Source organism: Primulina tabacum, chromosome 10 (genome assembly GCF_025594145.1).
Source record: "Primulina tabacum isolate GXHZ01 chromosome 10, ASM2559414v2, whole genome shotgun sequence".
NCBI lineage: Eukaryota > Viridiplantae > Streptophyta > Magnoliopsida > Lamiales > Gesneriaceae > Primulina > Primulina tabacum.
Genome location: NC_134559.1, coordinates 10,711,169 through 10,783,257, shown reverse-complemented (window position 1 = coordinate 10,783,257; position 72,089 = coordinate 10,711,169). Strand labels below are relative to the sequence as shown.

Here is a 72,089-nt window from a genome sequence, read left to right as displayed (position 1 = left end):
GATTCACTTCACTTCATGAACAACTAACATCTATCTTATTAGTTAACTCAATAAAATTCATCATTCCCCCTAAATTAAACGTTAAAATAAATCAATAAGTCCTAAAATATATTTGAAGTAAGAAAACTTAGTTTCGAGTAGAGGCTTAGTGAAGATGTTTGCTACTTGTTGTTCAGTTGATATATATTCCAGCCGAATGTCCTTGTTTAGAGTATGATCTCTGATGAAGTGATGTCTGACATCAATATGTTTCGTTCTGGAATGAAGAAATGGATTGTATGTAATCGCAATTGAGCTAATGTTATCACAGAAGATAGGTGATTCTTTAGCAATAACTCCCTAGTCTTTCAGTTGTTGAATTCAGTGCAGTTGAGCAGCAATAACTTCCAACAGCTAGATATTCAACTTCAGTTTTGGAAGTAGCAATGAATGTTTGCTTCTTGTTAAACCATGATATCAGTATGTCTCCTAGAAACTGATATGATCCACTTGTACTTTTGCGATCTAGCTATATCCTGCGTAATCTGCATCTGAATATCCAACTAAATCGAAAGACTAATCTTTAGCATACCATAAGCTCAAATTTTGTGTCTTTCATATATTTAAATATGCGTTTAGCAGCTAAGAAATTCGATTGTTTAAGGTCATCTAGAAATCTAGCACATAAACATACAACAAACATAATATCAGGGCGGCTAGCAGTTATGCACTGGAGCATACGTTTCATCATAGTCTATTCCTTCTTCTTGCCTATAGGCTTGTGCGACTAGCCTTGCTTTGTTGCTCACAACTGAAATATCTTCGTTCAGTTTATTCTTGTATACTCACTTTGTACCTATAATCTACTTTGAAAGTGGTCTTGGAACTAAAGTCCAGACATTTTTGTGGGTAAACTGATTTAGCTCTTCTTTCATAGCATTTACCCAATTGGGATCAGTAGAACTTCATCAGTTTTTTTGGTTCTAATTGAAATATAAAAGAACAGTGTATAAATAAATGAAGCACTTGAATTTAGTCTTTATTGGATCAGATAGATTACAAATTATCAAATCACGAGAATGATTTTTGCTCCATCTGTAGGTTGGATCTTTCAAAATTCTTTGAGTAACTGGTTCAGTTTGTAACTGACCAGTGTATTCTACTTAAGTTGAAATGACTTCAGTTTGTGTTTGAATATTATCTTGGCATATTTCAAATTGATCATCAGGAACTGTGTCATGTCCATCTGAGTGATATACTACTTCTGGTTCAGGTGTTTTAAGGATATTTCTGACAGCATGAGGTTCATCTTCACTGTCATTCTCCAAATTGATATATGTTAAGCTATTTGTTAGCTCAACTGGATCAGTTGGCTTATCAGTTAGTACAGTTCCATAAAAATAACATGTATTGGTTCTTCAATATTGAGAGTACGTTTATTAAATATTCTGTAAGTTTTACTAACTAATCAATAACCAAGAAACAATCTTAAGTCTGAATTAACATCAAAATCAGTTAAATGATTTTTACCATTATTATTAATGAAGCACTTACACCTAATTTTTGAAGTATGAAACCACACTTTTCTTACCATGCCAAATCTCATTGGGTGTCTTTGAATGATTCTTATTAATCATCGTTCTTTTCTGAATGTAACATGCTATGTTAACTGCTTTGCCCAAAATATTTGAGAATCAGCTAGCCTAGTTCTCTCTTCCTCTTTAAGAGTTCGATTTCTTCATTCAGCTACATCATTCTGTTGTGGTGTCCTTGCATCTGAGAACTCATACCTGATTCCAAAATTTTCAAGAAATTGAGATTGAGTCTGATTGAAAATTTTAATTCCCCGATCAGATCTTATTATGTCAATCCCAACTGATGTCTCATGTCTCATTTAAAAGTCTTTTGAAAAGTTATATCAGTTGTGAGGCAGTTTGATCTTTGGATTTTAGAAATTTTACCCGAGTAAATCTTGCAAAGTCATCAAAAATCACTAAAGTGTATTTCATCCCACCTAACCTCATGACTGGTATAAGACCGAACAAGTTTATATGCATTAGTTGTAATTATTGGGTATAAGATTTATTGTCTTTATTTTTGAAAGATGATCTAACTTGTTTCCCAAACTGACAAGTTGAACAAATTTTATCTTTTGAGAACTCAATTTTTGGCAGACCAATTACCAGCTCGTGGTTACTCAGCTGTTCAATGGTTTTGAAGTTTAGGTGGTTCAACCTTTTATGCCATAACCAGTTCTTAGATTGATTTGAAGCTACAAAAAAAACTGATTCATTGGGTTGATTACTCTAACTCATTTTGTATGTGTTATCAAATCTATTACCTATCTTAAGAATGTCACCAGTTGTAGTTTTAACAATACATGTATGTTTATTGAATTCAACTATATTATTATTACATAATTGACTGATACTAATCAAGTTATATATCAAGTTGTCAACAAGTACGACATCATCAATAGTAATGTTACCATGGATAAGCTTAACTTTACCCAGAGTTCTACCTTGAAAGGCGTCACCAAAACTAATTTTGGAATTTGAGTATCTGACCAGTTGTGATATTAGTTCTGCATCTCCACTCACGTGTCTTGAGCATCTACTGTCTAAGTACCAGACTGAATCTTTGGTCAATTTTCTTGTAATCTGCAATCACAAATAATAAATGAATTTGGCACCCAAATCTATTTGGGTTCTGAACTGATTAGTCTTTTAGGAACCCAGATTTGGGTCAGTCGAACTGACCTTCTAGTTGATGTGTTCCAAATAAATTTACCTAGTTTGTGTGTGTTAGGTTTGTTGTGTACAGATGATACAATATGAGTTTTGGTTATGTTTGCCTTGCTGTTCATCCGATATCGTTTTTGAACAGACTTGCAATTATGATAACGACTGTAATAAGCATTTTCTAAGATCTGTTTGTGATAACTGGAACTTTTATGTGACCAGTTGCATGAATCAGTTGAACTCTTTGGATTGTATCCAATCTCGTGCCTTTTAGCCTTATTCATATTTTCAATCGGTTGTTCAACTAGCTTACTGGGCTCAGGTTGTTTATGTATCATAATTGATTTAACAAATTAAATGTATTTCCCTTTGCATGTATTCAGTTCTGGCTTAGTACCGCTTGTTGAAGGTTCATCTTGACTATTAAAGCTTAAACCAGTTTTATCCCCGATTGATTTCTACTAACCTTGAATTTCAGTTAACGTAACTAATGACTTGTTCAGTACTTGAATCAAATCAATTAGGCTCAAATTTCCGGACTTCGATTGCTGAATCAAGGATTGATTTTCATATTTTTTCACTGTTAGCTTAGCAATATCCTTTTTGATATTTGATACTTCAACTAATAGAGAGCAATTTGTTTCAGTTATATCTTTTGTATGATCAGTTTTCTTAGTCTTAGCTTCATCAAAAGAGAGAGCAAGTCTACGGTACCCATTTACCATGTCATGTAGAGTAGAAAAAAGTTATTCACGAGTAAAATTAGTAGAACTGAATCGAATACTTGCTCACTGCTGGATTCCAGTTCAGCATCATCATGAGGCATTTCACCTCTTCTTCATCACTAGAGCTGCTTGGTCTCTCTGTTTCTGATACTTCGCTATCCGTTTCTGCCCATTTTTACTTGCTTTATTCTGCTACTAGGGCTTCGTGTTTCTTTCTGAATTATTTATCTTCATCTTCTGAACTTTTCCGGTGTTCGAAGGGTTTCTTTCCCTTCTCAATCGATCGCTTGATGTCCTTATTTGGCTTGGGACAGTCATCTATAAAATGATCAGTTTTGCAACAGTTGTAGCACGCGTTTGGTTCTTAATTTGATTCGTTCGAATGATCCTTGATTCTTTCTCCGAACTTTTTGACGAACAATTATATAGCATCATTGCTCAACTGTTCAGCATTCCTCTCGCCTGAAAACGTTGGCTCCAGTTTTAGAGCGGTGGGTGCAGTTGTGACTGATGGAATTGTTGGTTCACCCTCTCTTGTATGCATTTCAAATTCATAAGCTTTAATCTATGAAAACAAGTCATGTATTATAGGATCGGTTAGGGGGATCACCGTTGAGCTACAATAGCTCGGTTCTTGAAATATTGAACACCGATGAATTAAATCGAGTTTGGTGTTCAAACCAAGCGGAAAATACTCGAAATAATCCTTCGTAGAAACTGATTAAATATTTTGTAAAGCATTTAAAATATATGCAAGTTGAATGAGTAAAAATATTTTGGTTGAAGCATTTTATCAAACACTTGTATGCAATATTTTGGTATTTGAAGAACACATAAAATGCTTCAACAATGCATCTTTAAAACTAATGGAAATGTTAAATAAATGCAATAAACAAATAGACACGAATTTGTTTATGAATGTTCGGAGATTTCAAACACTCATACGTCACCCCTTCTTCCCCTTGGGAAGGATCTACTAGAAGACTTTGATCTATACAACTACTTGTACAAACCCATTCCGGAAGGGAAGCACCCAACTAGAACTCCTAGCACTCAAGATTGTAGGCAGCACCTCACAATCAGCATGTAAGGTCCAAAATTAAGACGACGTAAACCAACTGCATGCGAATCTAGGAAATTATGAAAATTTAATAATTAATCGACTTTAGTTGCTAAATAATTATGTGACATACTGGTTTATATGCTAAATGAGATTTTATTGTCATCATGCATAAAATTGTATTTTTAGGAATATTCAAGTGACGATCAAGGAACGGGGACCGAGGGCTGAAAAATGTAAAATATTTTTATTAAATGATTATTTTTAATTATTTAAAATATGGCCGATGTTTGTTAGTATTTTTGAAAAATAAGGGTTTTGAGGTGATTTTATACGCCGTGACGTAGATTTTAGCGGTGTTGGTTTTTCAACTAAAATACAAGCTTTTTGGTAACCCGGCTAATAAATTCACATATTTAATTAAAGAAAAACTTTGTTATTATTTTATTTAATCCTAATTAAAACTAATGGGCTTGAATTTTATGGCTTAATAGGCCTAAAGCCTACTTAGCAATTAAATTAGTATTTAAAGTGTAAAAGTATCACAAACCCTAGTCTAGCTTGGGGAAAACAATCGGCCACCCTATAATTTATATTCTGAAAACCTTCCTACACCTCCACACACGGCAGCTCACATACTAACACTTGGAGGAAGGGTTTTTCGAAGGCAACAAGTCAAGTAGAAGCCATAGCCGTCCTCCGTTCTTCGTCGTCAGCGGATAATCGTGCATTAATTACGCAAAGGCACGCCTATTCTTCCTTTCAAAACCATCATCACATCATAGTATTGTTTTCATGAAAGAAAAGTGTACAAGTCAAGGATTACTTTTTGTATTTTCGTTTTTGCATGCATCATGAACTTTTCAAGTATGAATTTGAATCCAAATTGTGTTGTTATTTGTGTTAAAGGGGCTGCCATGATCAGGACATGTTTAGACGTTGTTTTACATGAGGTTAGGGTCATAAGATAAGCCACAAACATGCACAAACCGAGTCTAAACACAAGCTGTAGCAACCTGCTGTCGTGGGAAGCAAGGGATTCGGTTTTGGGTTCCAAGGGCTTGGCTGGGTCGTGGATTCTGTCCAGGGCTTAGCCAGGGTCTGTGAGGGGTCAAGGAGGAGTCCTAGCCATGCTAGGACTCGAGCCAAGTGGGCTGGGAGGAGTCCTTGTTGACAAGGACTCCTACTCGAGAGTGCAGTAAGGGTGCGCAGGGTTCAGCTGTGGCGCAAGGGGTGTGGGGCTCTGCCTGGGTTCGAAGGCTGGGTTTGAGTGAGTCCTTAGGGTCTTATGTCAGGGCACGATAGGTTGGTTCGGTGGTTGGGCTAACGGATAGAGTCCTAGAAGCTAGAACAAGAGTCCTTGTCCTTAAGCAATTCTCGGCCACTTTAGATACTTGCTGAGGTGGTTCGATTTTGGTGTTAGGTATGGTTTCCGTGTGTTCCTTAGGTCCAGTAGGGTACTCTAGGGTGTTGGTCAGGCTTTGGACCAACATGGCTCGGGGGTGACTCGATAGAATCAAGAGATGGCTCGGGGTCGAAGTTTATGTGTCATATTAGGGTTTCCTAAGCTTTAAAACTTGAACAACGGCTCACGGGGGGTCGATTCGTGGTTCATGGGGACTAAAATGATATAAAAAGACTAAACTTAGAATTTAGTAATTTTATATTAAAGTTTGGGGATTTTTCGGAATTAAAACGCCTTCAAACACGTCCAAATACGAATTAATTAAAAAGTCTCGTTTTTAAGCTACATAAAATTATGGGAATTTTAATTTAAGCTTAAATAATTATTTGGGACATGTTAGAGTCAAGAAAATCAAGAAAACGTCAAAAACGTAAAACGTCAAGTCCAGGGGTAAAACGGTCTTTTCGCAGCGGAAAATTAGTAAACGTCATGGCAGTGCCCGATTTGCTGTTTTACATGCTAATATGATTATTTTTAATGTTTATGAATGTTTACAGGGTAAACTTATTATTTTATATGTTTATGATTTAAAATGTTCATTTTAAATGCCTATGGATTTTCACGATGAAACAATAACATTGAAAGACATGTTGCATGCTTGGTTTAAAATGAAAAATGTTATATCCATGATTTTTATTAAGTGATGATAATATGTTGAAGGATGTGAAGGGATTGTGACTAACACGTTGATATGTTGGAGATATCGTGAGGGTTATGGTCCCAGTGGGAGCCCGACGATCGTATTTCCTTGGATACGGATATGTATATGTATATGTATATGTTGATATGATAATACGTAAGGCCAGGGCCCAGTTGACCGGTGAGAGTGTTGCTGGTGTCCCCCGCTGCCCAGTATTGTGGTTACATGTAGATGGATCAATCGTCTAACACGTATATGAAAGTCACAATCAACGATCTGAATTCAACAAACACGAACATGAACACGAACATGAGTATGAATACGAATATGGACATGAATATGAATATGTTTAAGTGATATGTTTACGTCTTTTGAAAATGTTTTTATGCATCATGAAAATGTTTACGAAAATATTTAAGGTTAAGTTTATGCATCCTCATGAAGATGATATTTTTCAGTACAAGTATTTTTCACCGTTATATGTTAACTGTATTACGTAGTACTTCTTACCAAAGATAGGACGTGTTGAGTCTTTAGACTCACTAGGTGTGTTGATGCAGGTGGGATTAATAGCAATGATATTGGAGGTCTTGACGGGTGACTTGCTGGACTGTCGGTGCCCATAACCCGAGGACCAGCGCTGCTATTTCCGCATTTAAGTTTATGACTTTAAGTTAAAGATTTCTACGACATTTCACTTTATGATTTTGAGAGATTTTTGAGAGGTAGTATGGGCTACACTTTTCAAATAATTATTGCTTTTTAGGTTTGGTAAATGATTTACGATTTCATGTTTGATTTCTCTCTTTGGATTTTCAAGCACTAGTAGGATGTTTTATTTTAAAAATGGTGACAAGGTATTATAAAACGTTTGTATAGAAGTATATTTAATTACGAGGAAAAAAAAATTTCTAGTACTTTTTAAGAAAACGAAAAAAGGAGACGTTTCAGTTGGTATCAAAGCAAAGGTCCTGTAAAGGGTTGTGCCACCATCAGCGCCGGGAAGATCAGTCGTCAAGCCTCAATTTGTAAGTTCACATGCTTTATATGATTTTATGATGTTACCTGCATGATGATATGAATATTATGATGCATGATTATTAGCTTTTTGAGTATTTATGCTTTGCATGCTTAAACTGATAAAATGAATTAGGACATGTCGCATGATTAGGAAACTTAGATTTAAATGCATGTTGGTTACGTTAGAACTTGGAAAACATTCAGATAAAATGCCTCCTAGACGTGTACCCGTTATCGAGAATCAGGAAGAGAACAGTGTTAATCGCCGAGGGAATAGCCAAAGAAATGCACCACCACCCCCTCCTTCAGGGGATCCTACTACTCGTGCATTAGAGGGTATGGCTCGTCTCTTCGAGCAACAGTTACAGCAGCAGCAGTTACAGCAGCAACAGCTATAGCTGCAGTTACAGCAGATGCAGCAGCAGCAGCCACAGCAGCCACCTAGGCCACATCATGATATTTATGATCAGTTCCGAAGGCTAGGGCCAAAGGAATTTTCTGGCACTACTGATCCCTTTGCCGCTGAGAGTTGGATTCGTTCACTCGAGGTACATTTTCGCTATCTAGACATGGGGGATGCTGACCGTGTAAGGTGTACAACTTATCTGTTTCGAGATGACGCTTCTTTATGGTGGGAAGGAGCCGAGCATGGTGTTGACCTTGCTACACTCACTTGGTCACAGTTCAAGACAAAATTCTATGAGAAATACTTCACTGCTAATGTCAGAAGCCGGATAAAGAGGGAATTTATGACCCTCCGCCAGGGAGACGTATCTGTTGCTGATTTTGTGAAGAAATTTGATAGGGGTTGTCACTTTGTACCCCTTATTGCTAGGGACGCGGAAGAAAAGCTTAGACACTTCAAGGATGGCCTACGACCTACCATTCGGGATAAGGTCATGATGATGCGTCCTGGAGATTATGCCACAGCAGTTACCTATGCATATCAGGCTGAGCAATCCCTAAAGGACATTGACTTTGAGTTACAGCGCAAGAGGCAACAACATCAGAATAATAACCAACCCAACAAGAAGCCATATACGGGTCCTCCTAGACCTCAAGGGCCTCAAAAGCCCCAAGGTCAAGTCAAGAAACCAGCACCACCAAAGCCACCACCTACAGCGCCAAAGCCTGCCGATAAGCAACCTTGCAAGGAGTGCAACCGTTTTCATTTTGGCAAGTGCATGTGGGGATCTTATAAATTCTTCATCTGCAAGGAAGAAGGGCATAAGGCTTCTGATTGCCCGAAGAAGAAAGAACCTACGGTTGGAAGAGCTTATGTGATGAACGCCGAAGAAGCTGAGGAAGAGGCAGACACTACACTCATCACGGGTAACCTGGTCATTTAACATTTTTATATTGCTTACTATTGCATGAAATGTTAAATTGGTTAATAGAATTGTTTTGGAAATGCAGAATTAACCTAGTGAAGATTAAGTTGCATGTTCTACTTAGTTAGAATTAAGTGATGATTCTAGAACCATAGAAAGTGATTTGAATTGTGTGCCTTATTTTATGTGAAGGAGGAAATGGTTCCAAATAAAAAGTTTTAGGGCCAAAATTAAAGAAAATCATAATTTAGGGAGGTTTCGAAATTTTGGGGGTTATTGTGCAATTTTCGAAACTTTGGGGTCTATTGTGCAATTTCGAAAAATAAGGGACCTAAGTGAAATTTCTGAAAATCTTAAGGATCAAAAATGCAATTTTCGAAACATGAAGGGCTAAATCAGAATTCCGAATAATATAAGGACTTAATTGCAATAATTCGAAAATTTTGGGGTCAATTTAGCAAATTTCAAAAATTGAGGGACTAAGGTGCAATTTTTTTCAAAGAAATGTTTAAGTTCAACGCGCAATCTTCTTATAAATTTGGGAATTAATGATAGTAAATCCTTAAGATTCAACACGAAAAGATTTAAAAGACATTTTTCACCGCAGGGAGGATCATCATTCTAGGTGTAGCTACCTATGCTTTGCTAGATTCAGGAGCTACACATTCTTTCATATCAGAAACCTTCATCAAAAGACTGAATATTACTCCTCAAGACTTGGGTTTGGGTTTCAAAGTTTTTATTCTATCCGGTGATCAATTGCTCACGTCTAAGATTGTCAAGAATCTGGAGCTTCGTTTATTCAGGGATGTAGTTCGGGCAGATCTTATTGTGCTCCCTATGCCCGAATTTGATATTATACTTGGGATGGATTGGTTATCAGCAAATGGAGCTTCGATTGATTTTCGTCAGCGATCAGTATCTATTAGACCGCCTAGTGGTAAATCTTTTGTCTTTGAGGCGGCAAGAAACAGGCAAATGCCCATTAAGCGTGGATGCCAAGCTTACCTGGCATGTGTCACTACCACGCATGCATCTGCCGGTCAGAAGTTAGAAGATGTTGGTGTTGTGAGAGATTTTCCTAGCGCTTTTCCCGAAGACGTTTCTGGCATTCCGACCGATCGTGAAGTGGAATTCTCTATTGATCTTATGCCGGGCACTGTTCCTATATCTAAAGCACCTTATCGTCTAGCACCCGCTGAAATGAAAGAATTGAAAGATCAAATTCAAGAACTGTTAGACAAGGGTTTCATTCGCCCTAGTTACTCTCCATGGGGCGCTCCGGTATTATTTGTGAAAAAGAAAGATGGTAGCATGCGTCTTTGCATCGATTATCGTGAGCTTAATCGGGTTACTATCAAAAATAAGTATCCACTGCCAAGAATTGAAGATTTATTTGATCAGTTGCAAGGAGCATCGATAATCTCTAAGATTGATCTGCGATCGGGATACCATCAATTGAAAGTTAAGGAGTCTGATGTTCACAAGACGGCATTTCGCACGAGATATGGGCACTATGAGTTTATGGTCATGCCATTCGGGTTGACCAATGCGCCAGCGATCTTCATGGATCTCATGAATCGCGTATTTCAGCCGTATCTGGATCAGTTTATTATTGTCTTCATTGATGACATATTGATCTATTCCAAGAGCAGAGAGGAGCATAGTCGCCATTTGAGGACAGCACTGCAAGTTCTACAAGACAGAAAGCTTTATGCAAAATTCAGCAAGTGCGAGTTTTGGCTTGATAGAGTGGCATTCTTGGGCCACATTATTTCCAGCAGGGGAGTGGAGGTCGATCCGAGTAAAGTTGAGGCAGTGAAAGAGTGGCCAGTACCGAAGAGTGTTACCAAGATTCGCAGTTTCTTGGGACTAGCTGGCTATTATCGCAAATTCATCAAGGGATTCTCCTCTATAGCAGTGCCTTTGACATCTTTGACTAAGAAGAATGAGAAGTTTATTTGGGGGTCCGAGTGTCAAGACAGTTTCGACAAGTTGCAGCAAGCCTTGATATCAGCGCCAGTGTTATCTATGCCATCAGGGCAAGGGGAGTATGTTCTATATACCGACGCTTCTAAACTTGGTTTGGGCGCAGTTCTGATGCAAAACGACCGAGTTATCAGCCTATGCGTCAAGACAGTTGAAAATTCATGAAAAGAATTACCCTACTCATGATCTTGAGCTCGCAGCAGTAGTCTTTGCACTAAAGATTTGGAGACACTACCTTTATGGGGAGAAGTGCAAAATATTCACTGATCATAAAAGCTTGAAATACTTCTTCACCCAAAAGGAGTTGAATATGAGACAGCGCAGATGGCTTGAACTGGTAAAGGACTATGATTGTGACATTAGCTACCATCCGGGGAAAGCTAATGTAGTGGCAGACGCATTGAGTAGAAAAGCAGCAGTTATCACTCATTTATCACTCCAAAGACCGTTGCAGTCCGAGATACAGCGGTTTGAGCTTACCGTGTATGCTAGGGGCGAGGTTCCTAATCTTGCCACATTATCAGTGCAGTCGACTTTGAGGGACAGAATTCGTGATGGGCAGTCTACTGATGAGCAGTTGCAAAAGTGGAGAGCAAGAGATGAAGCCAAGGGCCGGAATTTATATTCAGTGGTGGATGGATTAGTCCGTTATCGAGACCGTCTATGGGTTCCTAGTGACGATTCTTTGATAGATCTTATTATGAAGGAAGCCCATGACACCCCATATTCCATTCATCCGGGCAGTACGAAGATGTATAGAGATTTACAGTTGTTATATTGGTGGCCAGGCATGAAGAGGGACATTCTGAGATATGTATCTGAGTGTTTGACTTGTCAGCAAGTCAAAGCAGAGCATCAAAGACCAGCGGGAAAATTAAAACCACTCCCTATCCCCGAGTGGAAATGGGAGAACATCACTATGGACTTTGTTGTGGGATTGCCAAAGACAGTTAAAGGATTCAATGCCATTTGGGTGATAGTGGATCGTCTTACGAAATCAGCGCATTTTCTACCTATTAAGACGACATTCACCATGGTTCAGTATGCCGACTTGTATATTCGGGAGATAGTTCGGCTGCATGGGATTCCTGTATCCATCGTTTCTGACAGGGATCCGAGGTTCACGTCGTATTTTTGGAAAAGTCTGCATGCAACGATGGGGACCAAGTTATTATTCAGTACAGCATTTCATCCTCAAACCGATGGTCAGTCAGAAAGGGTTATACAGATTTTGGAAGATCTACTGCGAGCATGCGTCATTGATTTCCAAGGCAGTTGGGAATCAAAGTTACCTCTAGTGGAGTTCACTTACAATAACAGTTTCCAATCATCAATCAGAAGTTCACAATGTGTTCACAATGTGTTCCACAATGGGACACTAGCTTATAGAGTGGCATTGCCACCAGCGCTTGCAGGAGTTCACAATGTGTTCCACATTTCGATGCTGCGGAAGTACATGTCGAATCCGTCACATGTGCTTAATTATGAACCTCTTCAACTAACTCCAAATATGACATATGAAGAAAGACCCGTCCAGATATTAGCAAGACAAGAAAGACGATTGAGGAACAAAGTCATTCCAATGGTCAAGGTCAAGTGGCGGAATCACTCGGAAGAGGAAGCTACTTGGGAAACCGAGAGAGACTTGAAGAGCCGCTATCCAGATCTATTCGGTAAGTTCTAAATTTCGAGGACGAAATTCTATTTAAGGGGGGGGGGGGGGGTGAATTGTAAGGTCCAAAATTAAGACGACGTAAACCAACTGCATGCGAATCTAGGAAATTATGAAAATTTAGTAATTAATCGACTTTAGTTGCTAACTAATTATGTGACATACTGGTTTATATGCTAAATGAGATTTTATTGTCATCATGCATAAAATTGTATTTTTTAAGAATATTCAAGTGACGATCAAGGAACGGGGACCGAGGGCTGAAAAATGTAAAATATTTTTATTAAATGATTATTTTTAATTATTTAAAATATGGCCGATGCTTGTTAGTATTTAAAGGGTTTTGAGGTGATTTTATACGCCGGGACGTAGATTTTATCGGTGTTGGTTTTTCAACTAAAATACAAGCTTTTTGGTAACCCGGCTAATAAATTCACATATTTAATTAAAGAAAAACTTTGTTATTATTTTATTTAATCCTAATTAAAACTAATGGGCTTGAATTTTATGGCTTAATAGGCCTAAAGCCTACTTAGCAATTAAATTAGTATTTAAAGTGTAAAAGTATCACAAACCCTAGTCTAGCTTGGGGAAAACAATCGGCCACCCTATAATTTATATTCTGAAAACCTTCCTACACCTCCACACACGGCAGCTCACATACTAACACTTGGAGGAAGGGTTTTTCGAAGGCAACAAGTCAAGTAGAAGCCATAGCCGTCCTCCGTTCTTCGTCGTCAGCGGATAATCGTGCATTAATTACGCAAAGGCACGCCTATTCTTCCTTTCAAAACCATCATCACATCATAGTATTTTTTTCATGAAAGAAAAGTTTACAAGTCAAGGATTACTTTCTGTATTTTCGTTTTTGCATGCATCATGAACTTTTCAAGTATGAATTTGAATCCAAATTGTGTTGTTATTTGTGTTAAAGGGGCTGCCATGATCAGGACATGTTTAGACGTTGTTTTACATGAGGTTAGGGTCATAAGATAAGCCACAAACATGCACAAACCGAGTCTAAACACAAGCTGTAGCAACCTGCTGTCGTGGGAAGCAAGGGATTCGGTTTTGGGTTCCAAGGTCTTGGCTGGGTCGTGGCTTCTGTCCAGGGCTTAGCCAGGGTCTGTGAGGGGTCAAGGAGGAGTCCTAGCCATGCTAGGACTCGAGCCAAGTGGGCTGGGAGGAGTCCTTGTTGACAAGGACTCCTACCCGAGAGTGCAGTAAGGGTGCGCAGGGTTCAGCTGTGGCGCAGGGGGTGTGGGGCTCTGCCTGGGTTCGAAGGCTGGGTTTGAGTGAGTCCTTAGGGTCTTAAGTCAGGGCACGATAGGTTGGTTCGGTGGTTGGGCTAACGGATAGAGTCCTAGAAGCTAGAACAAGAGTCCTTGTCCTTAAGCAATTCTCGGCCACTTTAGATACTTGCTGAGGTGGTTCGATTTTGGTGTTAGGTATGGTTTCCGTGTGTTCCTTAGGTCCAGTAGGGTACTCTAGGGTGTTGGTCAGGGTTTGGACCAACATGGCTCGGGGGTGACTCGATAGAATCAAGAGATGGCTCGGGGTCGAAGTTTATGTGTCATATTAGGGTTTCCTAAGCTTTAAAACTTGAACAACGGCTCACGGGGGGTCGATTCGTGGTTCATGGGGACTAAAATGATATAAAAAGACTAAACTTAGAAATTAGGAATTTTATATTAAAGTTTGGGGATTTTTCGGAATTAAAACGCCTTCAAACACGTCCAAATACGAATTAATTAAAAAGTCTCGTTTTTAAGCTACATAAAATTATGGGAATTTTAATTTAAGCTTAAATAATTATTTGGGACATGTTAGAGTCAAGAAAATCAAGAAAACGTCAAAAACGTAAAACGTCAAGTCCAGGGGTAAAACGGTCTTTTCGCAGCGGAAAATTAGTAAACGTCATGGCAGTGCCCGATTTGCTGTTTTACATGCTAATATGATTATTTTTAATGTTTATGAATGTTTACAGGGTAAACTTATTATTTTATATGTTTATGATTTAAAATGTTAAAATGTTCATTTTAAATGCCTATGGATTTTCATGATGAAACAATAACATTGAAAGACATGTTGCATGCTTGGTTTAAAATGAAAAATGTTATATCCATGATTTTTATTCAGTGATGATAATATGTTGAAGGATGTGAAGGGATTGTGACTAACACGTTGATATGTTGGAGATATCGTGAGGGTTATGGTCCTAGTGGGAGCCCGACGATCGTATTTCCTTGGATACGGATATGTATATGTATATGTATATGTTGATATGATAATACGTAAGGCCAGGGCCCAGTTGACCGGTGAGAGTGTTGCTGGTGTCCCCCGCCGCCCAGTACTGTGGTTACATGTAGATGGATCAATCGCCTAGCACGTATATGAAAGTCACAATCAACGATCTGAATTCAACAAACACGAACATGAGTATGAATACGAATATGGACATGAATATGAATATGTTTAAGTGATATGTTTACGTCTTTTGAAAATGTTTTTATGCATCATGAAAATGTTTACGAAAATATTTAAGGTTAAGTTTATGCATCCTCATGAAGATGATATTTTTCAGTACAAGTATTTTTCACCGTTATATGTTAACTGTATTACGTAGTACTTCTTACCAAAGATAGGACGTGTTGAGTCTTTAGACTCACTAGGTGTGTTGATGCAGGTGGGATTAATAGCAATGATATTGGAGGTCTTGACGGGTGACTTGCTGGACTGTCGGTGCACATAACCCGAGGACCAGCGCTGCTATTTCCGCATTTAAGTTTATGACTTTAAGTTAAAGATTTCTACGACATTTCACTTTATGATTTTGAGAGATTTTTGAGAGGTAGTATGGGCTACACTTTTCAAATAATTATTGCTTTTTAGGTTTGGTAAATGATTTACGATTTCATGTTTGATTTCTCTCTTTGGATTTTCAAGCACTAGTAGGATGTTTTATTTTAAAAATGGTGACAAGGTATTATAAAACGTTTGTATAGAAGTATATTTAATTACGAGGAAAAAAAATTTCTAGTACTTTTTAAGAAAACGAAAAGAGGAGACGTTTCACAGCATATTGTTTTGTGTCTCATATGCAAAGACTACATACACAAGTTTATTGTCTTTGTGCAAGACTCACTCAACTAATATTTGAAGTTCAACTCTCTTGTATATGTGTGAGTGATTGTGTGTGAGGAATTTATCATTTACAGTGAATATCTCAAATGTATCCTCACACAAGGGCTTGTGCTCTCAACTAGCTGATATCTTCATGCAAACTGCCCATGCTTTGAATCCACTTCAAAAGCTCTTGTTTGATCTTCAATATGTTGTATTTATAGGCTCCAACACTGATATATATGTTAGACACAAGAATATGACCGTTGGAAAGTTTCTGTACTGTTTCTGGAATTGCAACGGTTAAATTCGTCTTGCTGGACATTTTCCCGACTGGTCAACTCTGGTCAACTCAACTGGTCGTTCAGTTCAACTGGTCAGCAACTGGTTCAGTTCAGTTGGTCAACTGCTGGATCAGTTCAGTTCTGTAACGCCCCGAAAATTTAAAAGTCCACGAAAATCACATGCATGCAATTATTAAATTCTCCTTTATTTTAATTAAATGTTTTAATTGCATTAATTAATTATGTTGTGCATATTTACATGTTTAAAATATATTTTTCTACATGGTTGCATTAAAATATATTTTTAAAGGTTATTCGAGTTGCGATCGAGGAACGGAGACCGATGGCTGAAAAATAGAAAATGATTTTTATTAAATAGTTGTTTTTAATTATTTAAAAATATGGGTGATGCTTTTTATTATTTTTGAAAATAAGGGGTTTTGAGGTGATTTTATACGCCGGGACGTAAATTTTATCGGTGTTGGTCTTTCAACGAAAATGCGAACGTTTTCGCAACCCGGCTAATAAATTCACAAACTTATTGTACCAAAATTATTTTTATTATTTTAATTAAGTCCTAATTAAGACTAATGGGCCTAATTGTCTTTTCACGGTCCTAAGCTTGTTTGAAGAGTTAATTTAAGTATTTAAAGTACTAAATCCTACCCCATAACCTATTCTACACGCGCCACACCCCTAGAGTTTTAAAACTCTTCCCCACCAGCAGCAAATACACGTACACACACCCACAAATTTAGAGGAGAAAAATCGAGGAAGCCTTGAGGAAAACTTGTAGCCAAAGTCTCGCCGTCGTTCTTCGATTCGTCAACGAGAATTCGTGCGTAAAATACGCAAAGGCACTTCATATTCTCCTTTTACTCATCTTTCACACCATATTATGTATTTGATACATGATTGCATGAAAAACATGATACAACTTATATTTTCGTTTTTATGGTTATACATGCACAAAACAAGAGTTTTTCTTTTTTAAAACTCTTCATAATGATGCACAAAGGGGCTGCCATGGTAGGGGTACTTGAAGGGATATTTTTCCACATGTTTAAGGGTCCCTAGGTGTATGTTTAAAGGCTGAAAAAAATAGGGAAGGGATAAAAACGAAAATAGACTCCTTAAGGGAAAGGACTCTTCGACTAGGAGTCTTTGAGGGTCACGGCTGCTAGATGCGGTTAGGGAGGGTCCACTAGACTTAATTGGGCTGCATAGGAGGGATGGGTAGAGGCTGGACATGGTGGTTAAGGGCTGGAGGCGAAGCTAGCCTAGGTTCGAATCATATTAGGACTAGGACTCTTGTGCAGAAAAATTCTGTAGCTTCCTAGGCATATCCAAGGGACTTAATGGGCTGGAATTTGGTTGTATATGGGTTAGTTAGGTATTATTAAGCTTTGGTTCAAGTTTGGTAAAGTTTGGTTAAGTTTCGAGTCCATACGAATCAAAACTGGGAAGTACGTCTAAGTTTAAAAACGAATAGGAAAACACCTAGATTTAGGCTTAGTAAAATTATGAAAAATTAGGTTTAAGCTTAAATAATTATTATAAGTCTAAGTTTTTAATTTGAGAATTTTATATTAAGATTTGGTTTAATTCGGGATTAAAACGTGTTAATACGTCTTATTTAAAGATTAAATCAAAAGTCCTCGATTTAAGCTAAATAAAAATATGAGAAAATTCATGTAGGCTTAAATAATTATTTGGGACATGTTAGAGTCAAAGAACTTAAGAAAAAGTCAAAAACGGGAAATTATACGTCCAGGGGTAAAACGGTCATTTTACACCTAGAAATTAGTAAACGTCATGGCAGTGCCCTGAATGCTGTTTTATGTGCTAATATGATTATTTTCTATAGTTATGGATGTTTATGGAATTTTTTTTATGTTAAAATGATATTTTAAATGTTTAAGGAATTCTATATGTTTATGATTTAATATGTAAAAATGTTATTTTACATGTTTTGAGGGTAAAATGTCATTTTAAATGTTTATGAAATGTTCATGATTAAAATATGATTTTTTTTTAAATGTCCATGGGATTTTTATGAATTAAGGAAGACATTTAAAAGACATGTTGCATGCTTGGTTTAAAAGAAAAACGTTATATGCATGTTTAAATTTTATAAAGTAATGAGAATATGAACGTTGAAGGAAGTGAAGTAATTGTGACTAATACGATGATATGTTGGAAATTTCGTGAGGGTTATGGTTCTAGTGGGAGCCCGACGATCGTGTTTCCTTGGATACGGACATGTAGATGTATACGATGATATGTTAATACGTAAGGCCAAGGACCCAGTTGACCGGTGAGAGTGTTGGTGGTGTCCCCGCCGCCCAGTACTGTGGTTACATGTAGATGGATCCATCGCCCAACACGTAGACGTAGACGTAGATGAACACGAAAGTCACAATTAACGATCTGAATTCAACGAAAGGAAAAAAGAATACGTATATGTTGATGATAATATGAATATGAATATGTTGAGGATGATATGATTAAGTTTATGAAAATGTTTATGTTTAAAGTTCATGCATCATTATGAAAATAATTTTATTTAAAGTTTATGCATCATGAAAATGTTTACGAAAATGTTATTGTTTAAAGTTTATGCATCTTCATGAAAACGATACTTTAAGTACAAGTATTTTTCACTGTTATATGTTAACTGTATTATGTATTACTTGTTATCAAGGATATGACGTGTTGAGTCGTTAGACTCACTAGGTGTGATTGATGCAGGTGATTTTGATGTTAATATTTTTGGAGGTCCTTGATGGTTGATCTGGCTGGACTGAAGATGCACATAACCCGAGGACCTACTCTAGTTTTCCGCACTAGTTATGATTTATGATTTTACGTGATGTTAAAGATATTTTTACGAAAATTTATTTATGAGTGATTTTTGATAGGTTATAGTATGGGCTATATTTTTCAAATAATGTTTTTTGGTTGGTAAAATGTTTGGCGATTTTATGCTTTAAAATATTTTCCTTTGGATTTTTAAATGGCAGTTGAATGTTTATTTTTAAAATGATGTCAAAAATATTTTATGGTTCGGCCGATGCTAAGTGAGGTTAAAAAAAAATTCTAGTACTTTTTAAGCAAAACGAATAAGCAGACGTTTCAAGTTCAGTTCAGCTGGTCAGCAGCTGGTTCAGTTCAGTTGGTTGGTCAGCTGGTGTGCTGAAATCAGCCTAGCTGATTTCAGTTTGTGCAGAACCAGTAGTTTCATCGTCATTTATCAGCATCTTAAGCTTCGATTCGGACTTTGACTTCTGAAAGTGATTTGTATATCTTTGTCTTATCTTTCCAACGCATACTGAATCGCTTCGCTTCGATAAACGAGCTGAGAGATATGACCAAAATACCGCAGCTGCTCAAACCCAACTGATTGCTGTTTTCGTGTGATCAGTTTGGTAATTGAGTGAGCCGTTATACCATGATAACATCCGATTTTGCCCAACTGACGTGCTATACGATTTGTTCCAAATTGATTTTTCTAATCAGTCCAATTGGCGGATTGTCATTTGGATAATCCAGTTGAGAGATATCATCAAAATACCGAAGCTCGCCAGAAATTCAGTTTGTGCAAAATTCTGTTTCAGCTTGCTTCTTGTGTTTGCAACTTCACACTTGAGTACATATGTTAGAAATACAATAACAAGTTTTGTTAACATCAAAATCAAGATTGCGAACTTGAAAAGTTCCAACATTCTCCCCCTTTTTGATGATCATAAAACTTGGATAAACAATCAACTCAACTAACATATTTCTCCCCCTTTTTGTGTGAATCAAAAAGTCATATTTTCAAAAAATTTTAAACAAAATTTTCTCCCCCTCAATATTTAAAAATAATAACTCCATTAAAATTACAATGAGTTCTCCCCCTATATTTTTGAAATTTTGAAAATTATAAAAGAAGAAGGATAACTAACTAATTTTCTCCATGGCTCATTTTCTGCTGCAGCACATATGCTCTGTCTTCAACAAATAAATTGTATTTTCTCGTGAATAATTAGGCTGCAAATTTTATACCGCTGTAAACCTCTACAAGTCTAGTTTGCAATGCAAAAAGCGGTTTGTCATTTGGACACTCGAGCAAGGAGATATGCCATTTTTCCCACGATCGCTGCAAGCTGCGCGAAAATTCAGTTTTGCATATATATGTGTAAAAAATCTGAAATTTTCGAATTTTAAACATCAAAATCAGTTTCAATGTTCTTTCAAGAACACCCGCTCTGATACCACTTGATAGGATCGGTTAGGGGGATCACCGTTGAGCTACAATAGCTCGGTTCTTGAAATATTGAACACCGATGAATTAAATCGAGTTTGGTGTTCAAACCAAGCGGAAAATACTCGAAATAATCCTTCGTAGAAACTGATTAAATATTTTGTAAAGCATTTAAAATATATAGCAAGTTGAATGAGTAAAAATATTTTGGTTAAAGCATTTTATCAAACACTTGTATGCAATATTTTGGTATTTGAAGAACACATAAAATGCTTCAACAATACATCTTTAAAACTAATGGAAATGTTAAATAAATGCAATAAACAAATAGACACGAATTTGTTTATGGATGTTCGGAGATTTCAAACACTCCTACGTCACCCCTTATATATCAAGGATAAGAATTCACTTAAATACTTTAATTGATTACAAAGAATTGTAATAAATTCTTCAGGACTTAAATAATGTCAAACTGAAACTCTTAGCCTTTTTTTACTTATAAGTTGATAACTAAATAACTTTAATAAGTAGCTTGAATTCTTCGAATAAATCAATGAAGTAAAGCTAAGTTTTTCAACTTGTAAACTGAATAAACTCGAGAGTGAATCGCAGTTGACTGATTTTTAGTTGTTCGTGGATGGTTCGTCAACTATGTATATTATTATTATTAACCCTTCTTAAACTGAATTCATTAGGTATATATAGTCTTTGATTTCAACGGTAATATTGAATGCATTAAATTATTAATATCAGTTGAATTGTCTTTTAGTCCATGTAGATGAATTTTTTTTACAGAGGTACGATGTATCAGACTGTTCTGCTTCATCTGTTATTCATTGGCACGGACTGTCAATTTGTCTGCTGAGATTTAAAGTGCAACTGATGACATGACAAATCCATCAAGAGTCAAAATTGTCGACTGATCAGTTTAGCTAACCTATATTAGGAATCAATTCTGACTGATGTCCTTTCAGTTTGAACACTTAAGTTATGATGTACCAGTTCCGTGAATAACACATTCAGTTCTGTTCTTCAGATCTGGTATCCCAATCTTTGATTCAGCAGTTTGAGACTTTATTAATTCCTTTGTGAACTTTAGTTTGATTTACTTAAATTCTACTTGGTCCATTTTGACAAGTCTCCTTCGGTTCAGTTACGCTTTACCATTTCATTATCGGTTCAGATCAGTTATTGGTCATTTTTTCAAACTCTGAAACTAATAAATGTCAATAGTTTCAAATTTTGAGATATTAATCTTGATAATTTAAAGTTAGAATAAAAAATCAGTATCAATTCTTGTATATTCAGTCTCGACTTGAATCAATGACTTTGGTAGATCTCAACGCCATCTTAGGGATAGATTGGTTATCTAAAAGCCAAGAAATGGTAGATTTCCAGAGTAAGAATGTTGTTGGAACATTTCATTTTCGCAATATTGCTTGATTTTGATGTTAACAAAACTTGTTATTTTGTTACTAATGAACTTATCTAAGTGTGCAGTTATCTGAACATAACTGAAGCTATCGAAGAATGCAAACTGAAAGTACCAACTGATTAATCGAACTGAACCAGTTCAACTGATGAATCGTAAACCAGTTAAACTGATTGTTCAGCTGATATGTGATACAACAGAAGACCTTCAGAGGCCTGGCCAGCAGCTGACCAGTTCAATTGAATCAATGAAATCAGTTCAGCTGACGAGCCAACTGATTTCACCTCATCAGAAAAAGACCAGTTCAACTGACCAATTTAGAACATGAGTTAGAAGAAAACTAGTTTGCAGTTTCCGACAAGCTTACATAAATGGAATCCAGCTGTGCACAAAGGTAGAAAAGCAATTGTCCAATCAAATGACAATAATGAACGTTGCATCAGTGCTTAAAGTCAGAACGTTCCAGAATGGATGACGGAAAGTACAAGATAAATATCGAGGAATAGATTCAAAATGCAACGGATACAATAATTAAGTCTCACTGTACGATCAAGTTTCGCGCCTATAAATAGAAAATGAAGATCAGTGAAGATCGATGAACAATAAGAAGTGTGTGAAGATCAAAAGAGAAAAAGGACATGCCAACTGCTTAGTATAGAAGCAAAATTCTCAGTGTATGAGAACATTTTCGTGTTGTATTCATAGTTCAATTCTCACACACGCACACACACACTCACTCACACATACAGAAATTGAGCGTACTGATAAGTTGAGTGAGTCTTGCACAAAGACGTAAAACTTGTGTATGTAGTCATTTGACAATAGACGTTAAACAAGTGTTGGCTGGAAGGTGCTGCCTTCAGTCTAGACTAGGAGTTCAGTTAGACAGTGGTGTAAGTCCATAAGCTAAGTGGGTTTGTACAAAGTGTTGTATAAATCAAAGTCTTCTAGTGTTACCTACCCGATGTGATAGAAGGGGTGACATAGGAGCAGTTGAAATCTCCAAACATTCATAAAGATATCTAGTGTTCTTAACTGTTTAACTATTGTTTTAAAACTGATTTGATCAGTTGGAGCAGTTATCAGTTTAGTTCTCACCATAACTGAACTTATATATGCAAGAACTGATGCCCCTTATATCCGTTAATCAGTTTATACAAGTTATAAGCTTTAAACTGATTAGCTTTCTTAACAAAGAATTATTTCGAGTATTTTCTGCTTGGTTTAAACCAAACTTAATCCAATTCATCGGTTTTTACATTCTTAGAACACGAGCTATTGCAGCTCACTGAGAATATTCTGTTTGAAGCACCTTCAAAGGTGCCCCTCACAAGATCCTTAAATTTTTAAACTCTGAACCCCGAACCAAGAAGAAATCATGTACCATGCCAATGCCAAGAAATAAAAATTGATTCTTTCTGCTTCCCAGATTTTACAAGTCATAAATCGGGCGAATAAGTTTACCTAGCAATGGTGAATGACGTGCGAGGAGTTGAACTGAAGTTGGAAGATATTCCAACAAAATGATAATTTTTGAACGTTTACCAGAAGGGTTTCTTGGAATGATCCCGAACAATGAATTAGATTTTGAGATAAATTGGTACTTGGTTTTGCACCAATCTCTAATGCACCGTACCGAATGGCCCAGCTGAACTAAATGAGCTAAAAGAACAACTCCACGAGGACAAGGATTTTACCATCTACAGCAAAGCATCAAAGGAAGGTCTTAGATACGTACTGATGCAAGACAGACAAGTCAACTGAAGTCGCATGAGAAAACTACCCTACTCATGATCTTGAGTTGGCAATAGTGATATTTGCTTTGAAAATTCGGAGACAGATGGTGCCAAATGTTAAATCTTCACACACCATCAAAGCTTAAAGTATTTGTTCACTCGAAAGGAATTGAATATGAGACAAAGAAGGTGGATATAGTTACTCAAGGATTATGACTCGATAATAAGCTACCAACCCTACAAGGCAAATAAGGTAGTCGATGCTTTGAGTATGAAAAACATAGGCAATAGAACCCTAGCATCACTCCTATACACAATCATGACTCCGTAAAGCAGTCAAGTTAAATTAGAGTCGAGACATGACACTAGAGAATTTCAAAGAACAAGGAAGGAAATAAAATCATCAGATTTTCAAGTGGACCCAAATGGAATCCTAGGGATGATAGGACGACTGTATCAGCCAAACATTGACAATATTTGATAAGAATTCATGTGAGAGGCGCATAAGTCAACATTCACGTTCCATCTCGATAGTACAAAGATGTATAGGACTTGAAAGAAATTTTCTGGTGGAGCGGAATGAAAGAGATGTATCTAAGTTATCTCCGAGTGCCAAGTATGCCAATAGGTGAAATCCGACCACCAATGACCGAGAGGATTACCGAACCATTAGAAATCTCAGAATGGAGATGAGAACATTTTTCCATGGATTTCACAATAGGTTTTCAAAGTCAAAATAGATTCACTATAGGATATGGGTAATCATAGATAGACTCACAAAATCTGCATACTTCCTTCTCGTCTGCATGAATTACAATCTTGAAAATTTGGATTCTCGATACATGGATAACATTATGCGGCTACATGGAGTGCTAGAAAATATCTTGTCAGATAGAGGTCCAAGATTTGTGGCACGTTTTTGGAAGATCTTTCAAGAAGCCATGAGAATTAAAGTTACTCTTGGTACAACTACCCTCAAACTGATGGCCAAGCAAAAAAAATGATTCAAATCCTAGAGTATATGTTGAGGGCCTGTTCCCTAGATTTTAGTAGTAATTGGAGTGAACATCTACCCTGGTAGAGTTCGCTTATAATAAAAGTTATCACAACAGTATTGGAATAGCTCTATCTGAATCCCTTTACGGAGGAAGTGTTGATCATCACTGTACTGGGACCAAATAAGGGAGAAAGCCATAATTGGGCTAGAACTAATCCAATTAACAATGGACAAAGTGACAATCATCAAAGACAGACTTAAGGTTGCACAAGACCGGCAAAAAAGTTGGGCCGATCTTAAAAAGAGACCAGTGGAATTCTCATTTGGTGAAAAAGCTTATATAATGGTCTCACCAATTAAAAGAGTCGTTAGATTAAGTAAAGCTGGAAAATTGAATCCCCGATACGTAGGACCATTCGAAATTTTAGAGAGAGTAGGTACTTTGGCCTACTGGCTAGTATTGCCACCAGATATGTTTAAAATCCCCAATGTATACCATATGTCTCAACTAAGGAAATATATCTTGAACCCAAGACGTGCTGGAAGTGGAACTACTCATGATCGAAGGAAACCTAAGAGAGTAGCTAAAATACGAAAAGATCCCTATTCGGATTGTGGATACCAAGGACAAAGTACTAAGATGACGTACCATTCCCTACGTCAAGGTGAAATGGTCCAATAACACAGAACGCGAAGCTAGTTGAGAGTTTGAAGAGAAAAAGCGCAAAAAATATCTCTACATGTTAGAAGTCCTAGCCAACTCAAATTTTGAGAACGAAACTTCCAATAAGGACAGAGAGATGTAAGACCTTAAAATTTTGTGCATGTAATAATTTATTTATATATAGACATGTATAATAATTTATTTTCCAGTTATGGTATTATTGTAAAAATAATACATACAAAAATATTAAATAATACATGATATTTGAAATTCCAAACCAATAAATATATGGAATTCGAAATCAAGTACAAAAAATATATTAATTTTGAAACTAAGGCTGAGATATCAATTAAATTGGTAGGAAATATTACATACAAGACAATTTTTCTCAACAAGAAAGCTAGAAAATTTCAGTGTTAAATAGGTACATTATAAACATGTACAAGACAACAGTCCATTCTACTGTCCAGTCCAACATCAAATTTAAAAATTAAGGATATTTGGTGAACAAGTTTTTCCAAGTATAGTAAGATATTATGTATGGAAGAAGCATATCAAATGATCGAATCATTATCTCAAATTTTGGAAGAAATATCAATAGTATGTAAGATTTTTACCTAATCACCAATAAATACCACTATATATCATTCGAAATTTCACACCCAAAATTCAGTCATAATGTCGAGGATTATCTCTCAAAGTGCTCTCAAGATTTCGAGTCCCCCCACCCACAAAGTTTTGCCGAGTATCGAAGCCCACAAAGTTTTGCCGAGTATCGAAGTTATATTGCTGTCCAGATCCAATAAGGATTTTAAAATCCTATCAACAAAATCGTTCTTCATGTTTTCATTTAGATCTAAGGTAAGTGAGTTTGTTTTAAAAGTATAGAATAAATGTTATCGTTTTCTATCACTACATCAGTATTTCATTGAAAAAAATAACTAAATTTGAAAAATAAATCAATAAGCAAAAATCGTGTGATACCCCATGGATGGGCCCGCTACCCCTGGCCCATCCTTAGCCCAAATGGAAGACAGACCCATGTATCTTCCTATAAATACCAGGTTTGAGTGTTCAGTTTAGGGATTCTCTATATTGTTTTTCAGCAGCACACTTAGCTGCTCCCCACCTATATACTCAGTCTCTGTCTTGAGCGTCGGAGGGGCTACGCCGGGACACCCTCCTGGCCCCCTTCTAACGATGGCAGGTAGGAGAGGGAGCAAAAGAACTAACACAGCATCATCGCGTCCTCAGATGTGACCCGAACAATTTTATGTTGAGATGAGACACGAACAACCGCGTCTTGAGACGAGGCAGGAACTACTTCGTCAAGAGACAAGAGCCGAACAACCTCGTCAGGAGACAAGATCCGAACAGCCTCGTCACGAGACCGAGGCCAAGCAACCCCCTCTCAATGAGAACGTGGGGAACTTGACTCTGGAACAATTGGGCCGATTTATTACCCAAACAGTAGACGAGGCAATGAGAAAGAACCTGGAATCTATGTTTGCTGAAGAACATGCCACTCGTCAGGAGCGAGAGAAAAATGCTGAGGGCCACCAGAGCAGGGCTGAAGAGACACAGCCCCTCCCAAACGAGGGGAATATGGAGATGGGAGAGATGTGGAAGGAAATACAGATGTAGAGGCAGTAGTTGGGAGGCAGAGCGCCGGCACCCAAGAGAGAAAATCCTTTTTCACTTGCCATTTTGAAAGAAGGGCTTCCTCCAAATTTTCGACAAGCAAATGTGGGAGAGTACGATGGACATACTGACCCCGATGAACACTTGAAGAGGTTTGAGAATGCGGCCCTGTTACATCAATATTCATATGGGATCAGGTGCAGGGTGTTTCTGGGCACGCTGGTGAGATCAGCTCAACAATGGTTTAACACCTTGCAGCCCAATTCCATACAGTCTTTTGAGGATTTTTCTACGGCTTTCTTGCACCGATTCGCTAGCAGTAAGAGGCACCAGAAAAACTAATTGAGCCTGTTCGTGGTAAAACAACAACAAGCGGAAGCTTTGCGAGAGTTTGTCCACCGTTTCAACAACGCAGCGCTGGAGATACCAGCGGCCACTCCTGACATCATGATAAGTGCATTTACCCAGGGACTGAGAGGAGGGGAGTTCTTTAAATCGTTGGTAAAGAAACCTCCATCAAGTTATGATGATCTGTTATCGCGGGCAGAAAAATATGCAAATCTAGAAGATGCCCAGAGGCATAAGAGGATGGAGTAACGGCCTGGGAGAAGTAGAGTTGAGGGAGCGAAAAGAGGAGGTAGAAAGAGAGGTGCAGGCGAGAACGAGCAGGATAAGGCTAGGGACAGAAGGCAATTCGCATCACATTTTCCCCTGGATAGGAGTCGTGACGAGGTGATGGAAGCGAGGGAGCCAAGGAGAGGTGGGAAAAGTCGCGAAGGGTTGAGAGAAGTGCTAGATTGTCTTTACTGGACAAACGAGAAGGATCCGCATCCGGAAGTCGACCGAGGTCTCGCCCTTCCCCTAGGCGTGGTCAAGGACCTCCATGCATAAATCAGAGGGTCGGGGAGCAAAGAAAGGAAGGTCGAGGTCAAGAAGTCTCTCAGGAGCCCGTCGAATCGAGGAGGGGAATGAATGAAGATAACCACCCTACGAGAGGAATGATTCATATGATCTCGGGGGTGCTACTGATGGAGACTCTGGGCGATCTCGGAAGGCACATGGGAGAAGGTTGGAGAAATTTGAGATATCTAGGGGTGCAGACTTACCACAAGACCCCGTCATCAGCTTTGGGTCGGAAGACCTTCGAGGCGTTGTGACTCCATATAACGATGCCTTGATGGTGACGGCCACCATTGCCAATTATGATGTGGCGAGAATATTTATTGATAATGGAAGCTCCGTGAACATCTTGTTCAAGAGCACGTTGGATCAAATGAAGTGTGAAGGATTTAAGTTTGAGCCGGTCTCCACCCCGCTGTATGGGTTTGTAGGACACGTCATCCCACCTTTTTGTCAGATTGTTATTCCCCTATCCTTGGGGATTGATCCTCGGCGGGTAACAAAAATGATAGCCTTCACCGTGGTGGATACCCCGTCAGCGTATAATGAAATTCTAGGACAACCATCCCTGAAGGATTTTGTAGCAGTAGCTTCCACTTATCATCAGAAGGTTAAATTTGTTGTGGCAAAAGGAGTTGGAGTCTTGTGCGGGGACCAAAAAGTCACTTGTCGGTGTTATGAAGGGGTAGTGAGGGAGGAGGGAAAAAGGGCGCGTGTTGAGGTTAACATGATTAGGAAAGAAAGAAGTGGGAGACTTGGCTCTGTTGAAAGTACAAGAAAAGCAGAGGGGAAAGATGGACTCAGAGTGGGAGGGTATTTTGAGAGTGATTGAGAAATTTAATTCTGGAGCTTATTACTTGGAGAATGTTCAAGGCAAGGCTTTAAAGAGGATCTGGAATACTTACCACCTTAGTAAATATCATTCTGGAATTTATCGTTGATGTATTTCATCTTTGAATTTTTACCTTGTAAACAGTTGGAATTCAATAAAATCAAGTTCTTCTTTTCAGTTCATGAATATGGTTGTATTATGAAAGTGAGAAAATTTTATTTTCCTATCAAGGCATTGCCTAGTAGAGGAGCAGTGTTGAGGAGAAATATTTCATTTTCCTACCTACTAAGGCATCGCCTAGTAGAAGAGCAGAGTGGAGGAGAAAAATAAAAATTTTCCTACTAAGGCATCGCCTAGTAGAGGAGCAGGGTCGAAGAGACATATTTTATTTTCCTGCCTAATAAGGCATCGCCTAGTAGAGGAGCAGGGTCGAAGAGACATATTTTATTTTCCTGCCTAATAAGGCATCGCCTAGTAGAGGAGCAGAGTGAAGGAGAAAAATAAAAATTTTCCTACCTACTAAGGCATCGCCTAGTAGAGGAGCAGAGTGGAGGAGAAAAATAAAAATTTTCCTACTAAGGCATCTCCTAGTAGAGGAGCAGGGTCGAGGAGAAATATTTTATTTTCCTACTGAGGCGTCGCCTAATAGAAGAGCAGAGTTGGGGAGAAAAATTTTATTTTCCTACTAAAGCATCGCTTAATAGAGGAGCATGGTCGAGGAGAAATATTTTATTTTTCTACCTACTAAGGCATCTTCTAGTAAGAGAGCAGAGTGGAGGAGAAAAATTTTATTTTCCTACTAAGGCGTCGCCTTGTAGAGGAGCAGAGTTGGGAAGAAATATTTTATTTTTCTACCTACTAAGGCATCGCCTAGTAGAGGAGCAGAGTGGAGGAGAAAATTTTATTTTCTTACTAAGGCGTCGCCTAGTAGAGGAGCAGAGTTGGGAAGAAATATTTTATTTTCCTACTAAGACGTCGCTAGTAGAGGAGAAGAGTTGGAGAGGAGAAAAATTAAACTTTACCTACTTGGACTGAGCCTAATAGAGAAGTCAGGGTGAGGAGGTGAAACCTTTATTTTTTCTGTTGAAGCATCACCCTAGCAGAGGAGTCAGAGGGTGAGGAGTTGGAAATTAAATTTTATTTTCCTGCTGAGGCATCACCTAGCAGAGGAGTCAGAGGGTGAGGAGGTGGAAGTTTTATTTTCCTGCTCAGGCATCACCTAGCAGAGGAGTCAGAGGGTGAGTAGGTTGAAGTTTGATTTTTCCTGCTAAGGCCGGTTTAGCAGAGGAGTTACGAGATGAAAAGGCGGGAGTTTTATTTTCCTGCTAAGACATCGCCTAGCAAAGGAGTTAGGGGGTGAGGAGGTTGAGGTTTTATTTTCCTGCTAAGGACTATTTTAGCAGAAGATTCAATGAGGGCACGGGGAAATGGAAATTAGTTTCCTTCAAAAGCTTAGTAGAAGACCTTGAAGATGGGTGCAGCGAGGGCCTACCGTGTTAGAAAAATATAATTGGTTGTCTATAACGAAAGATGTTTTCCGCTGCGAAAATTACGTGGATTGACTTGCCCGGTCAGGTCGTGGGGGTTTGGGGGCAACGCCCCCAAAAGCTCTTCAAAAACAAGAAAATAATTCGTGGGGGTTTGGGCGAGGGCATGTTTTAGCGTCGGGGTGAGCTGGCAGACGAAGGATGAGCAGACGAGGGCGAGCTCGGGCGCTGGGCGAGGGGTGAGCGTGCAGGTGACTGGGCGAGCTAGGGCGAGGCGAGGGCTTGGGCGCGGCGAGGGCGGGCGAAGGGCAAGCAGGCGAGGGCGAGCTCGGGCGCTGGGCGAGCTCGGGCACAGGGCAAGGGGGCGAGAGCGAGGCATGCTCGGGCAGGGCGAGCGTGCGCTGTCGAGTAGAGCGAGGCGAGTAGAGGCTTTGCTGTTGCTATTGGGCGAGCGTGCGCTCGCAGCGAGGGGTGAGGGCGAGGCTTTGCTTCTCCTCTTGGACGAGCGTGTGCTGCTATCGGGGAGGGCGAGCGAGGTGGCGAGGGCTTGTGGCGATGAGGGGATGAGGGCTGTGCAGGCGAACGTTGAGGGGCGAGGGCGAGGGCTTGCAGCGAGGGGCGAGGGCGAAGGCTTGCGGCGAGGGGAGAGGGCTTGCGCCGAGGAAGGGATGAGTTACTGGGCGTGCGTGGGCGAGGCGCGAACGCGGGTCGAGTCGAGGGGCGAGGATAAGGGCTTGAGGAGGCGAGGTGGTGATGGAGCGGTGCTAGGGTTAACACGCGGAAGAGGCGTAGGCGGGGGAGAGCTGGTGAATGGAGTGCGTAGAAAATTCTAGGTGGAATAAGTGAGAATGAATCGAGGACAACACAATTAATCGAACTTTGAACCTACGATTCAGTTCGACTCGGGAGGGGGAGACTGATGATACCCCATGGATGGGCCCGCTATCCCTGGCCCATCCTTAGCCCAAATGAAAGACAGGCCCATGACAGGCACATGTATCCTTCTATAAATACCAACTTTGAGTGTTCAGTTTGGGGATTCTCTATATTGTTTTTCAGCAGCACACTTAGCTGCTCCCCACCTATATACTCAGTCTCTGACTTGAGCGTCGGAGGGGCTACGTCGGAACACCCTCCCGGCCCCCTTCTAACGATCTTCTTCGTGATTTCAGGCCTAGGGCGAATTCGAAGCCTGCGTCTGGACTAGTGACACTTGCTAGAATCGAACCCTAAAATTCCCGTGAGTATCATCGTGAATTACTCTTCAACATGAGTAAAAATAAAAAACGTGCAAGTTACCCGACCAAAAATACTTTTCTCTTTATTCGCCAATGCTTTTTTTTAAGAAGTTGGTTCGAATTGTGTAATGAGTGGAGCTCACTTTGAACATTCTCGATCGCTTCCACGTACAGGTCCTCGCACTATGGACGTGGGGTCTTCAGTATAGGTCCTTTGAACTTATCAAGTACTCTCAAACACCTTGAAAACGTGCTTATAACACTAGACAACTCTTCTATATAAATCACACCTCACCAATGATGACAACCATGCCTCGAAATTAGTGATCCCGAGGAGAGAAATCAAGCACACTCCGTGCACGAAAGATGACGAGTTTAGCTTCTTACAGAAAGAAATCGTCATTTTTTCTCACTAATCCTATACAATCAATAAGTTCTTGCATGGGTCGTTGCTATTATGATCTCATTCTCAAAATCAACCCATTCTTTATACATACTCTATATTTCATCTCTGTTTCCTTACTGGGTTTCGGAATTCTTGAGGTATTGAAGCCAAGAACAGAGCCTAAACCTAGGAACATAGATCTTCTTTTCACCTCTGTGTCTGCCGCCACAGTTTCGAGCATGTCCACCGTCGAAATGGAGGTTTTTTCGAATGAACAACTAATTGTTATTACAATATTGATGTTCATCGGAGGTGAAGTGTTCACTTCCATGGTTGGGCTTCATTTAAAGAGGTTCAACACGACGAAGACATGGAAGAATGATGAAAAAAATATGGATCCCGTCGAAAAAGATCCCGTCTCTTCGTTGCTTCCAACCTCTTATTTGGATCATGTTGTGATCGTATCCGACTTGTCACAGAACAACGGTGATACCAATAGTAACAACAAAAGTTCATCACTCGTGTACGATTCGATCCAATTCTTGGGTTATGTAGTATTAGGCTATTTCCTAACAATCCAAATTCTTGGTTTTTCATTTGTTATGATCTATCTCACCGTTGTTTCAACTGCAAGAAATGTACTAAAAAACAAAGGGATCAAATCCTCCACCTTCGCCGTTTTCACCATCGTTTCGAGCTTCGCCAGCTGCGGTTTCATCCCAACAAACGAAAACATGATAGTTTTCAAAGAGAACTCAGGCCTCCTACTGATTCTCATCCCCCAACTCCTACTCGGAAACACATTATTTCCTCCATGTTTAAGATTCCTGATATGGGTTTTAGGTAAGATCAAGGTTTTAAAATTCAAATCCAATTATTTGCTCCAAAACACAGGAGAAATCGGGTACTTCCACTTGCTTCCTAGCTCGCATTCGCGGTCACTAGTTGGCACAGTGTCGGGATTTTTGCTGATTGGTTTCGGATTCTTTAGCGCCATGGAGTGGAATTCAGGTGGTTTCAAGGGGCTGAACGCTTATCAGAAAGTCGTGGGCGGCGTTTTCGAAAGCGCGAACGCGAGGCACGCGGGGGAAACAGTCGTGGACTTATCGACAGTCGCTCCCGCTGTCCTTGTTTTCTTCGTCGTCATGATGTGAGTCCATTTTTCCCTCTTTAATTTCTTTAACATTGCCCGATGCTGCTACATGATCATGTTTATAGCCAGGCCTTATCATGATTTATGTTCGTTAGTCTCAGTGCGGTACTTTTTTGGGCCTATTTTGTCGGAGCGGTGTCTGCCATCACCGAATATCACTTATTTGACATCGATCGACGCATAGACCTAGTGTCGAGTATCACCAATGTGGCTGGTGACACAAAATCACGATCCAGAAAAAAGGGCTAAACTAACAAAACCAATTCTATAAACTTCCTTTTATATATAAAAAGGGCTAAACTAACAAAACCAATTCCATATATATATATAGACTTGTTACCCTGGGTGCAGGGTATGCTGGGCGCCTGTACAGCTGGCGCCCAGCTGTGTTTTCTTTTTAATTTTTTTTTTAAAAAAACATTTTTTTTGTTTTTAGATTTACTCCCAGTTTCTATATTTCTAGATTTCTTCGATTTTTGATTTTTTGTGCGTGAATGGCAAAAAAAAAAAATTTCTTCTTTCGAATATTGGTCACGGAAAATGTGGATTTTGAAGCCTATGATATATATGGTGTGAAATTCAGTTCAAGGTGCAATTTGTGAAATTCGATTCAAGGTGCAATTTGTGCGTGAAATCACAAGAAATTCGAAAGAAGAAATTTTTTAAAAATTCGTCGTTGGAGAAATTTTTTAGAAATTCGAAAGAAGAATACTTTTAAAAAAACATTTTTTTTTTGGTTTCTAGATTTCTAGATTTACTCCCAGTTTCTATATTTCTAGATTTCTAGATTTCTTCGATTTCGGATTTTTTGTGCGTGAATGGCAAAAAAAAATTTCTTCTTTCGAATATTGGTCACGAAAAATGTGGATTTTAAAGCCTATGATATATATATTAATTAAATAAAAAAAATTTTTTAAAAAAAAAATTAAAAAGAAAACACAGCTGGGCGCCAGCTGTACAGGCGCCCAGCATACCCTGCACCCAAGGGGTACAGGGTAACAAGTCTATATATATATATATATATATATATATATATGTGAGATACAAAAATTATTGGAACAATGAGGATGAATTTTAGTTCAAGAAAAGACACAAAATTCTATAATTGTCCGATGGAGCGTACCATGTTTGAAACGACCTCGACTTTTTTTTAAAATTTATACTAATCATAAATCATAAATTCAAAAATACTAACTAAATAAAATAGTTTAACATTTCTAATAATCATAATAATTTAACAATTGAAATCTAAAAATAAATTAACAATTGAGATCTCAAATGCATAAAATAAATCCTAAATCAACAACTAATCAAAACTTCCTAAATTGACTTTTGAAAAGATCAACTAATAATAAAAATAAAGCATAAAAATATATATAATAAAATCATTAACAGAGTCTTTAAATCATTTATATATCTAGCTAGTACGGACACATAAAGGTCGGGTGTGTACTTCTGCACTCGATCCACTCAATCGTCAGCACCTCCCATAAATCATCAAATCATGTATCATACAAACCTAGTGAGTCTATTGACTCAGCATGTTATAACCATGGATAGCAAATATTACATATACAATCACATGCATTAAAAATCATATTCTTATTTGAAATAATCTTTTGAACATAAATAAACCATTTAAAATCATTTAAGCATAATTAAATCATAAATCGTAAAATCATTTTAAAATAACGTTAAGCATAAATAAATCCTTTAAAAATCATTTAAAATAAGCTTTGAGCATAAATAAATTATTTTTAAAAAAATAGCTTTGATCATCATCATGAATCGTATATCATAAAATCATTTTTTATCATAAGTTTTCAATCATATATCATTTTGGGTGAAGTTTGATCCTCATATATCATTTTGGGTGAAGTTTGATCCTTGAAAGTAACTAGCTTTTATCATTCGGTCGACTGATCAGTCTTCAGCTCCACATGGCCCATGGGGGTGTGCACTAGGCTCCACCGTGAAAATACGATCGCCGGGGTCCTTCTGTGGCATTTTCCCATAAACGCGGACCGTCTGGGGCCTGGGACCGTATATGGGCTCCTTCTGGGCCTTGGCGCTCACGTCATCCCCACAAAATTGTAAGTTCATCGTCCTCACATAAACGGATCCCTCACAAATCATATATCATATGCCACAATCAATTCACATCCCTCAAAATATTTTTCTTTTCCTTTTAAAATCATAAAATAACACAACTTTCCAAAAATAACATTTTAAACAGTACAAATTGCACAGCTTTACCATAAATCATAAAATAACATATCATCATCAAAATCATCATTTTATATCATAAAATATCATTTGACATGCATTATGATCCTTCGGGTCATTGCCAAGCTTTTACGTATTTTCCCTACCGTAAAATTACTGTTTTGCCCCTGGACGTAAAAATTCTCGATTTTATCTCTTTTCTCACTTTAATGACATGGGTTTATCCCATATAATTATTTAAGCTTAAATCTAATTTTTCACAATTTTATATAGCTTAAAACTAAGTGTTTCAATTAATTCTTTAATTAACGTTTCGTGAGGCGATTAAATCTCGGATAAATCCAAAACTCATTATTTTGATCCCAAATTTTAAACATAACATTTTTATTATTTGTTCTACTTTGTGAGCCATGAACCACACCCGTGGACCCATGGTTCCAATTTTAGCCTTTTAATTTTCGAATTTTACACATAATCTAACCACCCGAGCCAACTCCTTATTTGTTCGAGCCACGGTCGAGCCACCTCGAGCCAGACCCAAGCCAACCCACCTAGGCACCCTACTGACCAAGCCCAGCCCATAGAACCTAGCCCTTACTCCCTCACAAGCCTTGCAACTAAGCCACAAAAAATCTGCGCGTGAACCCTTTTCTCCCCTAGTGAACTAGGACACTTCCAGCCGAGCCACCACCGAGCCAACCTGACCACCATCCCTGGACCATGCCCAGACCCTATCCAGACCAGCCCAGACCCTGGAACCCACGCGAGAGCCACCTGGATCAGAAGACAGCAGCCGTACGTTAGCTTCCCTCACGGTTTCCACTTTTGGCTCAAGCCACAGCGCACCCAGCCACTCTAGCCCCTGGCCCGACCCCTGCCCATCACCCTAGGACCCTGATGGCCCATCTAGCCCAGCCCAAACCGCGCCGCCGCCCCCTGCACAGCAGTTGCTCGCGAAAGAGCTTGGGGAGAGTCCTAGCTTTCGTGGACTCTTCCTCAGCCTGGTACACGGCTAGGACTCTTCCTAGGACCTAACCACAGTCCTGAGGACCCAACCCCCAGACCTGGTCGAGCCACCTACCCCCATGCACAAGAACCGAGTTCCTTTAATTGTACAATCCAACCAAACCTACGGTTACTGTCTTTGCAACTTGTCCCACAGTTCCAGCCTGTTTTCTATTAAATTTTATCATGTTTTAATCAATAATCATTCATATAAAATCTTACTTTGGAAGCGTACTCGTTGAATTCAAAACATTTTTCATTAAAGCTCAGAAACGTCGTATAAACGTTTTACCGTAAAAATTATCGAATACCTATTTTATTCATGAATAAACAATTAAAACACACATATTATGATTTGTATGATGTTTAAAAGGGTTTAGGAAACGTGCTTTTGCGTTTATAACGCTCGAATAGATGATCGTTGGCGAGGGTGCGACGACCGGACGACGAAGAACACAAGCCTTTTCTTCCTCCCAATATTTCGAAATTATTGGTGTGTGATGGTGGGTGTGTTTTTCGGTTGATATGATATGAAATTGTGGTGTTTTAAAATCCTAGGTAACTTATTTATAAATAAATTAACATGTTAATGGGCTTTGGTTTTGAACTTGCAAGCTTAAGGGAAAATTGGGCCTACTTTAAATCATTAAATTGGGCCCAATAACACTTGTTTAATTAAATAATAAAAGTTTATAAAACAAGTTTTCATAAAATAATATTTTTGATCTTTTAAAACTCTTTATTTGCCCAAAATCGGCTTCCCAAAAAAATCGAGCTCGACTCGTAAAACTAAATTCGAACTCCAACATTTTTAGTAAAATTAAATTAATTTTAATCATATTAGGAAGCCTTGCCATTATTTAAAGAAAGTTACATATTCTTGTCTTGGTCGTCCCTGGTCTCCTTTCCCCTGTCTATTATCGAATATTTGGGTAAAATCCCCAATTTCATGTAAACATGTCATATTATCATTTAGTCATGCAACCATACATTTAATCATATAATAAATATCATACAAGTATTTAAAAGCAATTAAAATAATTTTGCATGCATGCGATTTACGTATGTTGGTTTTTCGGACGTTACAATGTTATTATGAACTATTTGACACACAATTCTAAAATGCATGATTTCAATTGCAATCAAAGGTGCGTTGAATCAAACTCCAATCATTTGGAGACATATCCATATATCAATCTATATATATTATAATGATTTCAACTAATTAAAATTTTTATGATCGAAGAAAGAACAGTTTTTAAAAATAATATTAAAAAATAATATGAATATTTAATTATTTATTTATAAAAACATAGGTTAACTAGTAGTTTAAATTATATGAATTAAGTTGTGTATTGTATACTCTAATTCCATAAAACATAAGTTAACTTTATGGATCTCGTTATAGCTCCACATCGTCCTGGTTGAGATTTTGGTTTCCAGTTTTCATTTCCAGTTTGCTTCTCATGTTAATAACTTCACACTTGAGTAAATATGTTAGAAACACAATAACAAGTATTGTTAACATCAAAATCAAGATTGCGAACTTGAAAAGTTCCAACAATCTCCCCTTTTTTGATGATCACAAAACTTGGATAAACAATCAACTCAACTAACATATTTCTCCCCCTTTTTGTGTGAATCAAAAAGTCATATTTTTAAAACATTTTAAACAAACTTTTCTCCCCCTCAATATTTAAAAATAATCAACTCTTTAAAATTATAATGAGTTCTCCCCCTATATTTTTGGAAATTTGAAATTTATAAAAGAAGAGGGATAACTAACCAATTTTCTCCATGGCTCATTTTCTGTCACAGCACATATGCTCTGTCTTCAACGAATAAACTGTACTTTCTCGATCATAACTAGGCTGCAAATTTTATACCACTGTAAACCTCTATGAGTCTAGTTTGCAACGCAAAAAGCGGTTTGTCATTTGGACACTCGAGCAAGGAGATATGTCATTTTTCCTACGGTCGCTGAAAGCTACGCGAAAATTCAGTTTTGCATATATATGTGTAAAAAAATCTGAAATTTTCGAATTTTAAACATCAAAATCAGTTTCAATTTTCTTTCAAGAACACCTGCTCTGATACCAATTGTAGGACCGAGTGCCTGCCGCTTTACCAAAAGCAATAGCTGGTAGTAATGGTGCAACTCAAATCTTTTAAACCGTACAGCAGCTCAAGCACCACGGTTCGATCGCTCTACCAAGCAGGGACAATTATTGCATCAAACAATCTCCCTCCCAATAATTGCACTCTTTGCAATCAATGGGAATCGAACCCGTGACCTTGGCTCTGATACCAATTGATAGGATCGGTTAGGGGGGATCACCGTTGAGCTACAATAGCTCGGTTCTTGAAATATTGAACACCGATGAATTAAATCGAGTTTGGTAATCAAACGAAGCGGAAAACACTAGAAATAATCCTTCGTAGAAATCGATTAACTATTTTGTAAAGCATTTAAAATATATGCAAGTTGAATGAGTAAAAATATTTTAGTTGAAGCATTTTATCAAACACTTGTATGCAATATTTTTGTATTTGAAGAACAAATAAAATGCTTCAACAATGCTTATTTAAAACAATGGAAATGATAAGTAAAGCAATAAACAAATAGACACGAATTTGTTTATGGATGTTCGGAGACTTCAAATGCTCCTACGTCACCTCTTCTTCCCCTTGAGAAAGATTCACTAGAAGAATTTGATTTATACAACTCTTTGTACAAACCCACTCAGCTAGGACTTACCCACTGCCTAAACTGAACTCCTAACACTCAAGATTGTAGGCAGCACCTCACAATCAGCATATTGTTTAATGTCTCATATGCAAATACTACATACACAAGTTTATTGTCTTTGTGCAAGACTCACTCAACTAAACTTTGAAGTTCAACTCTCTTGTATATGTGTGAGTGATTGTGTGTGAGGAATTTTTCTTTACAGTGTACATCTTAAATGTATCCTCACACAAGGGCTTGTGCTCTCAACTAGCTGATTTCTTTATGCCAAGTGCCCATGCTTTTAATCCTCTTCAAAAGCTCTTGTTTAATCTTCAAGATGTTGTATTTGTAAGCTCCAACAATGATATATACGTTAGACACAAGAATATGACCGTTTGAAAAGTTTCTGTACTTTTTCTGGAATTGCAACGGTCAAATTCTCTTTGCTGGACATTTTCCCGACTGGTCAACTCTGGTCAACTCAACTGGTCGTTCAGTTCAACTTGGTCAGTAGCTGGTTCAGTTCAGTTCAGTTGGTCAACTGCTGGTTCAGTTCAGTTCAGCTTGTTCGGTTCAGTTTTGCTGGTTCAGTTGGTCTGGTTCAGTTGATCAGCAACTGGTTCAGTTGGTCTAGTTCAGTTGATCAGCAACTGGTTCAGTTGGTCAGCAGCTAGTTCAGTTGGTCAACTGCTGGTTCAGTTCAGTTGGTCTAGTTCAGTTTCAGTTGGTGTGCTGAAATCAGCTCATCGTCATTTATCAGCATCTTACACTTCGATTCAGACTTTGACTTCTGAAGATGATTTGTAGATCATCGTCTTATCTTTATAATGCATACTGAATCGCTTCATTTCAATAACCGAGCTGAGAGATATGACCAAAATACCGCAACTGCTCAAACCCAACTGATTGCTGTTTTCGTGTGATCAGTTCGGTAATTAAGTGATCAGTTAGACCATGATAACATCCGAATTTTTCCAACTGACGTGCAATACGACTTGTTCCAAATTGAGTTTTCTAATTAGTCCAGTTGGCGGATTGTCATTTGGATTGCGAACTTGTGTTAATAACTTCACACTTGAGTAAATATGTTAGAAACACAATAACAAGTTTTGTTAACATCAAAATAGAGATTGCGAACGTGAAAAGTTCCAACAATCTCCCCCTTTTTGATGATCACAAAACATGGATAAACAATCAACTCAGCTAACATATTTCTCCCACTTTTTGTATGAATCAAAAAGTCATATTTTTAAAACATTTTAAACAAAATTTTCTCCCCCTCAATATTTAAAAATAATCAACTCATTAAAATTATAATGAGTTCTCCTCCTATATTTTTGGAAATTTAAATTTATAAAAGAAGAGGGATAACTAACCAATTTTCTCCATGGCTCATTTTCTGTCACAGCACATATGCTCTGCCTTCAACGAATAAACTATACTTTCTCGTGCATAACTAGGCTGCAAATTTTATACCGCTGTAAACCTCTATGAGTCTAGTTTGCAATGCAAAAAGCGGTTTGTCATTTGGACACCCGAGCAAGGAGATATGTCATTTTTTCTACGGTCGCTGAAAGCTACGCGAAAATTCAGTTTTGCATATATATGTGAAAAAATCTGAAATTTTCGAATTTTAAACATCAAAATCAGTTTCAATGTTCTTTCAAGAACACCTGCTCTGATACCAATTGTAGGACCGAGTGCCTGCCGCTTTACCAAAAGCAATAGCTGGTAGTAATGGTGCAACTCAAATCTTTTAAACCGCACAGCAGCTCAAGCACCACGGTTCGATCGCTCTACCAAGCAGGGACAATTATTGCATCAAACAATCTCCCTCCCAATAATTGCACTCTTTGCAATCAATGGGAATCGAACCCGTGACCTTGGCTCTGATACCAATTGATAGGATCGGTTAGGGGGGATCACCGTTGAGCTACAATAGCTCGGTTCTTGAAATATTGAACACCGATGAATTAAATCGAGTTTGGTAATCAAACGAAGCGGAAAACACTAGAAATAATCCTTCGTAGAAATCGATTAACTATTTTGTAAAGCATTTAAAATATATGCAAGTTGAATGAGTAAAAATATTTTGGTTGAAGCATTTTATCAAACACTTGTATGCAATATTTTGGTATTTGAAGAAGAAATAAAATGCTTCAACAATGCTTCTTTAAAACAATGGAAATGATAAGTAAAGCAATAAACAAATAGACACGAATTTGTTTATGGATGTTCGGAGACTTCAAATGCTCCTACGTCACCCCTTTTTCCCCTTGGGAGGGATTCACTAGAAGACTTTGATTTATACAACTCTTTGTACAAACTCACTCAGCTAGGACTTACCCACTGCCTAAACTGAACTCCTAGCACTCAAGATTGTAGGCAGCACCTCACAATCAGCATATTGTTTAATGTCTCATATGCAAATACTACATACACAAGTTTATTGTCTTTGTGCAAGACTCACTCAACTAAACTTTGAAGTTCAAATCTCTTGTATATGTGTGAGTGATTGTGTGTGGGGAATTTTTCTTTACAGTGTACATCTTAAATGTATCCTCACACAAGGGCTTGTGCTCTCAACTAGCTGATTTCTTTATGCCAAGTGCCCATGCTTTTAATCCTCTTCAAAAGCTCTTGTTTAATCTTCAAGATGTTGTATTTGTAAGCTCCAACAATGATATATACGTTAGACACAAGAATATGACCGTTTGAAAAGTTTCTGTACTTTTTCTGGAATTGCAACGGTCAAATTCTCTTTGCTGGACATTTTCCTACTGGTCAACTCAACTCGTCGTTCAGTTCAACTGGTCGTTCACTTTAGTTCAGTTGGTCAACTGCTGGTTCAGTTCAGTTGGTCTAGTTCAGTTTCAGTTGGTGTGCTGAAATCAGCCTAGCTGATTTCAGTTTGTGCAGAACCAGTAACTTCATCGTCATTTATCAGCATCTTACGCTTCGATTCAGACTTTGACTTCTGAAGATGATTTGTAGATCATCGTCTTATCTTTATAATGCATACTGAATCGCTTCATTTCAATAACCGAGCTGAGAGATATGACCAAAATACCGCAACTGCTCAAACCCAACTGATTGCTGTTTTCGTGTGATCAGTTCGGTAATTAAGTGATCAGTTAGGCCATGATAACATCCGAATTTTTCCAACTGACGTGCAATACGACTTGTTCCAAATTGAGTTTTCTAATTAGTCCAGTTGGCGGATTGTCATTTGGATTGCGAACTTGTGTTAATAACTTCACACTTGAGTAAATATGTTAGAAACACAATAACAAGTTTTGTTAACATCAAAATAGAGATTGCGAACGTGAAAAGTTCCAACAATCTCCCCCTTTTTGATGATCACAAAACATGGATAAACAATCAACTCAGCTAACATATTTCTCCCACTTTTTGTATGAATCAAAAAGTCATATTTTTAAAACATTTTAAACAAAATTTTCTCCCCCTCAATATTTAAAAATAATCAACTCATTAAAATTATAATGAGTTCTCCTCCTATATTTTTGGAAATTTGAAATTTATAAAAGAAGAGGGATAACTAACCAATTTTCTCCATGGCTCATTTTCTGTCACAGCACATATGCTCTGCCTTCAACGAATAAACTATACTTTCTCGTGCATAACTAGGCTGCAAATTTTATACCGCTGTAAACCTCTATGAGTCTAGTTTGCAATGCAAAAAGCGGTTTGTCATTTGGACACCCGAGCAAGGAGATATGTCATTTTTTCTACGGTCGCTGAAAGCTACGCGAAAATTCAGTTTTGCATATATATGTGAAAAAATCTGAAATTTTCGAATTTTAAACATCAAAATCAGTTTCAATGTTCTTTCAAGAACACCTGCTCTGATACCAATTGTAGGACCGAGTGCCTGCCGCTTTACCAAAAGCAATAGCTGGTAGTAATGGTGCAACTCAAATCTTTTAAACCGCACAGCAGCTCAAGCACCACGGTTCGATCGCTCTACCAAGCAGGGACAATTATTGCATCAAACAATCTCCCTCCCAATAATTGCACTCTTTGCAATCAATGGGAATCGAACCCGTGACCTTGGCTCTGATACCAATTGATAGGATCGGTTAGGGGGGATCACCGTTGAGCTACAATAGCTCGGTTCTTGAAATATTGAACACCGATGAATTAAATCGAGTTTGGTAATCAAACGAAGCGGAAAACACTAGAAATAATCCTTCGTAGAAATCGATTAACTATTTTGTAAAGCATTTAAAATATATGCAAGTTGAATGAGTAAAAATATTTTGGTTGAAGCATTTTATCAAACACTTGTATGCAATATTTTGGTATTTGAAGAAGAAATAAAATGCTTCAACAATGCTTCTTTAAAACAATGGAAATGATAAGTAAAGCAATAAACAAATAGACACGAATTTGTTTATGGATGTTCGGAGACTTCAAATGCTCCTACGTCACCCCTTTTTCCCCTTGGGAGGGATTCACTAGAAGACTTTGATTTATACAACTCTTTGTACAAACTCACTCAGCTAGGACTTACCCACTGCCTAAACTGAACTCCTAGCACTCAAGATTGTAGGCAGCACCTCACAATCAGCATATTGTTTAATGTCTCATATGCAAATACTACATACACAAGTTTATTGTCTTTGTGCAAGACTCACTCAACTAAACTTTGAAGTTCAACTCTCTTGTATATGTGTGAGTGATTGTGTGTGGGGAATTTTTCTTTACAGTGTACATCTTAAATGTATCCTCACACAAGGGCTTGTGCTCTCAACTAGCTGATTTCTTTATGCCAAGTGCCCATGCTTTTAATCCTCTTCAAAAGCTCTTGTTTAATCTTCAAGATGTTGTATTTGTAAGCTCCAACAATGATATATACGTTAGACACAAGAATATGACCGTTTGAAAAGTTTCTGTACTTTTTCTGGAATTGCAACGGTCAAATTCTCTTTGCTGGACATTTTCCTACTGGTCAACTCAACTCGTCGTTCAGTTCAACTGGTCGTTCACTTTAGTTCAGTTGGTCAACTGCTGGTTCAGTTCAGTTGGTCTAGTTCAGTTTCAGTTGGTGTGCTGAAATCAGCCTAGCTGATTTCAGTTTGTGCAGAACCAGTAACTTCATCGTCATTTATCAGCATCTTACGCTTCGATTCAGACTTTGACTTCTGAAGATGATTTGTAGATCATCGTCTTATCTTTATAATGCATACTGAATCGCTTCATTTCAATAACCGAGCTGAGAGATATGACCAAAATACCGCAACTGCTCAAACCCAACTGATTGCTGTTTTCGTGTGATCAGTTCGGTAATTAAGTGATCAGTTAGGCCATGATAACATCCGAATTTTTCCAACTGACGTGCAATACGACTTGTTCCAAATTGAGTTTTCTAATTAGTCCAGTTGGCGGATTGTCATTTGGATTGCGAACTTGTGTTAATAACTTCACACTTGAGTAAATATGTTAGAAACACAATAACAAGTTTTGTTAACATCAAAATAGAGATTGCGAACGTGAAAAGTTCCAACAATCTCCCCCTTTTTGATGATCACAAAACATGGATAAACAATCAACTCAGCTAACATATTTCTCCCACTTTTTGTATGAATCAAAAAGTCATATTTTTAAAACATTTTAAACAAAATTTTCTCCCCCTCAATATTTAAAAATAATCAACTCATTAAAATTATAATGAGTTCTCCTCCTATATTTTTGGAAATTTGAAATTTATAAAAGAAGAGGGATAACTAACCAATTTTCTCCATGGCTCATTTTCTGTCACAGCACATATGCTCTGCCTTCAACGAATAAACTATACTTTCTCGTGCATAACTAGGCTGCAAATTTTATACCGCTGTAAACCTCTATGAGTCTAGTTTGCAATGCAAAAAGCGGTTTGTCATTTGGACACCCGAGCAAGGAGATATGTCATTTTTTCTACGGTCGCTGAAAGCTACGCGAAAATTCAGTTTTGCATATATATGTGAAAAAATCTGAAATTTTCGAATTTTAAACATCAAAATCAGTTTCAATGTTCTTTCAAGAACACCTGCTCTGATACCAATTGTAGGACCGAGTGCCTGCCGCTTTACCAAAAGCAATAGCTGGTAGTAATGGTGCAACTCAAATCTTTTAAACCGCACAGCAGCTCAAGCACCACGGTTCGATCGCTCTACCAAGCAGGGACAATTATTGCATCAAACAATCTCCCTCCCAATAATTGCACTCTTTGCAATCAATGGGAATCGAACCCGTGACCTTGGCTCTGATACCAATTGATAGGATCGGTTAGGGGGGATCACCGTTGAGCTACAATAGCTCGGTTCTTGAAATATTGAACACCGATGAATTAAATCGAGTTTGGTAATCAAACGAAGCGGAAAACACTAGAAATAATCCTTCGTAGAAATCGATTAACTATTTTGTAAAGCATTTAAAATATATGCAAGTTGAATGAGTAAAAATATTTTGGTTGAAGCATTTTATCAAACACTTGTATGCAATATTTTGGTATTTGAAGAAGAAATAAAATGCTTCAACAATGCTTCTTTAAAACAATGGAAATGATAAGTAAAGCAATAAACAAATAGACACGAATTTGTTTATGGATGTTCGGAGACTTCAAATGCTCCTACGTCACCCCTTTTTCCCCTTGGGAGGGATTCACTAGAAGACTTTGATTTATACAACTCTTTGTACAAACTCACTCAGCTAGGACTTACCCACTGCCTAAACTGAACTCCTAGCACTCAAGATTGTAGGCAGCACCTCACAATCAGCATATTGTTTAATGTCTCATATGCAAATACTACATACACAAGTTTATTGTCTTTGTGCAAGACTCACTCAACTAAACTTTGAAGTTCAACTCTCTTGTATATGTGTGAGTGATTGTGTGTGGGGAATTTTTCTTTACAGTGTACATCTTAAATGTATCCTCACACAAGGGCTTGTGCTCTCAACTAGCTGATTTCTTTATGCCAAGTGCCCATGCTTTTAATCCTCTTCAAAAGCTCTTGTTTAATCTTCAAGATGTTGTATTTGTAAGCTCCAACAATGATATATACGTTAGACACAAGAATATGACCGTTTGAAAAGTTTCTGTACTTTTTCTGGAATTGCAACGGTCAAATTCTCTTTGCTGGACATTTTCCTACTGGTCAACTCAACTCGTCGTTCAGTTCAACTGGTCGTTCACTTTAGTTCAGTTGGTCAACTGCTGGTTCAGTTCAGTTGGTCTAGTTCAGTTTCAATTGGTGTGCTAAAATCAGGCTAGGTGATTTCCGTTTGTGCAGAACCAGTAACTTCATCGTCATTTATCAGCATCTTACGCTTTGATTCAGACTTTGACTTCTGAAGATGATTTGTAGATCATCGTCTTATCTTTATAACGCATACTGAATCGCTTCATTTCAATAACCGAGCTGAGAGATATGACCAAAATACCGCAACTGCTCAAACCCAACTGATTGCTGTTTTCGTGTGATCAGTTCGGTAATTAAGTGATCAGTTATACCATGATAACATCCGAATTTGCCCAACTGACGTGCAATAAGACTTGTTCCAAATTGAGTTTTCTAATTAGTCCAGTTGACGGATTGTCATTTGGATTGCTTCTTGTGTTAATAACTTCATACTTGAGTAAATATGTTAGAAACACAATAACAAGTTTTGTTAAAATCAAAATCAAGTATCCGAACTTGAAAAGTTCCAACAATCTCCCCCTTTTTGATGATCACAAAACATGGATAAACAATCAACTCAGCTAACATATTTCTCCCACTTTTTGTATGAATCAAAAAGTCATATTTTTAAAACATTTTAAACAAAATTTTCTCCCCCTCAATATTTAAAAATAATCAACTCATTAAAATTATAATGAGTTTTCCTCCTATATTTTTGGAAATTTGAAATTTATAAAAGAAGAGGGATAACTAACCAATTTTCTCCATGGCTCATTTTCTGTCACAGCACATATGCTCTGCCTTCAACGAATAAACTATACTTTCTCGTGCATAACTAGGCTGCAAATTTTATACCGCTGTAAACCTCTATGAGTCTAGTTTGCAATGCAAAAAGCGGTTTGTCATTTGGACACCCGAGCAAGGAGATATGTCATTTTTTCTACGGTCGCTGAAAGCTACGCGAAAATTCAGTTTTGCATATATATGTGAAAAAATCTGAAATTTTCGAATTTTAAACATCAAAATCAGTTTCAATGTTCTTTCAAGAACACCTGCTCTGATACCAATTGTAGGACCGAGTGCCTGCCGCTTTACCAAAAGCAATAGCTGGTAGTAATGGTGCAACTCAAATCTTTTAAACCGCACAGCAGCTCAAGCACCACGGTTCGATCGCTCTACCAAGCAGGGACAATTATTGCATCAAACAATCTCCCTCCCAATAATTGCACTCTTTGCAATCAATGGGAATCGAACCCGTGACCTTGGCTCTGATACCAATTGATAGGATCGGTTAGGGGGGATCACCGTTGAGCTACAATAGCTCGGTTCTTGAAATATTGAACACCGATGAATTAAATCGAGTTTGGTAATCAAACGAAGCGGAAAACACTAGAAATAATCCTTCGTAGAAATCGATTAACTATTTTGTAAAGCATTTAAAATATATGCAAGTTGAATGAGTAAAAATATTTTGGTTGAAGCATTTTATCAAACACTTGTATGCAATATTTTGGTATTTGAAGAAGAAATAAAATGCTTCAACAATGCTTCTTTAAAACAATGGAAATGATAAGTAAAGCAATAAACAAATAGACACGAATTTGTTTATGGATGTTCGGAGACTTCAAATGCTCCTACGTCACCCCTTTTTCCCCTTGGGAGGGATTCACTAGAAGACTTTGATTTATACAACTCTTTGTACAAACTCACTCAGCTAGGACTTACCCACTGCCTAAACTGAACTCCTAGCACTCAAGATTGTAGGCAGCACCTCACAATCAGCATATTGTTTAATGTCTCATATGCAAATACTACATACACAAGTTTATTGTCTTTGTGCAAGACTCACTCAACTAAACTTTGAAGTTCAACTCTCTTGTATATGTGTGAGTGATTGTGTGTGGGGAATTTTTCTTTACAGTGTACATCTTAAATGTATCCTCACACAAGGGCTTGTGCTCTCAACTAGCTGATTTCTTTATGCCAAGTGCCCATGCTTTTAATCCTCTTCAAAAGCTCTTGTTTAATCTTCAAGATGTTGTATTTGTAAGCTCCAACAATGATATATACGTTAGACACAAGAATATGACCGTTTGAAAAGTTTCTGTACTTTTTCTGGAATTGCAACGGTCAAATTCTCTTTGCTGGACATTTTCCTACTGGTCAACTCAACTCGTCGTTCAGTTCAACTGGTCGTTCACTTTAGTTCAGTTGGTCAACTGCTGGTTCAGTTCAGTTGGTCTAGTTCAGTTTCAATTGGTGTGCTAAAATCAGGCTAGTTGATTTCCGTTTGTGCAGAACCAGTAACTTCATCGTCATTTATCAGCATCTTACGCTTTGATTCAGACTTTGACTTCTGAAGATGATTTGTAGATCATCGTCTTATCTTTATAACGCATACTGAATCGCTTCATTTCAATAACCGAGCTGAGAGATATGACCAAAATACCGCAACTGCTCAAACCCAACTGATTGCTGTTTTCGTGTGATCAGTTCGGTAATTAAGTGATCAGTTATACCATGATAACATCCGAATTTGCCCAACTGACGTGCAATAAGACTTGTTCCAAATTGAGTTTTCTAATTAGTCCAGTTGACGGATTGTCATTTGGATTGCTTCTTGTGTTAATAACTTCATACTTGAGTAAATATGTTAGAAACACAATAACAAGTTTTGTTAAAATCAAAATCAAGTATCCGAACTTGAAAAGTTCCAACACACTTTATTTCCTAAAAATTAATTATGCAATGTCAAAAAGTAACTATCATTTCAAATTCTTCCAAAATAAAGAAAAATTTATTGGAAAAAATAATCTGAAATTTCAAATACTTAACTAAACTTTGGTCCTCTAATTAATATTGACGTGACATCGAGTATTGCCGGATACGTAGAAAACAAGTTATTTATTTTCATCCAATATGGTAGACGTGTTAAAATTCTTTATATAATTGCTATTTCGTAAAATATTTGAATTCGAGCCCGATCGAATTAACAATTATGATGGATTTGAACCTGACAGGTATCTTCCTCCCTATACTTCATTTCTGCCAATATTCAAGAATAACGAAGGACAAATCCCACCAAAACCAGAAGGAGTAATGAAGGAGAAATGGAGAAAAAGGGCTATCCAAGACCTCGTATTTTCACCCCTTTCATATCTCGCCAACTTCATCATGGCCATATGCATCACGGAGAGGAGAAGCCTCCAACAAGATCCTCTCAATTTCAGCGTATTGAACATCACATTGGAAGTCGTAAGGTGATTTTTTGTTTTATAATAATATAGATACTGAAAATTATTATATACGCATGCATGTTTCTGGTCAAGATTCCAATAACTGTCGTGTAAGTTGCCTTGCATGAGGTTTTGGTCAAAATTTTGTTTCAGTACTGCAATAAATTGGCATTCATTCACATTTAGTCCGACTTTCGCTGAAGTGAGTCCGGACATGGTGCGGACATTGCTGTGATGTCCGGCTGAAATCGAGAACTTCGACAAAAATTATATTAGATATGATTAAAAAAAAATCAATTTATGGTACTAAGATCGGATTTTAACAAAGAAAATGAACAGAAATTTATAGAAGTCACATTAACGGTACTTTTTTAGCAATTTCCATCTATTGTGATGTTAAATTTCAATTTTTGTATTAATATTTACATTTTTTTTTGAAATTCTAGTATCTCTTATTTTGACTTATCTCTTTTTGGATATCTACCCATGATCAAATTTACCAAAACATAAAATTATAGATCATGCAATTTTAAGTAGAAATACTCTTTGACACCCTGGCAATGCATTTTAGTGCATACGGAAACGTTGGTTTCACGACGGGCTACAGTTGTGATCGTCAAATACGGGCAGATTCAAGTTGTGTGGCGAAATCATATGGATTTGCAGGGAAATGGAGTGATGGAGGTAAATTAATCCTCATCATAGTCATGTTTTTTGGAAGACTGAAGCAATTTAGTATGGCTGGAGGTCGAGCGTGGAAGCTATCGTAAAATACAACAATTTAAGTGTCACGTTATTATTTTGATATAAATTAATGTAAATAGGGATTTATCTGAATGGATGTAACCTTTTTTACTATCGGGATGAGTTACCAAAAAATGGGCTTCTGGGTTTTGACAATCTATATATGCTAACATGAGAAAAGCAATTATTACTTGGTGTACATCAATAATTATTTTTGAGCGAAAATCAATTATTTCTTGGTGCAAATCAATATTTATTTTTGAGTTAATAATTGAACTCTATCGCTTAATGTAGTTATTAAAGTGATAAGACATGATAAGACATAATAATGAAAGCTATTAACGCCCAAGATCATCAAATACAACATTAATTGATTTCAGAGTCATCTAAATTCTTAGATTCTATATTTGATATGCAAGACTATTAGATGAATATCCAAGGAACAAGCATTTATCACTTTTGAAATCAAACTTGGTTAGGTGATCTCAATCATTTCACATAACATACACACTTAAAGACATGAAAATATTTTAGGTATGGCCTCTTTCCCGTGATGATCTCATAAGATATTATAGTTGAACAACACCTTAAATACACATGATTTGAAATATGACAAGATGTGTTTAAGGCCTCCGCCCAAAAATGTTTTAAAATATTTTTGGAACTCAACATGAGCCGATTCATCTCGTGCATATTTGGTTCTTCCTCTAGGCAATGTTGTTTTGTTGAGTAGTCTTTGGGACATAGAACTCATGTGTAATACTTTTTTTATCACACAAAGATTAAAAGTGTGAGGTCTCAAATTCTTTACCATGGTTGATTCTGATCTTACCAACCCCAAATTATGGAGATTGGTAATTTTTTCAAGTAACTTCTTAAATGCATCAAAGATATCAGACTTTTCTCTAAGAAAAACTTAACCATGTAAAATTTGAAAAGTCATCCACACACACAAGTGAATACTCTTTACCTCACAAGCTTTACACTTTCATTGGACCCAAAAGATCAATGTTTAAAAGTTCAAGATACCGTGATGTCCCAAATTGTTGTAACCCTTGGTGCGGCACACGAGTTTGCTTATCTTTCTAGAATGCTAAACAAACATAAGGTATTCTAGAGGTTAATTAGGCATACCTCCACAACATCATATTGCTCTAGATTCTTCAATGTCTTTAAATTTGCATGGCGCAACATTTGATGTCACAAATCTAGTTCACTTATCTTTGTATGTCTGCAAGCATTCATCTCCCAGTTGATAATAGTTATCAGCACATCTTGTATCTATCAAGACACAAACATCATCTTTATCATAAACTTCACAAGTATATTTCGTCAAAACTTAAATGCAAGTAATCATAACATAATTGACTAATTCTTATTAAGTTTGAATTAAGTCCCTCGAAATGAAGCACATTGTGAAGCTCAGAGAGTCCATCCACGTTCAATGTTTCTTTTCTAGCAATCCTTCATTTTGCACCACCTCCGTAGGTTACTCGGCCACTCTTTAGTTCAATATAATCTATAAGGCGCCCCCTCGAACCTGACATGTAAAGAACACCACTATCAAAATACCAGATACTTGCAATGTTAATTTTTAATGAGATATAAAAAACAGTACAACGAATTTCATTCTTTGGTGCCAAAATTTTCTTCACAGAAGGTTTCTTGATGAAGGTGATGTGATTGGTGTTGTGCGACACTCGGTGCAACATCCGATTTGCCTCCCAGCCTATGTAGTCATCCCTCAACTTGAGGCAGAAAGGTTTGATACGACCAAGCTTAAAACAATAGTAACATACAAAATGATGTCTCTTTAGTTTAGGTTTTGAGCAGTATCTTGCTTCTTTATTGGTAGAACTTTGACCGAAGGAGTGTATTTTGGAGCAAAAGTATCAACACTTTTAACAAAAACAGTCTGTTGTAGTTTAGGGTTGCAAGATTCTCCAACTTCAAATACACTATAGTTAAACCTTGGACCCATTTTACCGTCTTTTCCCAACATCAATATGGAGTCCAGCTTGGTTGAACTTGAATTGAACTTAGCAATAGTTTGCCTCGACTTTCCAAACTCATCCTTAATCTTGTCCATCTCCGGGTCTTTCTTAATAAAATCACCTCAAGTTTGGCCACACAACTTTTCAACTCGATTTTTCTTTTGAGAAGATCGAGTTCAATTTTTTCTTTTTGATCCATCAACATATGGTTCTCATAAATTTTCTACACACTTTCTAAAGTGACTTCTTCTTCATCCTGAATTTCCAAATCATTTGAACCAGAGTAATTTCTCACATTTAGGCAGATTGAACATGATGAATTTGGTGAGGTGTTTCTAATAGGTGTTACAACACTAGAGACAACACCCGATGGATTAACTTGCATCGAAAAGTTTCTTCTCCAAATTTGTAAACAAATATGCATGGTTGTCTCCTTCACTGGATCCTTTATTAGAATCTTCATCACTTAGGGAGATAGTTAAGCCTTTGTTTTTGCGAAGTTTGTTGACACACTCTTTGGCATAATGACCGGATCAAGAACACTTCTGCATTGAATTGAGTCTAATCTTTTGACATGCCATTGAATCTTTATATCATTCCTCGATCGAAATAGTCCTTGAGTAGGTACAAACATTTGAATTTTCTCGAGAGCAGTAATGCTAGGCAGTTTAAGTTGCTGACCAGATTTCTTATTGTCTCTGATGTTCTTTAGATAGTTTCCAAATTTTTTGTAATCAACGAGATGAATCTTAATATAAATCAGATTCATTGACTTCCTGAGATAGTTGAACCAAATCATTGTATGAGTCATCAGAGACATGTAAGGAAATTATTTTCTATTTGTCTTCTTGTTGTAAATCCATATTCATCTCAAAGGTTCTGAGTGAACTAATAGATAATCTAAACCAAGTTTAGTGGTGTCTTTGGCTTCGTCGATTGCATATATCTTAATGTTAAATCTTTGTGGAAGTGATCTTAACACTTTGCTGACCAATATCTCATTAGAGATCGGGTGACTAAGAGTAAAAGCTTCGTTGGCAATGTCTCGCAGTCGGCGATCATATGTAGTAATAGACTCTGCTTCTTCCATTATCAAACTTTAAGGTTAACATCCTTAGCTTGGTTCTTCACACGGTTTCATTTCCTTCACAATGTCTTTGAAGGATAACCCAAGCATCCTTGACATAGACACAATTTGTAATTAGACTAAACATGTTTATGTCAACAGAAGTGAAGATGGAATTGAGTGCCTTTAAAATAAATGTATAATATGGACTTCATTAGTCATCCATGAACTTTTAGGCTTAACCAAACTGTCACCATCTTCATCAACAGTCTTTGGTGGAGACCAACCATCTATAACACGTTGCAACGCCATTTCTTCAATGGATTTGATATAGAATCTCATTTTGACTTTCTAAATAGCATCGTTGGATCCATCCAGAACTAGCGGTCGCGGTTCCGTGTTGACAAGAGGCACATCCATCGCATTTTTCTCATGTTAAACACAAACAACCTGAATCACACTTAGCATGTAAGAGTTGGCTCTGATGTCACTTGTAAGGTGGTTGTTTCATGTAAAAGTATTGTGTAGCAAATAGAATGTGTGTTTCAGAGTTAAGTGTTGTGTGCGTTTTTTTAACATCTAACACAACATGCAGAAAAATATTTCAACATACAAAACTTTACATAAATAAAATAAGACACGAAGAAATATACACAATGAGAAAAGATTCACTATAAAATGCTCTCAGTTTACACAAAAATAATACTAGCGAATAAAGAAAATTAACTCTCTTAACAAAGTGGGGGAGCAAAAGTGCATCTAACACACTAATCAAAACAAATAACCAAACTATGGATACAACATTTATGAAGCCAAAATTCTTCTTTATGAAAAAAACACTCTTATCGATACAGTAATTAGGTGGTATGCATGGATGTCCTTAACACTCCACGGAAACACAGGAAAACAGGACGAGCTACAATAATTCTCCGTTCTTCTTTGCTCTCTCTTTAGCAGCAACTGTTTTCTCCTATTTATTAACTTCGTTGGCCATAATTATTCCATAAAAGTAATCCTACAAAATATTGAAAAAAGAGTTTTATTATAAAATTTTTAATAGAGAATAAATTATATTCATTTCAACATGTACAACTATTGTAGATCGAAGTCGTGCTTTAATAATGATTGAATTAAAATTCTTATCGTCAATCTAATTTATGGAAAACAAGATTTTGTTGAAATGAATTAAATAATTATTTATTCAATTTAAGACGTAAGATATAAAATGATTCCAAAACAGAAGTATGTTATTACATTCCTTTAGGGTACATTACATAATTCTGTAAATTACCAATATGAAATTTAAATAAGTTTAATTGCAATAAACTGCAAAAATAATAATATTATAGAAACAATATATCTATAAATCTATGGTAAGTAAGGGATATTTATAAATTATAAATCAAAAAATAAAAATTTCACAATATCATTGGTTGACATTCAAAATTTATTAAAAATAATGTCAAACTATTTTATGCATCTAGAAATAATAATTACTGTTAGAAAATTCTGGGGCTTTTTTAAAAATAATATAAATTTAAAAATTATTTATTAAAATATTGCAAAAGTGAAATTGTTATCAAAATATAGCAATGTGGGACAGATTTTTCCGGATTCTAATTTTTTTTTTTTAAAAAAAAAGATGTCACGGATTCTATGTTGCGCCCATTTCGTCTATTAATTTTTGCAAATTTCCTCCGATTCATTTCCGCAAAATTCTTAAAAGTTGTCACAGATTCTTGTTTTCAGTTGTGTTTTCCGACTACGCTGCACTGGTTTATCGAGCATCAGTCATTTTGAAGTATTTGACATGTATTAATTTATTTTTATTATTATTGAAATAATTTTGTTTTATAATGTTATTTTTCGATAAGAATATTTAACATTGTTAGGTGATAATATTGTTCGTTGATTTTGTCATCCATTTCATTCGAGCGACTCTTAACTTGATAATATTGAAATTATTTTCTATTAGTGTTGTTATTATTATAAAAACAAAAAAAAATTTATTTAGATATTTGTTAGTTGTACGAGATAAATTAGCTTTTTTTTAGAATTAATTAATTATGAATCATTATTTTATTTGCAATATGAGATAATTGCGGAAAAGTAGAAGCGCTGGTCCTCGGGTTATGTGCACCTTTAGTCCAGTCAGGTCAATCATCAAGACCTCCAGTAACATTAACATCATAATCACCTGCATCCATCACACCTAGTGAGCCTAAAAACTCAACACACCATAATCTTGATAGCAAATAATACGTATACAGATCACATGCAACAGTGAAAATACTTGTACTTAAAATAACATTTTCATGATCATGTGAAACAAAAACATTTTCATAATATCATAAACATATCCATATCATTCATCATTTTATCATAAACACTTCCTTTTTCATCATAAGCATGCACATTTTTCTTTTTATTGAATTTGGATCGTTAATTGTGACTTTTGTATCATCATAAGGTCGTAGATCCATCTATCATAAAACCACAGTACTGGGCGGCAAGGACATCAGCGACACTCTCACCCATCAACTGAGCCTTGGCCTATCATCATCATATGGAAATACGATCGTCGGGGCTCCTTCGAGGGCCTTCTCCCATAGACGGGCTCCCTCTGGAGCCTTTTCCCATAAATGGACTCCCTCTGGAGACTTCTCCCATAAATGAGCTCCCTCTGAGGTGTTTTCCCCTCACGACATCCCCGTTTACATCATCATAACATCATAATAGTCACAATTACTTCAACTCCTCCAATGTTTCATATTATAACTTTTCAAAAATAATGCATAAAAATATCATTTTTCTTTTGAAACCAAGCATGCGACATATCTTTTAAATGTCCATAAATAAATCATAAAAATACATAAACATTTAAAATAATCATTTTAACATATAAAACAACATTCAGAGCACTGCCATGACGTTTACTAGTTTTTATGTGTAAAATTACCGTTTTACCCCTGGACGTAAAATTTCACGTTTTTTACTTTTTCTTAATTTCGTTGACACTAACATGTTCCAAATAATTATTTAAGCTTAAATTAATTTTCTCATATTTTTATTTAGCTTAAATATTAGGATTTTTAATTAGTCATTAATTATTCGTTTTTAATGCGTTTTAATCCCAAATAATTTCAAACTTTAAAATAAAATTCCTAAATTTAAAACTTAGAATTTTATATTATTTTAGCCCTCGTAAACCACAACTCGACCCCCCCTCCCCTTGAGCCATGTTTCGATTTATTTAGCCCATGGAAACCCTAGTTCAAACCATGCTTGTTTACCCTTGGGCCAACTTGCGACTCCATAGAGCCAAGCTCGAGCCAACCTGAGCCGTCATCGATCCAGCCATCTCTTGAACCCTACTAGACCCCAAGAACCCAAGGAAACCGACGCTGGCCCTAACCGCAAGCCACAACCCGATCACGGCCGAGGACTCTCTCGAGGCAAGGACTCTCCCATCGCGCCTAGCACTTAGACAACCCAACCAGACCCTGAACCAGCCTCTTGTGCACCCACCTAAGACCATAAGGACTCACCCTAGCCCAGCCCCTTTGGCCGAGCCTTAACCCTGCGCGTTGCTGCCAAGGGGCGCGACTACCCTATTGCTCTCGGGTGGAGTCCTAGCTTGTTAGGACTCTTCCCCAGCCACATGACTGGAGTCCTAGCATGGATAAGACTCTCTCCCTGACTTAGACATGACCGTGGCTAGCCCTGGTTCCAGCCGTACAAAGCCATGCCAAGCCTTACCCCAAAACTGATCACCTAGTTCCACCTTGACAGAATTTTGGTTCCAGCTTGTGTTTTAACAGATTGTGCAACATATTCAGGTGTTCTGGGCCCCTTTAGAAGTGTATAAAAACATGTTTGATCATAGCCTAAGTCATGGCAACCCCTTAAACACATAAATCATGAATTTGAATCATAAAATCATAAGTTTACCACATGTGTATGCAATATTACGAAAGTATTCATAAGAACATCATGCTTTTCATACAAACGTGATTTAAAACAATAATACGATGTGATAGATGAGAAAAGGAGATGTATAGCGTGCCTTGAAGGACGACGACTAGGAGGGCCTTGGCTTGGATTTTCCTTTGAATGCTTCGAATTTTCTTTCAAAATTATGGCGTGTGCCGTGTAAAAAATTGGAGAGAATTGTTTGGTGTGTGATAGGAAAATTGGGCGTGCATAGGGTAAGATTTTGGGGAGGGTTTTGTATAATATATAGTTTAATTAATCATTAATTAATCTTAGGCACATTAAGAAGGTTAATTAGGCCCATTAGGAAGGTTAATTAGACCCATTATTGCTTAATAAAAAGTTTAAAAATAATTTTTTAAATAAAGTTTGTGAATTTATTAGTCGGGTTGCCAGAATGTTCGTATTTTTGTTGAAAAACCAACACCGATAAAATTTATGTCCCGGCGCATAAAATCACCTCAAAACCCCATATTTTCGAAAATAGAAAAAGCATCAACCATATTTTAAATAATTAAAATCAATTATTTAGTAAAACATTTTACATTTTTCCGCCATCGGTCTCCGTTCCTCGATCACAACTCGAATAATCCTTAAAAATATATTTTAATGCATGATGAAAATAAAATCCTATTTAACATATAATCATGCATGTCACAATTAAATTATGCCATTAAAATCATTAGATTAATCATTTTTCATATTCCCTAGATTTGCCTGCAGTTGAATTACGTCGTCTTAATTTTGGCCCTTATAATTCATTCCCCGTTAAATAAAATTTCGTCCTCGAAATTAGAACTTACCGAATAGCTCCAGGTAGCGACTCCTTAAGTCGCTCTCGGTTTCCCAAGTAGCTTCTTCTTCTGAGTGATTCAGCCACTTGACCTTGACAATTGGAATGACTTTGTTACACGGTCTTTTTTCTTGCCTCGCCAAGATTTGGACAGGTCTTTCTTCATATGTCATGTTTGGAGTCAATTGTAGAGGTTCATAATTTAGTACATGTGATGGATTCGACATGTACTTTCGAAGCATCAAAATATGGAACACATTGTGAACTCCAGAAAGGAACGGTGGTAATGCCACTCTATAAGCTAGTGTCCCAACCCTCTCTAAAATCTCGAACGGACCAATAAATTTTGGACTAAGCTTGCCTTTCTTGCCAAAACGCATAACACCTTTCATATGTGTTATTTTCACAAATACATGGTCTCCTACTGCAAACTCTAAGTCTCTTCGTCTCCTGTCAGCATAACTCTTTTGTCGGCTTTGTGCAGTATTCATTCTTTGCCGAATTTTGACTACAAGCTCGGCAGTCTCTTCAATCACATCCGGACGAATCCCTCTTCTTTAACAAACCTCGTCCTATTGAATAGGAGATCTACATTCACTATCACCCATATAACATTAAATCCCTTGATATTTCTTGGTAATCCCACAACAAAGTGCATAGTGATATTTTCCCATTTTCACTCGGGAATAGGAAGTGGCTTAAGTTTTCCCGCTGGTCTTTGATGCTCTGCTTTGACTTATTGACATGTTAAACATTCGGTCACAAAATGTAGAATGTCCCTCTTCATGCCTGGCCACCAATATAACAACTGCAAATTTTTGTACATTTTCGTGCTTCCTAGATGAATGGAATAAGGTGTGTCATGAGCTTCCTTCATAATGAGATTTCTCAAAGAATCGTCACTAGGAAGCCATAAACGTTCTCGGTAACGAATTATACCATCCACCTCAGAATATAACCTCCGATCCTTGGCTTCATCTCTTGCTCTCCATTTCTGCAATTGCTCATCAGTAGACTGTCCATCACAAATTCTATCTCTCAAAGTCGACTGTACTGATAATGTGACAAGATTAGGGATCTCGCCCCTTGCATAAACTGTAAGCTCAAACCGCTGTATCTCGGATTGCAACGGTTTTTGAAGTGATATATAAGTGATAACTGCTGCTTTTATCTCAATGTGTCTGCCGCTACATTAGCTTTTCCCGGATGATAGCTAATCTCACAGTCGTAGTCTTTTACTAATTCAAGCCATCTACGCTGTCTCATGTTCAATTTCTTTTGGATGAAGAAGTACTTCACACTTTTATGATCGGTGAATATCAAATTTGCACTTCTCCCCATATAAATAATGTCTCCAAATCTTCAATGCAAAAATGACTGCTGCAAGCTCAAGATCACGAGTAGGGTAGTTTTTCTCGTGAGTTTTCAACTGTCTCGACGCATAAGCTATAACTCGGTCATTTTGCATCAGAACTGCGCCCAAACCAAGTTTAGAAGCGTCGATATATAGAACATACTCTTCTTCTCCTGATGGCATAGATAACACTGACGCTGAAATCAAGGCTTGCTTCAACTTGTCAAAACTGTCTTGACACTCGGATCCCCATACAAACTTTGCATTTTTCTTTGTCAAGGCGGTCATAGGTACCACTATAGATGAGAATCCCTTGATGAACTTGCGATAATAGTCCTGCTAGTCCCAAGAAACTGCGAATCTCGGTAACACTCTTTGGTACTGATCACTCTTTCACTGCCTCAACTTTACTTGGATCAACTTCAACGCCATCACTAGAAATGATGTGGCCCAAAAATGCTACTCTATCAAGCCAAAACTCACACTTGCTAAACTTTGCATATAAATTTCTATCTTGTAGTACTTGCAGTGATGTCCTCAAATGACGACTATGGTCCTCTCTGCTCTTGGAATAGATCAATATATCATCAATGAAGACTATAACAAACTGATCCAGATACGGCTGAAATACGTGATTCATGACATCCATGAAGATCGCTGGCGCATTGGTCAACCCAAATGGCATAACCATAAACTCGTAGTGCCCATATCTAGTACGAAATGCTGTCTTGTGAACATCAGACTTACTTTCAATTGATGGTATCCAAAACGCAGATCAACCTTAGAAAACATCGATGCTCCTCGTAACTGATCAAATTCTTGGATTTGATCTTTTAATTCTTTAATTTCAGCAGGTGCTAGACGATAAGGTGCTTTAGATATAGGTATTGTGCCCGACATTAGTTCAATAGAGAATTCCACCTCATGATCGGATAGAATTCCAGAAACATCCTCGAGAAAGACGCTAGGAAAATCTCTACAATATCAACATCTTCCAATTTCTGACTGATAGGAGCATGGGCAGTAGTGACACATGCTAGAAAAGCTTGGAATCCACGTTTAATAAGCTTCCTCGCACATAGACAAGAAATAATGTGGGGCATTTTCTTGTTTCTTGCCGCCTCAAAGACAAAAGATTTACCACTAGGTGGTCTAATAGACACTGACCGCTGACGAAAATCAATCGAAGCGCCATTCGCTGATAACCAATTCATACCGAGTATAATAACAAATTCAGGCATAGGAAGCACAATAAGATCTACCCGAACCACATCTTTGAATTAACGAAGCTCCAGATTCTTGACAATTTTAGACTTGAGCATTAGATCATCGGAAGGAATAGAAACTTTAAAACCCAAACCCAGATCTTCAGGAATAATATTCAGTCGCTTGATGAAGGTTTCAGATATGAAAGAATGTGTAGCTCCCGAATCTAGCAGTGCATAGGTTGCTACACCTTGAATGATAATCCTCCCTAGCGGCGAAAACGTCTTTTAAATCTTTTCGTGTTGAAGCTTAAGAAAATTTCGATCATTATTCTCCCAAAGTTATGTGAAGATGAAGTGTTGAACTTAAGCATTTCTTGAAAAATTACATTTTAGCCCCTCAAATTTTTTGAAATGTGCATTTTAGTCCCCAATTTTTTTGAATAATTGCAATTTGACAATTATATTTTTGAATATTTACGTTTTAGTCCCTTTAAATTTTGAAAATTACAATTTTGATCCTTAAGAATTCGGAATTTGCACTTAAGTCCCTAAACTTTTCGGTTAATTGCAGTTAAGCCCCCACAAATTTCGATAATTGCATTTTAAGTCATTACATTTTTGAAAATTTCACTTGGACCCCTCAAAGAATTCGAAACTTCTTAAAACCCTCAATTATGATTTTTCTTTAATTTTGGTAATAAACTTTTTATTAATTCATCCTTTACATAAAATAAAGCACAAAATTAATTCTTCATTTACATAAAATAAGGCACAAAATTCAATATCAATTCCTAGGGTTTCCAAAATCATATCTTAAATCCAACTAGGGCAGAACATGCAACTTAATTTCCACTAGGTTAAATATTGTTCCCAATTCAATTCTAATAATCAATTTAACATTTCATGCAATGATAAACAATATAAAAATGTTAAATGACTAGGTTACTGGTAATAAGAGTCGTGTTTGGCTCCTCTTCAGCTTCTTCTGCGTGCATAACATAAGCTCTTCCAACAGTAGATGCTCTCTTATTTGGGCAATCAACAGTTTTACACCCATCTTCCTTGCAAATAAAACACTTGTAGGTCCCCCACATGCATTTGCCAAGATGTGGGCGGTTGCACTCCTTGCATAGGGGCCTCTCAGCAGGCTTTGGTGCTCCTGGTTGTGGTGGCGTTGGTGGTCCTTGCTTCTTTTCCGTACCTTGGGGCTTTTGAGGCCCTTGAGGTCTAGGAGGTCCCGTGCATGGTTTCTTATTTGGCTGATTATTATTCTGATGTTGCTGCCTCTTGCTCTGTATCTCAAACTCAATGTCCTTCAAAGATTGCTCAGACTGGAATGCATAAGTAATAGCAGTGGCATAATCCAAAGGACGCATCATCATAACATTATTTCGTATGGTGGGTCGTAGGACCATCCATGAAATGTCTAAGCTTCTCCGCAACATCCCTCGCAATAAGGGGTACAAAGTGACAACCCCTATCAAATTTCTTCACAAACTCAGCAACAGTCGAGTCTCCCTGACGGAGGCTCATAAACTCCCTCTTCAGTCGCCCTCTAATATCACCGGTAAAATAATTCTCGTAGAATATCTCCTTAAATCTAGCCCAAGTAAGAGTAGCAATGTCAACACCATGCTCGGCCTCTTCCCAACATAAAGAAGCATCATCCCTAAACAGGTAAGTGGCACACCTCACACGGTCAGCATCCCCCATATTCAGAGAACGAAAGTGTACTTCGAGTGAACAAATCCAAGCCTCAACAGCAAAGGGATCGATGGTGCAAGAAAATTCCTTTGGCCCTAGCCTCCGGAACTGATCATACACGTCATGATGTGGCCTAGGTGCATGTTGTAACTGCTACTGTAACTGCTGCTGCTGTAACTGTTGTTGCTATAACTGCTGCTCGAATAAACGATCCATCCCCTCTAAGGCACGAGTAGCAGCATCCCCATTAGGAGGCGGGGGTGCATTAACATTCTGATCCTCGGTGGTCTCTGTCTATCTATCAAGAGGTGCACATCTAGGAGGCACTATATCTGAATGTTTTCTAAATTCTAACGTAACCAACATGCATTTAAATCTAAGTTCTCTAATCGTGTAACATATCCTAATTCATTTTAGCAATTTAATCCTACAAAGCATATATACTCAAAAAGCTAGTAAGCATGTAATCTAAACATATTACTCATGTAATCATGCAGGCAACATCATGATAAATCATATAAAGTGTGTAAAACTTACAAATTGAGGCTTGAAGACCGATCTTCCTGGCGCTGATGGTAGCACAACCCTTTACAGAACCATTGCTCTGATACCAAATAAAACGTTTGCTATTCGTTTTGCTTAAAAAGTATTAGATTTTTTTTTTTAAAAAAAAAACTTATATCATTTCGGCCGAACTCAACATCTACACATAAAATATATTTTCACTAATTTTTAAAATAAACAACCAACTAGTATTTGAAATTCAAAAGAAATAGTCAAAACATGAAATCGTTAAACGTTTTACCAAACCTAAAAATAAACTTTTCAAATATTGCTAAAAGTGTAGAGCCCAAAATCCAGTACACGTAAAACCCATGCATTTATTAAATTGTTAAATTATTTATTTAATTTTAAAATGATTTATAGCGATGCATGATCTATTTAAATCGCATTATTTTGATTATTTATGTCTATATGATGCACGTTAAATGTTTTCTTGAGTTTCATGTTTCAGGCGATCATTCGATGCGGGATCGAGGATGTCACACCCCGAAACTCGGGATTTGACACCGGCTTCGTTTAACAATCACATAATTGAAACAACCAGCCTCGTAGCATAGTATAAACCGAAATACCAGTTTATTAATCATAATCTCAAAAACCAAAGTCTTTACAACTGAAATAACTAATGAAATAAATGCAGAAACGTTTTTACATAAAACTTGAGTACCAAAATTCAGAAACCTCTTTACTAGCAACTCTCGAGATTAAAACAATTCACCAGCCCCAAAATTGTTCCGATTCTTCTTCTTCAATCTGCTCTTCGGATTTATCTGGGAAGGTTGTAAGGGGTGAGTATTTTGGGAAATACTCAGCAAGTGGGGGCCGTTCGAGTATAACAAAACAACATGCAATTTTGAAATATACATACCATGCAAACATAATTCTTATCACGTGCGCATCGTTAACCCGACACTGAGATTCATCTACTTTCAATGGTTTACTGATATCAGTCCCTAATTTTTACTCCTCTAAAGGGACGAGGCCGTATAGCGGTTATCTCCCCCACCGCGTAAGGGTACGTATGGTTGGGATTCCCACCCATATCAAGTTGAATTCTCACAGTGTCAAAACATTTATTCATGCAAAATATCGTAACCAGAAGGGTGTAGAAGAAGAATTGTACTCGCCCGAATTTTTATAAAACTGAAAATATATGCATCGAAATTCAATAATTTAAAACAAGCCCACTTACCTTAAATTCTTGATGAAAAACGTAAAAAGGCTAGGGTTCTTCGAAATTCCTACTTCACTAGTTGGACGGCGGTAGGGCTTCGCTGCGCTCGAAAATTCCTAAGGAGACTAGAGCACAAATTTTCGAAAATTTGGTGTGATATGTGGTGTGATTTTCGAGTCTACAGGGCCCTCCTATTTATAGGGGTTGGCTGCTATCGTGATCAAGTGATATCGCGTTTGAATCTGAATCAAATCTTTATCGAGAATCGTGATCTATCCGTGATATAAATTCGAACTCTAAATCTTTTATCTCTCAATTTTCGAAATTCTCAAATATATACACTGTAAATTTCGAATTCTAGGGATTTTATTATCATTTGCCTGATTTTTATCCCGGTATCTCCATATCAACTCAAATCTTAGGCATTTATCTGCGAAATTTCAAATAATAATATGCACGATATTATTATTCACTCAATCTTGGTAAAATCTTATAAATCTCACATCCTCAAATGAGATAAATCCTGGTACCCAAAATATACTATCGTGATAAAACTTAAATGATAAAACTTAAAATTCTTGGATTTTACATCCCTCCCTCCTTATGGGAAGTTTCGTCCTCGAAACTTGGGTTGGCTTGGTCTCCGAAGAGGTACGGGTATTGGTCCCTCATCCTTTCTTCTAGCTCCTACGTGGCTTCTCTTTCCGTGTGGTTAGACCATTGTACCTTGACGTAGGGAATGATACGTCGCCTTAGTACTTGGTCCTTGGTGTCCACAATTCTGATGGGAACTTCTTCGTACTTCAGCTCTTCTCCCAAGTTACTTTCGATCATGAGCGGTTCTGCTTCCAACACGTGGCTTGGGTCCGAGATGTATTTCCGTAGTTGGGACACGTGGTAAACGTTGTGAATTCTAGGCATGTTTGGTGGCAGCGCCAATCTGTATGCTAATGTGCCCTCTTTTTCAAAAATCTCAAAGGGTCCCACATAACGAGGGTTCAGCTTCCCGGCTTTAGTGAATCGGACCACTCCTTTCATAGGCGAGACTTTTACGTAGGCCTTCTCGCCGATATTGAATTCCACTGGCCTTCTTTTCAGATATGCCCAACTCTTTTGTCGATCTTGAGCTGCCTTGAGTTTCTCTCGGACTACTGTAACCTTGCCTATTGTTATCTGTACGAGTTCGGGTCCTACTATTGCTTTTTCTCCCACTTCATCCCAATATAAGGGTGATCGGTATTTTCTCCCATACAGGGCTTCGTATGGAGCCATCCCAATACTGCTGTGATAGCTGTTATTATAAGCAAACTCGATCAATGGTAGATGATTGCTCCAATTGCTACTGAATTCTAGAGCGCAGGCTCGCAGCATGTCTTCCAGGGTTTGAATTGTTCTCTCGGTTTGGCCATCGATTTGTGGGTGATAGGCCGTACTAAGAGTCACTTTAGTTCCCATGGCCCCCTGAAAGCTCTTCCAAAAACGTGAGACGAATCTTGGGTCTCTGTCAGACAGGATGCTCACTGGTACTCCATGAATTCATACAATATTATCCATATACAGTGTAGCCAACTTGTCCAGATTATAGTTCATACGGACCGGTAGGAAGTGTGCAGATTTTGTAAGTCTATCTACAATTACCCATATTCCGTCTTGACCTTGCCTCGACTTTGGTAACCCCACCACAAAGTCCATGGAGATGTGTTCCCACTTCCACTCAGGTATCTCCAATGGTTGCAATAATCCTCCAGGTTGTTGGTGCTCTGCTTTGACCTGTTGACACACTTGGCATTTAGAGACAAATTCTGCCACGTCTCTTTTCATTCCATTCACTAAAAATTGCTTTTAAGATCTCTGTACATCTTCGTACTCCCTGGATGGACTGAAAACTTGGATTTGTGTGCTTCTGACAGTATTTCTTGGCGAAGGTTATCGCATTCTGGTACACACAGTCGCCCTTTCATCCACAGGACTCCTTTGTCATCAGTTTGTAGATCTTGAGACTTCCCGCTTTCGACTTGTCCCCTAAGTTTCTTTAGCTCAGGGTCTCGATCCTGGTTTAACTTGACGGTCTCTTGCAAACATGGTCTCGCGGAGAGTGAAGCCAGAGTAATTTTGCTCTCATTTTTTCGACTCAGAGCATCGGCCACCTTGTTCGCTTTACCCGGGTGGTAACTGATTCTCAGGTCGTAATACTTCAGGAGTTCGATCCACCGTCTTTGCCTCATGTTAAGTTCCTTTTGGGTGAACAGGTATTTGAGGCTCTGGTGATCTGTGAAAATTTCGCACTTGGCGCCATAGAGATAGTGCCTCCAAATTTTTAAGGCAAATACAACTACTGCTAGCTCCAGATCATGCGTAGGGTAGTTCTGCTCGTGCGGTTTCAACTGCCTTGATGCGCAGGCTATTACTCTTCCCTCTTGCATGAGTACGCATCCCAAACCTTCCTTAGATGCGTCGCTGTAGATGGTGAATTTCTTATCTTCAGTGGGTAAGATTAGTACTGGCGTGGATGCGAGCTTTTCTTTTAACGTCTGAAAACTTTTCTCGCAACCTTCATCCCAGACGAACTTGGAATTCTTCTGAATGAGTTTAGTCAGTGGTATGGCGATTGAGGAGAAACCTTCGACAAACTTTCTGTAATAACCTGCCAGTCCTAGAAAGCTCCTGATGTCTGTGGCGTTCTTAGGTTTTGGCCACTCTGTAATTGCCTCGACTTTCTTGGGATCCACTGATACTCCTGCTTCAGAGATTACGTGTCCTAAAAAGGATACACTCTTTAACCAGAACTCACATTTCTTAAACTTAGCGTAGAGTTCCTTCTCTCTCAAGGTCTGAAGTGCAATGCGGAGATGCTCTTCGTGATCATGTTCGTTGGAAGAATAGACGAGGATGTCGTCAATAAATACTACTATGAACTGATCCAGGAATGGCTTGAAAACTCTGTTCATTAGGTCCATGAAGGCTGCAGGCACGTTGGTCAGTCCAAAAGGCATCACTATGAACTCATAATGCCCATATCTTGTCCGAAAAGCTGTTTTGAGAATATCTTCAGCCCTTACCTTCCATTGGTAGTAGCATCTTCTCAGGTCAAGCTTGGAAAATGTTGTAACTTCTTTAAGTTGATCGAAAAGAATCGTCTATCATTGGAAGAAGATATTTATTCTCGATTGTGATCTTATTGAGTTCTCTATAATCTATACACAATCTCATACTTCTGTCTTCCTTATTCACAATCAGTACTGGAGTTCCTTATGGAGACGTACCCAGTTGAAATTGCTTCTTGTCTGGCAATTCTTGGAGTTGTTCCTTTGGCTCTTGGAGTTCAGTTGGCATCATTCGGTAAGGTGCTTTCGAAATTGGTGCTGCACCAGGGACCAGATTAATTTCGAACTCAACTTCGCGGTCCGGGACTATCCCTGGGAGTTCTTCTAGAAAAACGTTCGGAAATTCTCGCATTATTAGGGTATCTTCCAACTTGAGCTCAATTTTTTCCTGCACTTCGTTCACCATTGCTAGGTAAATTTTTTTTTTTTTTTTGCATGATTTAATGGCTTTCCAAGTCTGGGAAGCAGAAAGAATGTATTTCTGTCTCTTGGCATTGCCATGATACCTTATTTCTTCTTGGTTCGCTTTTCGGAGTTTGAAATTTTTTTTTTTACTCCGGCAATCTGCTATTGCACTGCTCTTAGATAACCAATCCATCCATATGATGACGTCGAAATCTTACCAAAGTGCTTTGAATCAAGTCGGCACTGAATATATACGAATAGATGATGATTTTATTCTATCTTGAAATTATCACGATTACTATCTCAAAACTAAAAACCCATATAAAATCTTGGAACTTAATTCAATATCAATCTATACCCTATTGATTTAAATCCCAAAAATTATAACTCAGTCGTCAGAAAATAAAATCTTATTCAACCTTGTATAAATGAAATTAATCATTAATTAATGCTTTTGTTAAATCTTACTTGCACTAAACCTTACTTTCCTCAATATCCAGCAATAATCTCATAACTTATTTTATTCATATAAGATCGTAATCTACGAGTTATCCTAAAATAATATAAATTACTTAAACCTTAAGATATTGTTTCCCAACTTCCTTTTAGACAAGGTAACCCAAAATTATACATATTTAAAGTTAACGCTTAGCATTCTTTAAGAACCCAAATTAATGTTTACACATTTAACTATTGCCCAAAATCAACTTCCATATTGGAATATCCAAAACTTATTATAACTCTTATCTCAGATTTTCACATACTAGTTTTTTTTCTTCCCATAAATAATTTATTGTCCCCAAATCAAATATTTCACCTTAAATCAGAAGCTTAAGTCAACTTATCTCAGATAAGTACAATCCCAACAATATAGGTCAATATTAATTGTTTCCTTAATAAAATTCCATAAAAATCCGATAAGCACTACAAGAAACGCGTTGAACGAGATTTGTCGAGATATTTTCCAAAAATGGAAAGTCTAGAGATAAACATATGGATTGAAAGAATTCGTCGAAAGGGTTTCAAAACAGTTGACAGAACCGAATTCGGAGTTTCCTACAAAAAAAAATCGAAGGACGTATGCTGGCCGGTTGACTCGCTGACTCGGCCGGGTTGACTCGTCGGAGTATGGTCGGAGCAAATGCTTATGACGGCGAAGGGGTCAGGATCACAGAACCGGTGGTGGCACGGCAGGAATCGGTAGGAAAACTACCTAATTTGGCGGGGAACTCGCGCAACTCGGTTAACTCAATGAAATTGGGTGTTTCCGATTGGGTGATCCGAACTCAAAATTGATTGTTGGTAAAAGTTACCCATGGATCATAGATTGGTTGGCTATAAGGAATTGAAAATCGGAGTAGGATTGGTAGGGTAATTGGACAAAATAATTTTCGGGTTAGGGTTCATACGCCAAATTCGTAGATCTGAAATTCCCGTTTCATCCGAACGCGAAATATGAAATTGTTTGAGGGCTTTTGTTTGTCTCATCGAGACGGTTCTAGATTTGGTCTCCGATCAAAGAAATACTACCGGAAGCGACCGGAATCAGCGAAAAACGCGGCGGCGCGCGTAAGGGCTGTTTGGCCGAATTTATTTTTTTTTCGAAATTTGATTTTTTTTTGAAACTCGATTTTTCCCACTCGGATTATGAACATGTCGGCTCTAATACCACTAAAATGTCACGCAACGAAACTCAGGATTTGACACCAGCGTCGTTTAACAATCACACAATTGAAACAACCAGCCTCGTAGCATAGTATAAACCGAAATACCAGTTTATTAATCATAATCTCAAAAACCAAAGTCTTTACAACTGAAATAACTAACGAAATAAATGCGGAAACGTTTTTACATAAAACTTGAGTACCAAAATTCAGAAACCTCTTTACTAGCAACTCTCGAGATTAAAACAATTCACCAGCCCCAAAATTGTTCTGATTCTTCTTCTTCAATCTGCTCTTCGGATTTATCTGGGAAGGTTGTAAGGGGTGAGTATTTTGGGAAATACTCAGCAAGTGGGGGCCGTTCGAGTATAACAAAACAACATGCAATTTCGAAATATACATACCATGCAAACATAATTCTTATCACGTGCGCATCATTAACCCGACACTGAGATTCATCTACTTTCAATGGTTTACTGATATCAGTCCCTAATTTTTACTCCCCTAAGGGGACGATGCCGTATAGCGGTTATCTCCCCCACCGCGTAAGGGTACGTATGGTTGGGATTCTCACCCATATCAAGTTGAATTCTCACAGTGTCAAAACATTTATTCATGCAAAATATCGTAACCAGAAGGGTGTAGAAGAAGAATTGTACTCGCCCGAATTTTTATAAAACTGAAAATATATGCATCGAAATTCAATAATTTAAAACAAGCCCACTTACCTTAAATTCTTGATGAAAAACGTAAAAAGGCTAGGGTTCTTCGAAATTCCTACTTCACTGGTTGGACGGCGGCAGGGCTTCGCTGCACTCGAAAATTCCTAAGGAGACTAGAGCACAAATTTTCGAAAATTTGGTGTGATATGTGGTGTGATTTTCGAGTCTACAGGGCCCTCCTATTTATAGGGGTTGGCTGCTATCGTGATCGAGTGATATCGCGTTTGAATCTGAATCAAATTTTTATCGAGAATCGTGATCTATCCGTGATATAAATTCGAACTCTAAATATTTTATCTCTCAATTTTCGAAATTCTCAAATATATACACTGTAAATTTCGAATTCTAGGGATTTTATTATCCTTTGCCTGATTTTTATCCCGATATCTCCATATCAACTCAAATCTTAGGCATTTATCTGCGAAATTTCAAATAATAATATGCACGATATTATTATTCACTTAATCTTGGTAAAATCTTATAAATCTCACATCCTCAAATGAGATAAATCCTGGTACCCAAAATATACTATCAAGATAAAACTTAAATGATAAAACTTAAAATTCTTGGATTTTACAGAGGAAAAGAGACCGATGACGAGTTTGGCAATTTTAAAACGTGGTATTTTATTTTAAGTTAAGGTTGGTGCATTTTAAATAATTTATTAAGTTTTAGCATTTTAAAACCTAAAGTATTTATTTAAGTGATTCTAGAATTTTAAAACTTTTAAAGTCTAGCAAGTGTGCATTTTATTTTAATTAAGGGTTTTGTTAAGGTTAGTGTGGTTAACCTTTAATTAGCATTTTTAATTAGAATGTTAATTATATAATTAAGTAATTTACTCCCCTAATTAGTCACCTAACACACACAATCCTACACACACTTACATGACAAAACACATACACAAGTTTCAAATCACAATTTCAGAATTTTATTATTTTTTAAAAGAGAAAACCTAGGGTTCTTGGTCTAGAGAGCAGCCACCCCCTTCCTCTGAATTTCCAGCAAGTTTTCGTCACTTTCGTTGTAAGAAAATCGTGTCACGTTCAGTCCCGGATCATCTATCGCACCCTTCCCGCTTCGGTGTCGTCGTTCGGTAACGTTAAAGATTTAAAGGCAGTGTATATTCTATTTTTCTTGCATCGATCTCGTCATATTATGCGTAAAAATCCATGTGTGATGTGCAAAGTTTGAGCAGAAAATTGTTGGATCGATATTTGAAACGTTTTTAGATCTAAAACTCGTAATTTGCTGTCATTTGAATTACTGTGACTTTTCGGTCAAGATTTTGGGACAACTTTCAACATATGAAATGTAGAACTCTTTGATACCTTCGATTTGATATATAATTGGAAATATTTGGATGAAAATTGAGCGAGTTATGATTGTTTTCGTGAGACTGCTCAAACTGCATTTTTCTGAAAAATATGTTATTGATGTGTTCTTGAAGTGTTTGAGTTGCAGGCTTCGTTGGACATCGCTAGGCCATCACTGCTACATTTAGACATGATGTGGAATGTGCTTAGGTACTATTTCAGGTTTCGTTTTTCGAGTCGGAGATGGCTTGGGAGACAATAGAAGTCGTAGGAAGATAATGGTGTCGAATTTTGGAATTGTGTCGTTTTGTTGTTGATTGTCGACGTTGGGGTTGTTGGATTGTTGGCACGGGTTGGAGTCAATACCGTAGCGTCCTAATATGGGTCTCGAAGTATCAATTCTTAGTCCATTCAATTGAGTTGGGAGAATTAAGCACAATATAAAAATTTCCAGGTTTGTTTTCACCCGAGGCTAGCCGGACCCCTACACGGACTCTGGCACGGGGTCCGTGCCCTTGTTTCTTCCGGAGTGCCATTTTACAGTGCCTACACGGACCCCTAGGCGGACCCTAGCACAGGGTCCGTTTCCTTCCTTCTTTTCGGTATGTCTTTCCAGAGTCTACACGGACCTAGAGTCGGACCTGGGAACGGGGTCCGTGTACCTCCTGTTTGGGAATAGTTTAGGCTTCCCTTTGAGATTTGTTTTGGGGTTCTATGCTATGGTTTAGTACGATTATTAAACGAGGCAAGTCCCGAGTGATCTAGAATGTCATAAGCTATTTATTTACTTCAGTGGTGAGCACGAGCTACCTACGTCTAAGTTATGCAAGATAAGTGTTTGAACTCATGATAGTATGTGCAGCAGTGGCCCCAAGCGAGATCTAACGAATCCCTCAACGCCAAGTAAGTGTGTTCGACATGCAAAGAAAATATTTTAAGTTTTTGAGGTATGCTAAATGTCTTGTGACCAAATTATGTATGGGATTGGAAAGCGGTAAAGTATGACCAGGGACCAATCCACCCCGTTAAATTATGAACGGGTTTAGATCAGGATTGGAAAGCGGTAAAGTATGACCAGGGACCAATCCACCCATTAAATTATGAACGGGGATCTCATGTATGTGGCAGTGGATCTTCCCTGTCAGCCCAGTACTGTGGTTTA

At 37.6% G+C, this 72,089-nt stretch overlaps 1 protein-coding gene across 1 annotated transcript; it reads left to right on the top strand.

The window, feature by feature from the left end:
- The first annotated feature begins 31,489 nt into the window (after positions 1-31,489).
- On the top strand, positions 31,490-50,048 carry LOC142505948 (cation transporter HKT1;3-like). The gene is made up of 3 exons (XM_075619091.1): positions 31,490-32,737; positions 48,907-49,146; positions 49,694-50,048. Exons 1-3 carry the CDS (start codon positions 31,569-31,571, stop codon positions 49,890-49,892), a joined length of 1,608 nt encoding a protein of 535 aa, XP_075475206.1. The 5' UTR covers positions 31,490-31,568; the 3' UTR covers positions 49,893-50,048.
- The last annotated feature ends 22,041 nt before the right edge of the window (positions 50,049-72,089 follow it).

Coding starts and splice junctions, on each gene's coding strand:
- LOC142505948 (XM_075619091.1), top strand. CDS start 31,569: ATGACGAGTTTAGCTTCTTACAGAAAGAAATCGTCATTTTTTCTCACT. Junction 32,738..48,906: donor GTTTTCTTCGTCGTCATGAT/GTGAGTCCATTT, acceptor TGAACCTGACAG/GTATCTTCCTCCCTATACTT. Junction 49,147..49,693: donor ATCACATTGGAAGTCGTAAG/GTGATTTTTTGT, acceptor AATGCATTTTAG/TGCATACGGAAACGTTGGTT.